Consider the following 60,948-nt stretch of genomic DNA (forward strand, 5'->3'; position numbering starts at 1 on the left):
TCAAGGTGCTTACATATTCTCGATGGCGGCCGGTCAAGACACGAAAGCAAACATCCGCCAGTTCTACTACGTGGTGGTTTGTTCCCAGTCAAGCGGTCCATTAAATTAGGGATGGAAGGCAATTCCCCATAGTCCATAGTCATTCGCCAGGGCTGTCCTGAGGGTGAGGGATGACCTTGACCTCACCCTCATCTCCCACGGAGGACTCAGCAAGCCTTTCCTCCTGGGACTACAAGTCCTGCATCTGGGCTGCCTCAACAAGCACTTCCCAGCCCACAGGGCCGCAATGACCTTTGCTTTCTCCAGCCTCTGCTGGTTGGGGAACCGTCTACATCTTCCCACCCTTCCACGGGGTTCCAGCTCTCCAGCAGCTGCTCCTCCTGGTCTTCCTGAGACTAAGTGTTCATAAGCACAAAGTGCTCCACCGCTCTTCGGCAAGCTTTGGCCGGCACTGTACCCTGCTCACTGCGCCATGTGTCATGCGGGGCATCCGGCGGGGGTCTCAGCTCCCGCTCCCCACATAAGAACGCAGGACATAGTGAGGCCAAAAAGGAACACCCATGGAGCCATAGATGGGGGAGTCATACCACTATAGTCTCGCTGGCGGCTGGGTTGGAGACACAGGAAGCAGGAGCCACACTATCCACAACCTGCTGTCCAGTTCTCTGCAATCTGCAACCCACAGTCCACCGTGCTAACTGCAATCCGCGCTTGCCAGCCACCATCTTCTTGCTAGCCCCTATTTGCTGCTAGCGTAGCCACGGCAGTTATATTAGAGGCCAACAGCTCACTGGTTACAGCTGATGGCCAACTAGCCACAGCTGATGGCCACTTACTACCTGAGCCAGCACCTTTCTAGGTGAGGCCGAGAGTCTGGAAACTGCTTTCTGGGGCTCTTTCCCCACAAGTTATCTACTGGGGGAGTGTGGGAAAAGTGGAAAGAATTTGGGAATGGAAAAGGGCTAGAAGAGATGACGAAGAAATGACCCTTCGCTGAGTACACATTTTTGTATAAACTTGACACTTTGAATAACAGTAATGTTTCACATTCCCCCAAAATTAAACAATTAAAATCAACCAGGCTGTGGGGGAAATCCAAACTCAAATACAACCACCAACAAATTAACCTAACTGCATTGCACATGAATATCTTAACCACAGGGAAGAGGTGAGGAAGAAAACAGCCAAGCTAAGAAACTTGAGGAAACAGTATTTGGATTGCATCCTCTGGGGCTAAAGACAGCAAGAACCGTACACAAATCTGGGTTAATAAATATGTTTCTAGCAGGGTTATTGGTCAGCATCCCTGCAACTACTTTATGTATTCATCAAAAATGAATGAATAAATAATTACTGTAAATAATGAGAACAAGGTCAGAGAAAGAAGTGATAAATGAGGCTACAATTGATTGAAGTTAGAAGTATCAGTATGACCTCCTAGCTTTTAATATCTATGCATATAAGTTGGAACTGACATAAATGTAAATGTGTCTATAAGCATGCATATATATACACACAATATATGTCCTACCTTTGTTGATGGAGACCGCCTAGCGTCAGCGAAACCCCAGTAAGCAATGAACACATATTGAGATATTCATTTCTAAATATCATTCTCCAAGAAAAGGAACCAGGGCTCCTGGAGAAGAGATTTGATTCCAGGGCTGTGGTGAGAAAAAACAAAAGATGAACATGAACTTTATATGGTTCCAGTAAGGATGGCAGTACACAAAAAAGGATAGGGTTATGTCAAAAGGACACAGAACCAACCAAAAGGAGATCCCAAGGACCAAAGCTGGAAATTCAAGGAACAAATCAAATAATGATATACAGTTGACGCTTGAATACTGTGGTTGGGAATGCGACAATACTGTTTTCCATCCCCGGTTGGCTGCATCTGCAGATACGAAACCCTTGGATAGGAAGGGCCTAACGTACTTACTGAAAAAAAACAAAAAAACATTCACATGTAAGCAGACACTCATATTGTGAACCACCACGGTTCAAACCTGTCGTTAAAGGGTCAACTGGAATTTGATTATAACTCATAGTATAACAGAGTTATTCATGAGTTGGTATTGATATAAATTATTTGAATCAATAATTTGAAATAAATTTTATGAAATTATTTTCATAAATAATTTCAAAATTTATAAATTAATAGGGGAGAAAGGACAGCTTTTTAGGAGAATTGCAATGAATAAATGTAGTAGGAATGAGGAAAATAGAAAGTCACCATTAGGTAATAATTGCTGTAGTCAAGATCCTGAGACAAATTCTAAAAGTAGTGAGTAAAAGACTGAGGAGAAAAAGTATATTTTCATAGTCTCAAAGTATTTCGTACACAATAGTATTTACATATAAATGGAAAAATAGTACCATTACAATGGAGCACCATAATTGCCACCACCTTAATCAAGTGATCAAGAAGAGTGTTTACAGTAATTCAACATATGGACATCCGGAACCCCTAACACATGCCCCGAGAAGGGAACAAAATCACTTTTGCAGCATTTTGCTATAAGTATTAAAGTTAAATCCAGGTAATATGTATGCCCTGACACCTGGGAAAATCCAGAGGGGCTCAATTGTTTCCTAACCATAAGTTTCCTTCTCTATTGTGCTCCCACAAATAAGGTTCCATAGCCAAAGAACCCTCCTTCTCATAGGAACTAGACACAGTGCCTGCTCATCCCTGAGTGGCAGGATTCAGTTCCCCACCAGCTCACAGAATTAATCAAATAAGCCAATCATATCCTCCCAGGTGAACCAAGCATCCCTTCATCCTCTTGTTCACACAATCTGTCTCCCATAACCCCTGCCTGTTCACTCTCTTTCAGTGCAACACCCATCCGGCTCTACCTGTCGTGTACTGTTCTCCTCCCCTAGGCTGTTAGTAAATGTTACTAATAAACTGCTGTGGATCTCATCTGTCCAGTATCTTCTGTCCCATGTTCAGCTACCCCTGCTAACACTAGGGTGGAATCTCCTCCATCACCTTTGGGGTGAAGGGATGGAGAATACAACAGGTATTCTTGCCAAAGATATGTATCTTCAATCCAATCATAAGAAAATATCAGACTAACCCAAACTGACAAACATTTCATAAAATACTTGATCAGTATTTGCAAAAGGGCTGTGAAAGACCCAGAAAGATTGAGTAACTGTCCGTCTGGAGGAAAGAAGAAATGATGGCCAAATGCAAGTGGTGTCCTTTATGGTGTCCTGGAATACTAAAAGGACGTTAGTGGTCCAATTGGTGAAACTCAAATAAAGTGACTAGATTAGTCAATACTAATACATTTTCCCTCGAAAATAAGACCTAGCTGGACCATCAGCTCTAATGCGTCTTTTTGAGCAAAAATTAAAATAAGACCTGGTCTTATTTTAATATAAGACTGGGTCTTTAATATAATATAATATAATATAATATAATATAATATAATATAACATAACATAATATAATACCAGGTATAATATAATACCGGTTCTTATATTAATTTTTGCTCCAAAAGACACATTAGAGCTGATGGTCCAGCTAGGTCTTATTTTTGGGGCAACACGGTAGAACTGCATCAATGTTAATTTCCTACTTTTTATAATTTATCTATGGTACGAAAGATGTTAACATTAAGGAAATATGGGTGGAGACACTACTATTTGTGGAAACCTTTCTGTAAGTCTAAAGTTAGTCAAAATAAAGGAAAATGACAAAATCAGTGGTTAAAAGAATGGTTATTCTACAAATGACACTGCTTAATAATAGTTTAACCAACTAAAATATTGTTAGGGGGATGGATATAAAGATGGATAAAGGCTCATATGAAAACAACCATTAAAAAAGTTAGTTCAAACTGCTTGAAAGGTCCCACTATAAGAAACCACAGTCATCCACAAGATGTAGATGAATATTTATTTGCTCTTCAGATAAGGAAAGCATTTTTTAAGTATAAAGAAATTAAGTACGATAGGAAGAAATATCCTGTCTAGAATTCAGTACTTACATTTTAAAGTCTGGGATATCCAAACTAACCACAAACAAAGCTAACATGCAAACGGGAAACAATTTTTTTTTTTTTTCCAAAGAGAAAGGCTGTTTGAGGGACTTTAAAGGAAGAGCATGTGATAATCAGAGACAACTGAAGTGAATCACAGGAAAGGATGGGGGGATGCTTAGAGGGTGCGGAGGAGAGTGGATCGCTGAGCAATCCAGTTGGATTGCCTTTTTATTAATCTGAAAACTTGATCCTACGTCATTTAGGCAAATATAGGTGTAATCTATAGAAAGGATACTGTTGTAATTTACCTAATGGGAAGTAGAGTTGGTAAAGACTCGGCAGCCATCCACGACCTCAGCAGTGGGAGCTGGTGACTTCCTCTCAGGAGCTCACCACAAACAAGACCCACTCTAGGAAGCGCCCGGCATCTTAAACTAGCCAGGAGAGGACTGCAATTGGCGCAGCTTAGGTCAGGTGACCCCCCTTTCAACCAATCAGCTCTGTAATGCAAGGTGCGGCCAGACTCCCGACCTGCCCTGCGGAACAACCGAGTTCTCCAGAGCTCCGCAGGGGTCAAAAGGTTATGCTTACGCTCCACCCCTCCAGCTTAGATCCGTTGGTTGGAAAGCAAGACAAACCTCTGTGTGTGCCTGTCTAGCCAGGGTTTCTACCAGGCCGGGTACAACCCCAGAGAACTAATGTCCAAATTTATAGGCCAGGCTGCAGGAGGTGGGAATTTCAAAATGAGTGCCCACTTAATGAGAGAAAGCTGTCAGACACTATAGCATCCCTGATGCTCCGATACATTAAACAAGGAGTCGAGACCCCACAAAAATAGGAAAAATGAGTTCTGACCTGTTCAGTGAAGCCATCATAGCATTCATATCGACACCTCACCAAAGCAGCACGAAGGAGGAAACTTGCACCCCTCTAATAATTGTACTATCAACGACAGTTGATATCAACGACAGTATCAACGTGCAGTATCAATGACAAAGATAGCTAATGATTGATTGTTTCCGACCCTAGCCCCAAACTCCTGATTCCAATTCTTCCCTATTTGTTTCTTTTTCACTATTTATCACTTTTTTGAATATAATCTGTTTTATTTCTGTGCTGGGATTTCTTAATATTCGATCTCTGATGGTGGGAAAATATACATTCCACAAAGGCAAAATCCTTTGTTTATTGTTCATTAATGTCTAAGCTCCTACTGTAGTGCCTGGCTCAATGGATACTTGAGTATTTGTTGAACGAATAAATGAATTTTTCTCCAGCCACACTAACCTCTTTTTTGTTCCTCTAACACTAAGTCGCCAAGCGGCTCTCACGACATTAGGTGGTTTCCTGTAACAATCTGCCCGCAGATATTCTTGAAACCACCTTCCTTATTTAAGTCACATCTCTGATCACCTTATCAGATGAGTCTTACTTTTTTCATCATGACACTTAGAATGTGATCATAGTTTTGTTTTTGTTTTTTTTGCTTTGCTTTAGTTTTTGTTTTTGTTTGTTTGTTGTTTTGTTTTTCTGCTTTCTTTCTTAGAGCTTTCTTTCTTGTACTCTAATTGCAGGTAAAGAAGCAGACCAGCCATGACTTTTAATTTTTGCAGTACAATGTCATTTTTCAGCAGATGGCACAATAGCATCAGAAACATTAAGATTGGAACCCTAGCTTTATGGCTTTACCTATGAGGAGCTACATGACTTGACCAGGTACATTAACTCTTGCAAGGTTTCATTATCCATCTTAAGAAATGAGTGTGACATTGATGTGACCTCAAAGGGTCTTGATGGGGTTTCATTCACATACCATATAAAAAAGCCTTATCAGAACACTTGACAGTGTTGATAAATGGATGATTATACTAATCATCTTTGACTATAAGTTATCAGAATTTAGGTTCAAGAAATCTGGGGTTCTTTCCAGTCTCTATTTTTGAAAGATAGTTTGTGATTTCCAAGAAGTCACCCTAAACCGCACTGTACTTTAGGTTGTGCTTCAGTCGAAAAATATGATAGGCCCTGTCAGTACTATTTACCATAAGTGCTTTTAGGACAATATAAATCTTTATCTCATCATGAACACAGTATCACTTTTTTTGTCCATGGTTGATGGACAATTAAAGTGCTTGAGGTGTCCAGAAAAAATCCTAAAGAACCCCAAGGAAGGATGATGAGAAAACCTCTTCTCCCTCCCTCAAAGGAAAGAACATTAACCCAGCCTAATTAGGTAGTGCCCAAAAAATCCTGAACACAAAACAATTGACAGGTCAGATTGGTGTCCCACTTGTACTGAGGGGAGCTGAGCAGGGTGGCACAACAATGCATTTAACAGCATTCCCTAGGTGGAGCATCGCTTGGTACAGATCAGAAAAGCAGAGACTTTTCAAAAGCAGAATTGAAGGTAATGTGTTTTTTTTAAATTCTCGTATCCCACCAAATAATTCTGAAAACAGCCCTCTTATATTTTTAATTTGCAAAGGATGTAATTTCCGGTCTATTGTATATTTTATATGCATTTTAAATATATTTTTCTAAATTTTGGTGCTACAAATATAGTTAAATCTATTTATCAAAAATGTTTGGCATATTAATTTAAAATCTATTCCCCACTGAAAAAAATTTCAAATCTGATCATGATTCCCTTTTATAAGATAAAGTCTGATTTCATTTTTCCATTTCAGTAAATATATAAATGACTCTTTATTATATCTTTATTCTGAATCCTAAATTTAATATTGGTATGTAGATAGTAAGAGAGAAAGCAAAATACGAGTAGAAGAAATTCACTTTGCGGCCTCAGAACAATTTCTCAGGATCTATGCAATTTTTTTTGTTTTTGTTTTTATTAGTTTCAGGTGTACAAAACAATGTAATAGTTAGACATTTATACCCCTCACAAAGCGATAACCCCTCTCCCCCAATCTGTTACCCCTCTGACATCGCATACAGCAGTTACATTTCCACTGTATCTGTTCCTCGTGCCGTACTCTATTTCTTGTGAATATATATATATATATATATATATATATATATATATATTAAATTATAGTTGACATTCATTATTATTCAGCTTTTAATAAGAGGCACATTAAATGTTTCTTCCCCTGGAGGAGTGCAGCATAGATTCAGGATGAATGAGATGAACATCTTTGTAAAAAAGATGGTATTTTAAACTTTTTATTTCGATATAATCCTAGATATGCAGTGTACAATTTATCCAGTTTTCTCCAATGATAATATATTACAAAATTGCAGTACAATCTGAGGACCATTATATTGACACTGATTTGCAACAGAGGTAATTTATCTTATTTAGATTTTCCCAGGTTTACTTTGGTGTGTGTGTGTCCATGTGTGCGTGTATTTAGTTTTATGCAGTTTTTTCACATTTGTAGGTCCTTGTATCCATCACAGTAGACAGGATTCTAAACAATTCCATCCCCACAATGATCTCTCTAGTGTTACCATTTTATAACTACATTTATCTCCTTCTTAGGATGATTCCCCATACCCATCCACTGGGAACTACTAAATTGTCTCCATTTCTAAAATTTATCATTTTGAAAATGTTATGTAAATGGAATCATATAGTATGTAAATTTGGGGACTGGTTTTTTTTTCACTCAAAGTAATTCCCTGGAGAGTAACCAAAGTTTTTGTATATGTCAAGAGTTTATTAGTTTTTACTGTTGAATAGTATTCCATGATATGCATATATCACAATTTGTTTAACCATTCACCCATTTGAGGACATTTAGGTGTTTCCAGTTGTTGACTATTACAGATAAAGCTGCAGTGAACAATCATGTACAAGTTTCTGTGTGAAATTAAGCTTTTAATTCTCTGGTCTAAATGCCCACAAGTGAGATTCCTGGCTTGTATATTAAGTTCATGTTTAATTTTCAAAGGAATTGCCATACTGTTATCCTAAGTGGCTGAGCTATTTCACATTCCCATCAGCAATGTATGAGTGACCCAGTTCCCTCACATTCTTGCTGGCATTTGGTGTTATTGCTTTATTTGTTTGTTTTTTTTTTAATTTTAGCTGTTCTAATGTATGTATAGTGATATCTCATTGAGTTCTTAATTTTCTGATGTCTAATGATGTTGGAAATATTTTGACACGATTATTTACCATCTGTACTTCCTTTTCGGTGAAATTCTTGCTCATGTCTTTTGCCCATTTTTTTTTTTTTTTACTTAGATTGTTTGGTTGCTGATTGTTGAGTTTTGAGAGTTATTTTTATTTTCTACCTACAGTCTTTTGTTAGATATGTGGTTTGCAAAATTTTCTCCAGTCTGTAGCTTGTATTTTCATCTCCTTCATAGAGTTTTTCACAAAGAAAAGTTGTTTGTTTGTTTTTTATTTAGTTGAGGTCCAACTTACTGATTTTTTTTTTTATGGATTGTACTTTAGATGCAAAGTCAAAGAAATCTGCCTAGTCTGAGATCCAAACATTTTTTCCTATGATATTTTCTAAAAGTATTATAGTTGTAAATTTAAGTCTGTGACTCATGTTGAGTTAGTTTTTATATAAAGTGTGAGGTTTAGATTCTTTTTTTTTTTTTTTTTTGCCTGTGGATGTCCAATCGCTCCAACATCATTTGTTGAAAAGTCTATCCTTTCTCCATTAAATAGCTTTTGCACTTTTCTCAAAAATCACTTGAGCATATTTGTATGGATCTATTTCTGAGTTCTATATTCCGTTCCATTGATATATGTGTCCATACTTCTCTCAGTGCTGCATTATCTTGATTGTTGTAGCTATATGGTAAGATTAACATCACATGAATTGATTCCTTCTTCTTTATTATTCTTTATCAAGCATGCTTTAGCTATTCTAGGATTTGTGTTTTTCCATGTAAATTTTAGAATAACCTTCTCTACCTCTACAATAAGATTGCTGGGACTTTGATAAGAACTATATTAAACTTGTAGATCAATTTGAATTGACTTGACATGTTTTCCATGCTGAGTCTTCCAATCCATGAATATGGTATGGCTCTCCATTTATTTAAGTTTCCAATTTCTTTCATCAGCATTTTGAAATGTAGAAAATACAGAATTTGTACAGATTTTGTTAGATTTATACATAAAAATTTATTATCTTTATAACATTTGTAAATGGTATTGTGCTTTTCATTGTTGTTTTCAGTTTTGTTGTTAGTATATCCAAATGTGATTGACTTTTGTGTGTTGATCTTGTATCCCACCAACTTGCTGAACTTACGTATTAGTTCTAGGAGTTTGATTTTGTACATTCCTTCGAATGTTTTAGGTAGACAATCACGTCATCTGTAAACAGGGACAGTTTCATTTCCTCTCCCCTCCAGTAGGTATGCCTTTATTTGGGAAGTTTTCAGACATTTTTTCTTCAAATTCTTTTTTGTTTCTCATTTTCTCTCTCCTTTCTTTCTGGGAATTTGGTGATATGAATGTTAGCATTTTTGTTATGCTTTCCCAGTTTTCTAAGACCCTGAATTTTTTTTTGTAATTTTTAGTCTATTTTTTTTCCGTGTTGTTTCCATTGGGTAAATCCTATTGATCTGTCCTCAAATTCAATGATTCTATCTTCTGCTATCTACACTCTACTATTGAACCCATCTAGTGAATTATTTTAAATTTTGGGTTTTGTATTTTTGAATTCTACAATTTCCACTTGTTTCTTATAACTTCCATTTATTTGCAGATATTTTCAATTTTTTCATTTGTTTCAAGATACTTTGTAATTGCTTGTGAAGCACTTTTATGATTGCCACTCCGTGGGAGCTGAACACCTACCCTAGCCTTGTTGACACCTTTCCAATGAAAGAGAGGTGACAATTTTCAACACTTTGTTGCCTCAGAGTGGGAGTGTAAGCTCAGTTTTCCCCCACGGCCTGCTGACACAGAAGAAGTGAATGGCAGACTCAATAATTTGTAACTGCAGGGTTAAGGGCATCAGAGAAGGAAGGGAAAAGCTGTGTACCAACCAGCCCTGTCTCCCACTACTTGTTTCTGTCTTGATGATGGGCAGAAGTGGAGGCTCAGCTCTGGATAAGGTCTACCTCATAAAAAGAGGTGCGGGAGAAAGTAGAGTGTTGACTAGCCCTACCTCACACCACCTCATTAATGCTGGATGAATGTGGAGGTTCAACTTGCTACTAAACATCACTAACACCACAGATCAGGATAAATGGAATGCTTACCAGTCCCAATTTGCACTGTCTTGTTCAGTGTCATTGAAGTTAAGTGGAGGTGGAGGCTCAGCTTGCTGCTGGACCCCACCGACACTACCCTGACAGGTGAATTGGGTGTTCACCACTTGCTTCAGAGAGGCAGGGTAGAAGATTAGCTATCCTCTTGGCCTCTGAAACCTCAAGGATTGGGGTAAAATTTTTCCATTGGTGTTTGTCTGGAGTGTGTACACAGTATTGCCAAAAAGGTTTGCCATTTTTAGACTACCCTTTTCCTGGTCTTTTGGTTAGAGGAATAGACTTTTTAGAGCTTTGTATCTGTGACTGTAAGTGGTTCTGTGTTGGAGGCTATGTAGTGCTCTGTCAGGGACATTTGGGAGGAAATAATAAGACCGAGGGAATTCACTCAAATCCCAAGGACATTAACTACTCCGTCTTCTCCTTTCTACCTTTCAGAGTTTCTTTTGCTTGTTTGCTATGTTATATCCAGGGTGTTTTGATGTAGAGACCACTTGGGAAGAGTGGTACTACTCACTTTCTAGGACATTGATTCTAAGAATTCTGTTTTGATATCTCTAGTGGGCCTACCAAGATCTGCTCATCTCTTGATTATCCACTGGATTGGAAAGCAGTTCCTTGATAAGGAAATGTAACAGCAAGCTTGCCTTTGCAATCCTTTGCTTCTCCCTGAACTTCCTTATGCCTGAGCTGCTATTACCTATGGTGGGTTTTTCCTGAAATGTGACAGATTAAACTTATTTTCTATGCTTTCAGGTTTCCAAGTACAATGCCCATTTAACTCCTTAAGTCATATTTATTTTTTAAAATAAGTTCTCTAAGTAGTGACAAAATACTAGATGCAAACATAAATTTTTCTTATCCAAATTTTCCTTACAAGTGGGAGACCAAAAGGTCTGGCATGGTTTGCTGATAGAATTCATCAAAGAAAATTTCAGCTGTAGAGTAGAGACTGGTGAATTTTTATTTCAGTTTAGAGACTGATATCCTACCTTTGATAATAAATTTCGAGATTGAAAGCCTGGCAAACCTTTAACATGTAAAAAAAAATATTGTGTATATTTTTGTTTAATGAATTTCATGGGTTGGGTGTATGATCGTGAAATTCCTGATTGAATGGGAGATAATAAAGAGACTATTATTTGAAGAATGCAGAATGCTCCTACAGAAGTGATTAAAGTGACCAAGTATCCATTTTCAGTCATCACCTTTCAATGATTTTTTTCCTGCAGAGTTTGTTTGCATATATATTTGTGACTGCATTTGCATTTGACCCCTAGGTCAGGTTGTAGAGCTCAAGCTGTGTACTTTCTGTGTGTTTGTGGGTCTGTAAATGAAAGGGCGTAATATTTTTCTGTGACTGGAAACGTTTAATAAATTTGATTATTTTCTTAAAATTAATTCATATTATAGTCTGTTTGGCTTATTTCATCTGAAAAATGCTTAAATACTTCTAATAAAAGGGAACACAATAATTCGCAAAGAAGGAACTGAATGTGGTGGCCTTTTAGGAAGACAGACATAAAAAACAAAAAACTCTTCTCAAAGAAACTTTATCTTAGAAACATTTTTAACAAGAGTCTACATGTATGTGAATCTTTAGGCAAATAAGACTGGTTTGATAATTTTGGCTTATAGACAGAAATATTTCTTTGCTGTGGTTATAATGTGTAATATAATAAAAGTATCTATTTTGTTTTCTGAAAGAGTTGGTTTTGTTTTCTCTTGTAGAGTCTAGTTTGTCTAAATTTCCTAATTACCTACACTGGTTTTCCTGATTATACAAGCTAATATTACAAACAAATATTATTATATCAGTAAAGCTATCTCTCAAAGATGAAAGCAAAATAAAGACATTTCCAGATAAACAAAAATGAGAATATTTGTTGCTAGCAGATCATCTTTACAAGAAATTCTGAAAGAAGTTCTTCAGGCTGAAAGCAAATAACACCAAACAGTAATCCAAATGCACACACAAACAAACAAAAACAGCAATGGTAAAGAGAATGATGTAAGTATAAAAGACAATACAAATGAATGTTTTTTCCTTCCTCTATTAACTGACTAAAGTGAAGTTGTATAAAACATATATATATATATATATATATATATATATATATATATATATATATATATATATATATATAATATGGTAGGATATATAACACACAGAAATGTAATATACATGTAATGTGTTTATCAATAATAGTACAAAGGGGATGGGTGGGACCAAAGCTGTATTGGGCTAAAGAAATGACTACAGATGGTGGATTGATAATTACAACACTGTATGAATGGATTTGTGACATTAATAGACGTAATATGTATACTGATAATATGACAAAAATGGTAGGGGAAGGGGAATAGACTTTTACGAGTATGTTTCCATATATTATTGGAATTAAGCTGGTGTAGATCTGAATCTGATAAGATAAAATGTATATGGCAAACCCTAGAGCAACAACTAAAACAATAACTCAAAAATATAGTGAAAAATAGAGAACTGCAAGTGCTTTATTTGAAAGTATTCATGTAACACAAAAGAGTAATGGAGGAATACAAGAACAACAGACATGAGGAATATAACAACAGCACAAACAAGTAGAAGTAATCCCTTCTTTATAATTAATTATAATCAATATAAAGAGCTTAAATTCAATAATTAAAAGTCAAAGATTGACAAAATGTATTTAAAAAATCATGATACAACTATATGTTGTATGCAACAGGCTCACCTTAGATTCAAAGACATAAGGAAGATTAAAGTAAAAGAATGGAAAACATATTACATGCAAAGTGTAACTGAAAAAGAACTGAATTGGCTATATTAATACCAGACACATGCAGCAGGAAGAGAAAAACTGTTACAAGAGTGGTGGGGACAGAGCCAGGAATGCAGTTTCCAGGCTCTCGGTCTCACATGGAAAGGTGCTGGCTCGGGTAGTAAATGACCATCAACTGTGATTGGATGGCCATCAGCTGTGGATAGTTGGCCGTTAGCTGTAACCAGTGAGCCATTGGCCACTCATGTAACTGCCATGGCTACGCGAGCAGCAAATGGGGGCTAGCAAGATGGTGGCTGAGCTAGCAAGAGCGGACTGCAGTTAGCACGGTGGATTAAAGCTAGCAATGAGGTTGGTTGGCAGAGAGAAGTGGACGGCAGTTTGCAAATCGTGTGGATCCTGCTTCCTGTCTCTCCAACCCAGCCTCCAGCGAGACTATAGTGGTATGACTCCCCTATCTATGGCTCCGTGGGTGTTCCTTTTTGGCCTCACCATATCCTGCGTTCTTATGTGGGGAGCAGAACCAGAGACCTCACATGCCACCCTGCATGACACATGGCACAGCGAGCAGAGTACAGTGCCGGCCAAAGCTCTCCGAAGAGCAGTGGAGCAGTTTGTGCATATGAACACTCAGGCTCAGGAAGACCAGGAGAAGCAGCTGCTGGAGAGCTGGACCCCTGTGTAGGGGTGGGAAGACGTAGAAGGTTTTCCCACCAGCATAGGAAAAGCTTTGCAGCTGCTGGAGAGCTGGACCGAGTGGAGGGGTGCTGTCATTCAGGATGTCATGCGGAGTCTCCTGTCCTGCTCCACACATAAGAACACAGGATAGGGTGAGGCCAAAAAGGAACACTCACAGAGCCATAGATAGGGGAGTCATGCCACTATATTCTTGCTGGCGGCTGGGTTGGAGACACAGGAAGTAAGAGCCACACTGTCCACAACCTGCCGTCCTAACTGCAATCCGCGCTTGCCAGCCACCATCTTCTTGCTAGCCCTCATTTTCTGCTAGCATAGCCACAGCAGTTATATTTGTGGTCAATTTGGCTCACTGGTTACAGTTGGCAGCCAACTAGCCACAGTTGGCCATTTACTACCCGAGTGAGCACCTTTCCATGTGAGGCCGAGAGCCTGGAAACTGCTTTCTGGGGCCCTGTCCACACACTCCACCCCTACAGGGTCTTGCCTCACAAGTTACACAACAAGCATCTTCCGCGAGGGGCCCTGTGTGAGGAGCCTGGAGGTGAATGCAATATCCTGGACACAGCCAGGATTTCTCAGGGCACCACCAGTCCTTCTGGACACAGCCAGACTTCCTGGGCTTCTTAGGGTACCACCAGTCTCCCCGGGCACAGCCAGGGCCTCTCAGGGCACCACCACTCTCTCTGGGCACAGCCAGACTTCCTGGGCTTCTTAGGGTACCACCACTCTCCCTGGGCACAGCCAGGGCCTCTCAGGGCACTGCCACTCTCTATGGACACAGCCAGACTTCCTGGACTCAGCCAGGGCTCTCAGGGCACTGCCACTCTTTGGGCACAGCCAGACTTCCTGGGCACAGCCAGGGTTCTCAGGGTACCACCAGTCTTTCTGGGCACAGCCAGTCTTCCTGGGCACAGCCAGTCTTTCTCACATATTCTCCACAGCGGCTGGTCGAGACAGAAAAGCAAACATCCGCCAGTTCCACTATATGGTGGTACGTTCCCAAGCAAACAGTCAAGCGGTTCATTAAAGTAGGGATGGAGCCCATTCCCCATAGCTCACAGTCATTCCCCAGGGCTATGCATTAGCCTCACAATGTGTGCCCTCTCCGCAGGGCGAGGGCTCCAAGTCCTCCCCAACCTGGGGGTGAGGGCCTCAGCAAGCACTTCCCACCCACAGCGCCACAATGACCTTCACTTTCTCCAGTCTATGCTGGTTGGAGAACCGCCCACGTCTTCCCACCCTTCCATGGGGGTCCAGCTGTCTGGCAGCTGCTCCTCCTGGTCTTCCTGAGACTGAGTGTTCATACACACAAACTGCTCCACTGCCCTTCAGAGAGCTTTGGCTGGCACTGTACCCTGCTCGCTGCGCCATGTCATGCAGGGTGTCATGCAGTGTCTCCTGTCCCGCTCCCTACATAAGAACGCAGGATAGGGTGAGGCCAAAAAGGAACACTCACGGAGCCATAGACAGGGGAGTCATACAACTATATTCTCGGTGGTGGCTGGGTTGGAGACAGAAAGCAGGAGCCACACTTTCCACAACCCGCCGTCCTAACTTCAATCTGTGCTTGCCAGCCACCATCTTCCTGCTAGCCCCCATTTTCTGCTAGCATAGCCACAGCAGTTATATTAGTGGCCAAGGGCTCACTGGTTACAGCTGATGGCCAACTAGCCACAGCTGATGGTCATGCAATCACAGTTGATGGCCATTTACTACCCGAGTGAGAAGCTTTCCACGTGAGTTTGAGAGCCTGGAAACTGGACTCCTGGCTCTGTCCCCACAGTTGGGAAGACGTGGAAGATTCCCCAACCAGCATGGACCAGAGAAAGCGACGGTTATTGTGGTGCTGTGGGCTGGGAAGTGCTTGCTGAGGTCCTCAGTCCCAGGTTGGGGAGGACTTGGAGACCTTGCCCTGCGGAGAGGGCACACATTGTGAGGATAATGTGTCCAGCGAACGACTGTGGACTATGGGGAATGGGCTCCATCCCTAATTTAATGGACTGCTTGACTGTTTGCTTGGGATCGTAACACCATGTAACGGAACTGGCGGATGTTTGCTTTTGTGTCTCGACCGACCGCCGTCGAGAATACGTGAGAACCCTGGCTGTGGCCAGAAAGTCTGTCTGTGCCCAGAAAGACTGGTGGTACCTTGAGAAACCCTGGCTGTGCCCAGAAAGATTGGCAGTGCCCTGAGAGCCCTGGCTGAGTCCAGGAAGTCTGGCTGTGCCCAGAGAGAGTGGCAGTGCCCTGAGAGGCCCTGGTTGTGCCTGGGGATACTGGTGGTACCCTAAGAAGCCCAGTAAATCTGGCTGTGCCCAGGACTGGTGGTGCCCTGAGAAACCCTGGCTGTGCCCAGAGAGCCTGGCTGTGTCTAGGATATTGCATTTACCTCCAGGCTCCTCGCACAGGGCCTCTCACTGAAGACCCTTGTTGAGAAGATTGTGAGGCGAGACCCTGTAGGGGTGGAGTGTGGGGACAGAGCCAGGAGTGCAGTTTCCAGGCTCTCGGCCTCACATGGGAAGGTGCTGGCTCAGGTAGTAAAGGGCCATCAACTCTGATTGGATGGCCATCAGCTGTGGCTAGTTGGCCTTCAGCTGTAACCAGTGAGCCATTGGCCACTAATATAACTTCCATGGCTACTCTAGCAGCAAATGGGGGGCTAGCAAGAAGATGGTGGCTGAGCTAGCAAGAGCGGATTGCAGTTAGCACGGCGGATTGAAGCTAGCAAGTGAGGTTGGTTGGCAGAGACAAGTGGACAGCGGGTTGCAGATTGTGTGGATCCTGCTTCCTGTGTCTCCAACCCAGCCGCCAGTGAGACTATAGTGGTACGACTCCCCTATCTATGGCTCTGTGGGTGTTCCTTTTTGGCCTCACCATTTCCTGCATTCTTATGTGGGTAGTCGTACCAGAGACCCTGCATGCCACCCTGCATAACAAAGAATCAAAGAAGAACATTGTATATGGACAAAACAGTCAATCAAGAAGATATAACAGGGTGACATCAGAAGCATGGTGGCGTAAGAGGTCCCCCGATCTCTCCACTTGAAATTACAACAAGTTGAACAGGTATAATTCAACAAAGGATTCCCGGCTCAACACACAAACCCATCTAAGAGATAGAAATGCATAGAAACATCTGAGGGTGGGTGAATCAGAGCGAACAGGGGCTGATGGAAGGGGGAAGAGCAGACACACGTGCTACAGACAAATCCCAGAGCTCACTGCCAGTCTCTGAAGAGGGAAGGAATCAGGTATCAGTGTGTGCTCTTTGTAGCTCTGATCATTTGTGCCTGAGTGATCAGCACCTACAATGTCTGAACCCAGTGACTAGGGAAGAAACAGAATACAGAGATGTGACAGATGTGGTCTACCAGACACCCTTACTAGGCAGAAAACAAAGCCATGGAGCATGGCCCCCATTCCCCCACCTTCCCAGAGGTAGCAGCAGACCAGAGAAGAAGCTGTAGCAGTAAGTGTTGGGTTACAGAGAAGAATATCTGCAGCCCTGAGAACTGGAGAGACAGTTCCTGAGAGGTTGACTGTAGGGACAGAGCCAGGAGTGCAGTTTCCAGGCTCTCGCCTTCACATGGAAAGGTGCTCACTCGGGTAGTAAATGTCCATCCACTGTGATTAGATGACCATCAGCTGTGGCTGGTTGGCCGTCAGCTGTAACCTGTGAGCCACTGGCCACTAATATAACTGCCGTGGCTAGGCTAGCAGCAAAATGGGGGCTAGCAAGCAGATGGTGGCTGAGCTAGCAAGAGCGGATTGCAGTTAGCATGGCGGATTGCAGCTAGCAAGTGAGGTTGGTTGGCAGAGAGAAGTGGACGACAGGTTGTGGATAGTGTGGCTCCTGCTTCCTGTGTCTTCAACCCAGCCTCCAGCGAGTATATAGACTCCCCTATCTGTGGCTCTGTGGGTGTTCCTTTTTGGCCTCACCACATCCTGCATTCTTATGTGGGGAGCGGGACCAGAGACCCCGCATGACACCCCGCATGACACTGACCCATGCAGCAACTAATCCCACTGACGCGGTAGAGATACAGAGGCGAGGCAGCTGCGGTCTGGTAGCCACCATTACTGGGAGGAGAACAAAGCCACAAATACACCAGCAGCCTCTCCTAGCCCACCTTGCCCCTACCCATAGTACCTGATCCCAGCAGGGGCAGCTTGGACACCTCAGGCAGTGCAGCGCTGCCTCTGGTCCCAGGGGGCAGTACGGGGATTTTACAGCCTTGGAACAGAACTCCATTGCCCACCACATTCCCCCAATGAGGTGGTGCAGTGAGAGCTAAGTGACCTAATAACAGAGGAGAGATCCCCCCTTCCGGAAGAGTCAGAGCAGTGCACCAGAAAATGAAACACTTGTGCTCCAGCGCCACCTATTGGAAAACTAAAGAAAGACCTTTTCAACCAGCTAAAGAGGCACCACTCTCAAAATAATAATAATAATAATAATAATAATAATAATAATAATAAACGCAGCAGATTTCATTCCCATAAATTCCTAAGCAGAGAAAAAAATCCATCAAATAGTATAAACAACCAAGGTAACAAGGCAGCTCAGAAAGAAAATAAAAAATCTCCAGAAAATAAAGGGAAAGACATGGATTTATGTGATTTAATGACAGAGAATGCAAAATTGTAGTTCTGAAAAAACTCAACAAGGTGCAAGAAAACTCAGCCAGTTTAGTGAACTCAGAAATAAAATCAATGAACAAAAGGTCTACTCTACCAAAGAGATTTAAACTTTAAAAAAGAACCAAATAGAAATTCAGGAGCTGAACAACTTAAGAGATGAAAAATGAACTATCAAGCTTAGGAAACAGAGCTGACCAGATGGAGAAAAAATTTAGTGATATCGAAGATACAAATCTAGCTGATGTCAGAAACATGGCAATGTGAGGGATGCTCCTTGATATCTTCCCCTGAAGTTACAACAAATCGAATCGCTATAATTCAACAAAGGAGTCCCTATGCAACATACAAACACATCTGAGAGATTGGAGCATCAAAACATCTGAAGGGAGGGAAATCGGGGCAAACATGGGAGGAGGGAAGGAAGAAGTACAGAAACGGGGGCCACAGGATGCAGCCTGGAGCTCACTGAGGTCCTGGTAAAGGGGAGGATTGAGACTGCAGGTGCATTTTCTGTGGCCCCTGCAATCCTGCCTGTGGGATCGGTACATAATGTGGCTGAACCCAGTGATCAGGGAAGAGACCTCAGGGCAAAGACTGAATACAGATGTGTGACAACCATCACTGCCAGGCAGAAAACAAAGCCTGGCAACTTACCCCAACCTCCCAGAGCTCATCTACACCTCACCCTCCCAATGTTAGAAGCTGACCTCAGAAAAAAATGTGTCAGATTAAGGAACAGAATGTCTATAGCCCTGAGAACTGGAGAGACATTTCCTGAGTGGCAGACACACAGTATGGCTAATTCCAGTGACAAGGGAGGAACTATAGGGGTGAGGCAGCTGTTGTTTGGCAGTCGCCATTACTTGAAAGGGTAGAAAGGCAAAAACACACTTGCTGCCTCTCCCAGCCCACCACGTCCCCACCTTTCCCAGCTGATCTCAGTGGTCAACCAGGGCTGCCGATGCACACAACTCTGCATCTGGCTACAGGGGCTGCATGAGGGTTTCAGAGGCTCAGAACCCCATCACCCACATCTTCCCAAGGGGATGGTGCCCTGAGACAGAGGCGACCAGGTCACAGAGGAAAAGCCCATCGCCCCAGGAAATCCACCACTATGCTACAAGTAGAAACGGTGCAAGAGAAAATAAAACCCTTCAGAGCAGCAGAGAAAAAAAAAAAAAAGCGCTCCAGCGCCACCTTCTGGAAAGCAAAAGAAAGACCTATTCATATCAACCTGCAGAATCCACTCCTGGAGAGGCCCAGGAAAAGAAACAATCCATAATTATCATGAACAACCAACATAATAAGACAGCTCAGGAAGAAAATATAAAATCTCCAGAAGATAAACTTAAACACATGGAAATATGTGACATAAATGACAGAGAATTCAAATTGCAGTTCTGTAAAAACTCAACAAGATGCCAGAAAACTTAGGTAGTTTAATGAACTCAGAAATAAAATTAGTGAATAAAATTAATGTTTTAGCAAAGAGATTGAAATTTTAAAAAAGAACCAAATGGAAATTCTGGAGGTGAAGAACTCGATAAAATAGATAAAGAATGAAATTGCCGGGCAAGCCTGGTGGCTCAGGTGGTTGGAGTGCTGCGCCAACACCGAGGTCACTGATTCAATTCCCACATGGGCCAGTAAGCTGCGACCTCTACAGCTAAGATTGTGAACAACAGCTCTCCCTGGAGCTGGGCTGCCATGAGCAGCCAGAGGTTGGTGTGAGCTGCCGAGAGCTTCCGTGGGCTTCCGTGCGCTACCATGAGAGGCTGGCAGCCAGTGTGACAGGCCGGCAGCTGAGAGCTGCCGTGAACTGCTGTGAGCAGCCGACGGACGACTGGCGACAAACTGCCTCAGCCATGGGGTGGGGGGGGAGCAAAGCTCATAATATTAGCATGAGTTAGGGAGCTGTATCCTACACACAACTAGACTGAGAAAAAAACGTTTGTACCAAAGTGGGGGGCAGGGGCAAAAGAAAGGGGGGAAATTTTTTTAGAAAGAATGAAATTGCCAGCTTAGGAAATAGAGCTGATGAGACGGAGGAAAGAATTAGTGATAGCAAAGATAAAAATATGGAAATGATGCAAATGGAAGAAGAGAGAGACTTAAGAATTAAAAGAAATCAAAGAACTTTATAGAACAATCTGACTCCATTAGAAAGAGCAACATAAGAATAATGGGCATACCAGAAGGAGAAGAGAAGGAGAAGGGCACAGAGAGTCTATTCAAACAAATAGTCAATGAGAACTTCCCAAACCTATGGAAAGAACTGGATCCTCAAATCTAAGAAGCAAACAGAACACCTAATTACCTCAATCCTAACAAGCCTTCTCCAAGGCACATTATATTGAAGTTGTCAAAATTAATGACAAAGAGAGTGACATCATAAAAATGGCGGTGAGAGGTGAGCCTCTTGGAATCGCCCCTGGAATTTACAACAAATTGAACAACTATAACTGCACAAAGGACTCCCAGTGCAGCACAAAGGCAAGACTAAGTGGCACACTACTGAACTAACCTAAATGTGGGCAAATTGTGCGACCTGGGGAGTAAGGAAGGGAGAAGGGCGGAGATGGAGCCAAGTGGTAAGAGAATGCAGACCTAGCTCAGTGCTCTGAGATCGCTGCATCCTGGAACTACCGCAGCTGTGGGAGAGGGAAGAACTTGGACTGCAAGGGCTCAGTTTATGGCCCACAGGGCTGAGGGGATAGCACATAACACGGCTGAACCCAACGCTCATGGCAGAGACCTCAGAGCAAAGACTGAGGGAAGAAGGCTGAAAACTGGTTTAAGCCCTCACTACCAAGCAGAGAATGGAAGCCTTAGGCACCGAGACTAGCTGCCCTCACCCTACCCTTCCAGACATTGCCCCACCTCCACCTACCCAGTGCTAGAAGCAGAACAGCAGCAGTGTCAGATCAAAAGAACACAATATTTGCAGTTCAGAGAACTGTTGTCCCCAGACACAGATTCGCAGCCCAACTAGTTCCAGCAAAGGGAAGGGTGCTGTAGAAGGAGGACTGGCTGTGATGGTGGTTGCAGCCATTGCTCGAGTCCACTTCTCACAACCCACCCCACCCCTACCCCCAACTATCTGGGCGATCCTGGCAGGAGTAAACAGAACTGCTGAAACACACGGGCTCTGAATCTGGGGCAGGAAGAGCTTTGGAACTTCAAAAGCTCTCCGCATCCCTACACGGACGCGGCACCCTATGACCCAGGTGAACTGTTCAGAGAAGGCCACCTTCTAGGGAATCTCCACATTGTGTGAGATGCTGGAATAGTGCAGACAAAATAAAACACCACAGTGTGAGAGAGAATAAAAGGCTGTAGTCGGAGAAAATATAAAACATTCTACCAACACGTACTGGAAAACAAAAGAAAGACCTCTTCATATCAACCTATTGCAGAACCCACTCCTGTAGATGTATAGAAAGAGAAATAATAAATCATTAATTCCCATGAATAACCAGGGCAATAAGACAGCTCAAGTAGAAAATCAAAAGTCTCCAGAAAATGAACTTAAAGATATGGAAATATGTGACTTAAATGACAGAGAATTCAAGATTGCAGTTCTGAAAAAACTAGACGAGATGCAAGAAAACACAGAAACGCAGTTTAATAAACTCAGAAAGAACAACATGAATATTTTACCTAAGACATTGAAATTTTTAAAAAGAACCAAACAGAATTTCAGGAGATTAAGAACTCAATAGAAAGACGTGATCAAAATGGCAGTGTGAGGTGAGCCTCTGTAAATCTCCCCTTGAATTTACAACTAATCGAACAACTATAATTCCACAAAGGACTCCCTGCACAGCAGACAGGAAAGAAGAGGCTCACTACTGAATTCACCTAAAGATGGGCAAACTGTGCGAGCGGGGAAGGAGGGAAGGGAGAAGAGCGGAGATGGAACCACGGGGGTACAGGACGCAGACCTAGCTCAGTGTTCCGAGCTCGCTGCATCCCGGAACTTCCGCAGCTGCGGGAGAGGGAAGAACTCTGACAGCAAGGGCTCCATTTATGGCCCATAGGGCTGAGGGGACAGCATATAACATGGCTGAACCCAATGCTCACGGCAGAGAACTCGGAGAAAAGATTGAGGGAAGAAGGCAGAAAACGGTGGTTTAAGCCCTCACTGCCCAGCAGAGAATGGAAGCCTTAGGCACTTAGATGAGCTGAGCCTTCCCTACCCTCCCAGAGTTCACCACGCACCCACCTACCTAGTGCTAGAAGCAGAAGAGTAGCAGTGTCAGATCAAAAGAACAGAATATTTGCTCTTCTGAGAACTGTGGACCGCAGACACAGATTCACAGCCCAACTAGTTCCGGCAAAGGGGAGGGAGCTGTGGAAGCAGGACAGGCTGTGGGGGTGGTCGACACCATTTCTCTAGGCCACCTCTCACAACTCACCCTGCCCTGACTTGACACTTAAGAGAAATGAAAGAACTCTACAAGAACTTTCTGACTCCATCAGAAAGAGCAATATAAGAATAATGGGCATACCAGAAGGAGAAGAAAGAGAGAAGGGAACAGGGAATATATTCATACATATTGTTGATGAGAACTTCCCAAACTTGTGGACAGACCCGGATACTCGAATCCAAGAAGCAAATAGAACACCTAATTACCTCAATCCCAACAGGTCTTCTCCAAGGCACATTTTATTGAAACTGTCTAAAATCAAGTACAAACAAAGATTACTCAAGGCAGCCAGGGAAAAGAAGACAGTAGCCTACAAAGGAAAGCCCATTAGATTATCATCAGATTTTTCAGCAGAATCTCTACAAGACAGGAGGGAGTGGAACCAAATATTCAAACTATTGAAAGAGAGAAATTATGAGCCAAGAACAATATATCCAGCAAAGATATTCTTTAGATATGAAGGAGGATAAAAGACATTTCCAGACATACAGAAGCTGAGGGAATTTTCTAATACACAACCTGCACTACAAGAAATACTAAAGGAGGCTATTCGACTACCATCAACAGGGACAATTTGTGGCAACCAAAACATAAAAAAGGGGAGAGTAAAGGCCTGAACCGGAATATGGGAATGGAGAAAGTAAGTGTGCTAAAGAAAATAGAATACTCTAAATATCAAACTTTCTTTTACTTAAACTTAAGGGTAACCACTCAAGAAAAATCCAGAACTGAAATATATACTGTAATAAAAAAAGAAACAGAGGAAAATATCATAGAATACCACCACACAGAAATAATAGACAACAACAAAAAGGCAAAGAAACAATAGAGACACAGCCTTATCAGAAAACTAAAGATAGAATGACAGGAAATCCTCACATATCAATAATCACCTTAATTGTAAATGGACTTAAGTCACCAATAAAAAGGCACAGAGTAGCAGATTGGATCAAAAAACTAAACCCAACCATATGCTGTCTCCAAGAGACACATCTCAGCTACAAGGACAAGCATAGACTCAAAGTGAAAGGGTGGAAATTGACACTCCAGGCAAATGGTACCCAGAGAAAATCAGGTGTAGCCATAATGATATCAGATGAAACAGACTTCAGGGTGAAAAATATAACAAGAGACAAAGATGGACATTTCATAATGGTAAAGGGGACTAAACAACAAGAAGACAAAAGAGTCATCAATATGTATGCCCCCAATCATGCAGCACTGAAATATACCAAGCAACTACTGACAGAACTAAAGGGAGAAATTCACCAAAACACAATTATACTAGGGGACTTAAATACATCATTGAAAGCTATGGATAGATCATCCAACCAGAAAATAAATAACAAAATAGCAGTCCTAAATGATACATTAGATGAAGTGAACATAATTGACATATATAGAGCACTTCATCCTAAACATCAGAGTACACATTTTTTTCTAGTTTACATGGAACATTCTCAAGGATACACCATATATTGGGACATAAAATCAGTGTCAGCAAATTTAAGAAGATTGAAATCATACCAAGCATATTCTCTGATCATGAGGCTTTGAAATTGGACATCAACTGCAAAAAGAAAGGAGGAAAAAGCACAAATACATGGAGATCAAACAACATCCTTTTAAAGAACGACTTAAAGAAGATATTAAAGAAGGTATTAGAAGAGAGATCAAAGAAGGTATTAGAGGAGAGATCAAAAGATACATAAAAACAAATGAAAATGAAAATGCATCCCACCAAAATTTTGGGGATGCAGCGAAAGCAGTTTTAAGAGGGAAATTTATATCATTACAAGCCTATCTCAAAAAACAAGAAAAACCCCAAATAAATAACCTCACGTTACACCTTAAAGAACTAGAAAAAGAAGAAGAAATGAAACCGAAAGTCAGCAGAAGAAAGGAAATAAGAAAAATCAGAGCAGAACTAAATGAAATAGAGAAAAAAGAGACAAGACAAAAAGCTAATGTATCAAAGAGCTGATTCTTTGAAAAGATTAACAACATTGACAAACCCTTGGCTAGACTCACTAAGATAAAAAGAGAGAAGACACTAATAAACAAAACCAGAAATGAAAGAGGGGAAGTTATCACGGATGACACAGAAATACAAAGGATCATCCAAGAACACTATGAAGGACTATATGCCACCAAATTCAATAACCTAGAACAAATGGACAAGTTCTTAGAAATATATAGCCTTCCAAGGCTGAACCATGAAAAAGTGGAAAATCTAAACAGACCAATCACCAGTAATGAAATTGAATCAGTCATCAAAATCTTCCCAAAAGCAAAAGTCCAGGACCAGATGGCTTCACCAGTGAATTCTACCAAACTTTCAAAGAGGATCTAAACCAGTCCTGCTCAAACTCTTCCAAAAAATTGAAGAAGAGACAGTACTCCCTAACTCATTTTATGAGGCCAACAGTACCCTGATACCAAAACCTGGTAAGGATAACACAAAAAAAGAAAACTGCAGACCAATATCTCTGATGAATACAGATGGAAACATCCTAAACCAAATACTATCAAATCGAATGCAACAATACATTAAAAAGATTATTCATCACGACCAAATGTGGTTCAACCCAAGGGCACAAGGATGGTTCAACATACACAAATCCATCAATGTGATACATCACATAAACAAAATAAAGGACAAAAATCATATGATTATATAAATTGATGCAGAAAAAGCATTTGACAAGATACAACGTCCATTTATGATTAAAACACTTAATAAAATAGGTATAGAAGGAAAATAACTTAACATATTAAACGCCATATATGACAAACCCAAAGCTAATCTCATAATTAATGGTGAAAAACTGAAGTCCTTTGCTCTACATTTGAGAACACGACAGGGCTTTCCCCTATCACCTCTGCTTTTCAACATAGTGTTGGAAGACCTTGCCAGAGCAATCAGGCAAGAGAAATAAATAAAAGGCATCCACATTGGGAATGAAGAAGTTAAATTAACCCTCTTTGCAGATGACATGATGCTGTACATAGAAAACCCTAAAGACTCCACCAAAAAGCTATTAGAAACAATCAATGAATACAGTAATGTGCCAGCTACAAAATCAACGTACAAAAGTCCATTGCATTCCTATATACTAACAATGAAATCTCAGAAAAAGAAATAAAAAAAAACAATTCCTTTGCAATTGCAGCGAAAAGAATAAAGTACCTAGGAATAAACTTAATCAAGGATGTGAAAGACCTATATGCTGAAAACTATAAGAAATTTTTTAAAGAAATTGAAGAAGACACAAAGAAATGAAAGACATTCCGTGCTCATGGATTGGAAGACTCAACATAGTTAAAATGGCCATATTACCCAAAGCAATATACAGATTTATTGCAATTCCCATCAAAATTCCAGTGGCATTTTTTAAAGAAATGGAACAAAAAATCATCAGATTTGTTTGGAACCACAAAAGACCCCGAATAGCCAAAGCAATCTTAAGAAAAAAGAACAATACTGGAGGTATCACACTCCCTGACTTTAACTTGTACTACAGGGCAACAATAATCAAAACCGCATGGTATTGGCAGAAAAACAGACACGTAGACCAATGGAATAGAATTGAGAACCCAGAAATAAAACCACATAAATATGGACAGATAATTTTTGACAAAGAAGCAAAAAATATACAATGGAGAACAGATAGCCGCTTCAATAAATGATGCTTTCAGAATTGGAAAGCCACCAATTGCAAAAGAATGAAGCTGGGCTGCTATCTGTCACCATGTACCAAAATTTATTCAAAATGGATCAAAGACTTAACCATAAGACCTGACACAATAAACTGCATAGAAGAAAACGTAGTTACTAAACTTATGGACCTTGGGTTCAAAGAGCATTTTATGAATTTGACTCGAAAGGCAAGGGAAGAAAACCTAAAATAAATGAATGGGACTATATGAAACTTAAAAGCTTCACACAGGAAAAGAAACCATCGACAAAATAAAGAGGCAGCCAACTGAATGGGAGAAGATTTTTGCAAACAGTGCCTCGGATAAGGGGCTAATATCCAAAATATACAAGGAACTCGTGCAACTCAACAACAAACAAACAAACAACCCAATTGAAAAATGGGCAGGGGGCCTGAAGAGACATTTCTCCAAAGAGGACATACAAATGGCAAATAGATTGTCACACGGGGTTTCATGCGGGGTCTCGGCTCCCGCTCCCCACACAAGAACACAGGATATGGTGAGGCCAAAAAGGAACACCCACGGAGCCATAGGTAGGAGAGTCATACCACTATAGTCTCACTGGAGGCTGGATTCACACGACATGCTACCTGCTGTCTGCTTTACTGCCAGCCCAACCTACTCTCCTCGACTCCCCTCGACTCGATTCTCCAATGTAGCTGCGGCAGTTATATTAGTGGCCAATGGCTAAATGGTTACACCTGACGGCCAACTAGCCACAGCTGATGTCCATCCACCACCCAAGCCAGCACCTTTCCACACGAGGCTGAGAGACTGGAAACTGCTCTCTGGGGCTCTGTCCCCACATAGACATACGAAAAAAAATGCTCAACATCACTAATCATCAGAGAAATGCAGATAAAATCACAATGAGGTACCACCTCACCCCAGTTAGAATGGCTGTCATCAACAAGAGAAATAGTAACAAGTATTGGAGAGGCTGTGAAGAAAAAGGAACCCTTATACACTGTTGGTGGGAATGCAGACTGGTGCAGCGACTATGGAAGGCAGTGTGGAGATTCCTCATAAAATTACGAATAGAATTACCATGTGACCCAGCAATACCTCTCTTGAGTATCTACCAAAAAAATCTGAAAACATTTATCCATAAAGACAAGTGTGCTCCAATGTTCATTGCAGCTTTATTTACGGTGGCCAAGACAGGGAAACAACTAAAATGTCCTTCGATAAATGAATGGATAAAGAAGTAGTGGTATATATACATGTGGGGACAGAGCCCCAAAAAGCAGTTTCCAGGCTCTCGGCCTCACGTGGAAAGGTGCTGGCTCAGGTAGTAAATGGCCATCGACTGTGATCAAATGGCCATCAGCTGTGGCTAGTTGGCCGTCAGCTGTAACCAGTGAGCCATTGGCCACTAATATAACTGCCATGGCTACGCTAGCAGAAAATGGGGGTTAGCAAGAAGATGGTGGCTGAGCCTGCAAGCAGCACAGTGAGGCTTGAGAATTGTGTGGCTCCTGCTTCCTGTGTCTCCAACCCAGCCGCCAGTGAGAATATAGTGGTATGACTCCCCTATCTATGCCTCTGTGGGTGTTCCTTTTTGGCCTAGCCATATCCTACGTTCTTGTGTGGGGAGTGGGACCAGAGACCCCTCATGCCACCCTGCATGACATATGGCGTAGCGAGCAGGGTCTCCTGCATGACAAATGGCGCAGCGAGCAGGGTCTCCTGCATGACAATACACAATGGAATACTATTTGGAGGTAAGAAATGATGAAATAGGACCATTTGTGACAACATGAATGGATCTTGAGAGTATAATGCTAAGCGAAATAAGTCAGACAGAAAAAGCAGAGAACCATATAATTTCACTGATATTTGGTATATAAACCATAAACAACAAAAGAACAAGACAAATAAATGAGAAACAAAAACTCATAGACACAGAAAATAGTTTAGTGGTTACCAGAGGGTAAAGGGGGAGGGCGGGGGAGATGAGGGTAAGGGGGATCAAATATATGGTGATGGAAGGAGAACTGACTATGGGTGGTGAACACACAATGGGATTTATAGATGATGTGATACAGAATTGTACACCTGAAATCTATGTAACTTTATTAACAATTGTCGTGCGAGGGACTCTGCTTGCTGGACCAGTTGTCACCCGGGGCGGCCTGCGGGGTCTCAGCTCCCGCTCCCCACATAAGAACGCAGGGTATGGCTACGCCAAAAAGGAATACCCACGGAGCCATAGGTAGGGGAGTCACACCACTATACTCTCACTGGCGGCTGGGTTGGAGACACAGGAATCAGGAGCCACACTGTTCGCAACCCTCACTGCTCCACTTGCAGGCTCAGCCACCATCTTCTTCCTAGCCCCCCCCCCTTTTTTCTGCTAGCCTAGCCACGGCAGTTATATTAGTGGCCAATGGCTCACTGGTTACAGCTGACGGCCAGCTAGCCACAGCTGATGGCCATTTGATCACAGTCGATGGCCATTTACTACCTGAGCCAGCACCTTTCTATGTGAGGCCGAGAGCCTGGAAACTGCTTTTTGGGGCTCTGTCCCCACACTCCACCCCTACAGGGTCTCGCCTCACAATCTACGTGACAAGTGTCTTCCGCGAGGGGCCCTGTGGGAGGAGCCTGGAGGTGAATGCTATTTCCTGGACACAGCCAAGCTCTCTGGTCACAGCCAGGGTTTCTCAGGGCACCACCAGTACTTCTGGGCACAGCCAGACTTCCTGGACTTCTTAGGGTACCACTAGTCTCCCCGGACACAGCGAGGGCCTCTCAGGGCACTGCCACTCTCTCTGGGCACAGCCAGAGTTCCTGGACACAGCCAGGGCTCTCAGGGCACTGCCACTCTCTCTGGGCTCAGCCTGACTTCCTGGACACAGCCAGGGCTCTCAGGGCACTGCCACTCTCTCTGGGCCTCTCAGGGTACCGTGCTGGAACAACAGCGGCTCACAGTCAAGGTGCTTACATATTCTCCATGGCGGCCGGTCAAGACACAAAAGCAAATATCCGTCAGTTCCATTACATGGTGTTATGTTCCCAAACAGTCAAGTGGTCAATTAAATTAGGGATGGAAGGCAATTCCCCATAGTCCACAGTCATTTGCCAGGGCTGTCCTGGGGGTGAGGGATGACCTTGACCTCACCCTCATCTCCCATGGAAGACTCAGCAAGTGTTTCCTCCTGGGACTACAAGTCCTGCATCCGGGCTGTCTCAGCAAGCACTTCCCAGCCCACAGGGCCGCAACAACGTTCCCTTTCTCTGGCCTCTGCTGGTTGGGGAACCGTCCACGTCTTCCCACCCCTCCACGGGGGTCCAGCTCTCTGGCAGCTGCTCCTCCTGGTCTTCCTGAGACTGAGTGTTCATAGGCACAAACTGCTCCACTGCCCTTCAGAGGGCTTTGGCCGGCACCGTACCCTGCTCGCTGCGCCATTTGTCCTGCAGGGTGTCAGGCGGGGTCTCCTGCGGGGGATCCTGCAGACTACGCCAAGTGTCATGCAGGACTGCCTGCAGGGTCTCTGCTCCCGCTCCCCACATAAGAACACAGGGTATGGCTAGGCCAAAAAGGAACACCCACGGAGCCATAGGTAGGGGAGTCACACCACTATACTCTCACTGGCGGCTGGGTTGGAGACACAGGAACCAGGAGCCACACTGTTCGCAACCCTCACTGCTCCACTTGCAGGCTCAGCCACCATCTTCTTCCTAGCCCCCCCTTTTTTCTGCTAACCTAGCCACGGCAGTTATATTAGTGGCCAATGGCTCACTGGTTACAGCTGACGGCCAACTAGCCACAGCTGATGACCATTTGATCACAGCCAATGGCCATTTACTACCTGAGCCAGCACCTTTCCATGTGAGGCCGAGAGCCTGGAAACTGCTTTTTGGGGCTGTGTCTCCACAATATCTCAGATAACTTAAACTTTGGTGAGCAGAGGGTGCAAGGGCATCGTGAATTCCTTTTGGAACCTCATTGATCTTCCCTTTATCATTGTTTATCCTTGCTCACAGATAAGCCGGTCCGTTTATTTCTCAAATGCTGTTTTGGTTCGTTGAACGCAAGCATCTCTGCTAGACTTCCCTGGAGGCCTTATTTTCATCGAGGGGGAGCTGGCAGAACTGGGCTGTAAGTTTATTAGTCATATGCATCACAATCAGCAGGTAGTTAGCCCCTACTATGCTGAAATCTTAAAAAAAATATCACCCCTTCATCTCAGGCATGAGAAACAGAAGTAGAGTCTATCTGACAGTGCTGGACCCCAGCTATGGCAACTGGGACCCAGGAGAGAGGGCTCAACATGTTCCTGGGATGATGTGGGGACAGAGCCAGGAGTGCAGTTTCCAGGCTCTCGACCTCTCGTGGAAAGGTGCTGGCTCAGGTAGTAAATGGCCATCAACTCTGATTGGATGGCCATCAGCTGTGGCTAGTTGGCCGTCAGCTGTAACTAGTGAGCCATTGGCCACAAATATAACTGCCATGGCTACTCTAGCAGCAAATGGGGGCTAGCAAGAAGATGGTGGCTGAGCTAGCAAGAGTGGATTGCAGTTAGCAAGTGGAGGTTGGTTGGCAGAGACAAGTGGACTGCAGGTTGCGGATAGTGTGGCTCCTGCTTCCTGTGTCTCCCATCCAGCCGCCAGTGAGACTATAGTGGTATGACTCCGCTATCTATGGCTCCTTTTTGCCCTCACCACATCCTGCGTTCCAATGTGGGGAGCGGGACCAGAGACCCTGCATGACACCCTGCATGACAGACAGATTTGGGAAATCCTGGCAGATCAGTTTTACAAAAAAAGAAGAGGAGGAGGAAGGAGAAGGAGAAGGAGAAAGGGAAGGGGAATGGGAAAGAGAAGAAGGAGAAGAAGAGGGAGGAGGAAGAGGAGGAGGAGGAGAAGAAGGAGAAGAAGAAGAAGAAACCTAAAATCAAACAAATAAAACAAAATTTTGTTGTTCAAGTGAAGGAAGTGCAAAGGAGCTGTGCACAAGGATGTTCATTAAAATTACGCTTGTAATGGAAAAAAATCTAGGCAAATAAATTTAGATGTGCATCAATAGGAAAACAAAACATGAATTGCAATGCAATTTTACAATGGAATGCCACACTTCTGTAAAATAAATGACCTACATATACATATATACAGTAGTTCTTCCTCATCCACAGTTCAAGTTACCCCCCATCAACCGAGATCCAAAAATAGTAAATGGAACATTCCAGAAATAAAATATACATATATGTGTATATATATATATATATATATATATATATATATATATATGTTTTAAATTTGAGCCTTTCTAAGTAGCATGATGAAATCTTGCACCATTCCACTCCATCCGCCCCCTACCCCTGGGCATGAGAATCATCCCTTTGTCCAGAATATCTACACTGTATACACTACCTGCCTACTAATCACTTAATAGCTATCTGGGCTATCAGATCGACTGTCTAGGTATTGAAGTGCTTGTGTTCAAGTAACCTGTATTTTACTTAATCATGGCCTCAAATCACAAGACTAGTATACTGGCAATTCTGATATGCCAAAGAGAAGTCATAAAGTGCTTCCTTCAAATGAAAAGTTGAGTACAGTATAATAAGATATCCTGGGAGAAAGATCACATTTCCATAACTTTTATTACAGCATATTTTCATAATTTTTCCTAATTTATTAGTTATTATTAATCTCTTACTGTGCCTAATTTGTAAATTAAACGTTATCATAGGTATGAATATATAGGAAAAACATAATATATATAGGATTTGGTACTATCCATGGTTTCAGGCATCCACTGGGGGTTTTGGAACATATCTCCTGCAGGTAAGGGGGAACTACTGTATATATCAACATAGATGAATGTCAAAAACATGATTTGTAAGAAAAGCAGGTTGCATGTTTGTGTATGTATGCATACACAGATATATACACATACATTTAAATTACATAAAATATCTATGTGTTTATATGTATATATACACATGTATATTTTTAAAACTATATATAGCATGACAGAATTGATGTATGCTATATTCACTCAACCGGTTTTTGTATGATTCGAATATTTTGTAAATTAATATGACTGATTACAACCTGTGTTGGTGAGGGCATGAGCAAACAATTTTTGGGGGGGAAATCTGCATATATACTCATACATTTATTTAAACAATATTGGTAATTGTAAACATGGAAATAGTACTAACATGGATCAACGGGGCATTGATCAAATAAATTATGCAAATCTAAACACTCTTAAGATATTAAAAACAGGTAGAGTAGTTAAATTGTTATTACTTTGAAAATATTTTTAAACAAATAAAAAAGCAAGTAACAGAACAGTTTGTGGTATATTATCACATTAAAGTAGATACATAAATAAATTATGTGAGTTTGATAGTAGAGAACATTTATTAAGACTGTACATTAAAATATTTATCTTTAGACATTACATATATATATATGTATATATATATATATATAAAATTTTTTATATAAGAAATCTCCAAAGACAAAAATAGACTAATATTTAAGAAAATTTTATATGGAATGAATTGAACTAAATTTTTGTTTATATATAAAATTACAGTTGGTATTCACTATTGTTCAGCTTCAGGTGTACAGTGCAGTGATCAGGCATCTACATCATCCCTGAGGTGGTCTCCCAAATGGGACAAGTGTCCATCGGATACCCTACAAAATCTTTACAACATTATTGATTACATTCCCCAAATTAATTTTCAAAACCCGTGGCCATCTTGTGGTTACCGACTGTTTTCTAATCCCCTCACCTTCCCCCTTATCCCCACCCACCCGCCCATCTAGCAACCCTCAGTTTTTCCTCTATGTCTCCAAAACTGTTTCTGATTAGTTCATTCACTTATTCTTTTCTTTAGATTCCACATATAAGTGCGATCATATGGTATTTGTCTTTCTCTGACTTATTTCACTTAACATAATGTTCTCTAGGTCCATCCATGTTGTTGCGAATGGTAAGATTTCTTTCTTCTTTATGGCTGCATAATACTCCATTGTATAAATGTACCACAGTTTCTTTTTTTTATATAATGTTTTTAATTGGATGCTTTAGTTGTTTAGTCAACAATGTTGAGTGTATCATGGTGAACTTTTTTTTTTGTTTAATTTATTGGGGTGACAATTGTTAGTAAAATTACATAGATTTCAGGTGTACAATTCTGTATCACATCATCTATAAATTACATTGTGTGTTCACCACCCAGAGTCAGTTCTCCTTCCATCACCATATATTTGATCCCTCTTACCCTCATCTCCCACCCCCCAACCCCCTTACCCACTGGTAACCACTAAATTACGTTCCCCAGATTAATTTTCAAAACCCCATGGCCATCTTGTGGTTACTGATTATTTTCTAATCCCCTCACCTTCCCCCTTACCCCCACCCCCCCCCGCCCAACTAGCAACCCTCAGTTTTTCCTCTTTGTCTCCAAAACTGTTTCTGATTAGTTCATTCACTTATTCTTTTCTTTAGATTCCGCATATAAGTGAGATCATATGGTACTTATCTTTCTCTGTCTGACTTATTTCACTTAACATAATGTTCTCTAGGTCCATCCATGTTGTTGCAAATGGTAAGATTTCTTTCTTCTTTATGGCTGCGTAATTCTCCATTGTATAAATGTACCACAGCTTCTTAATCCAGTCATCTACCGATGGGCATTTCGGTTGTTTCCGTGTCTTGGCTATTGTGTATAGACCTGCAATGAACATAGGAGTGCATAAAGATTTTTGAATTAGAGTTTTGGATTTCTCTGGATAGATACCTAGGAGTGGAATTGCTGGATCATAAGGTAGTTCCATTTTCAGATATTTGAGATACCTCCATACTGTTTTCCATAGTGGCTGCACCAGTCTGCAATCCCACCAACAGTGCACAAGTGTTCCCTTTTCTCCACATCTGCGCCAGTACTTGTTGTTTGTTGTTTTATTGATGATAGCCATTTTGACTGGTGTGAGGTGGTATCTCGTTGTGGTTTTTATTTGCATTTCTCTGATGGTTAGTGAGGTTGAGCATTTATTCCTATGTCTGTTTGCCATCTGTATGTCCTTTTTAGAAAAATGTCTCTTCATGTCCTCTGCCCATTTTTTAATTGGGTTGTTTGTTTTTTTGGAGTTGAGTTGAGTGAGTTTTTTATAAATTTGTGATATTAACCCCTTATCAGGTATATCATTGGCAAATATCTTTTCCCATTCAGTGGGATCCCTTTTTATTTTATTGATGGTTTCCTTTGCGGTGAAAAAACTTTTTAGTTTGATGTAATCCCACATGTTATTTTTTTCTCTTATTCCCTCATGCGAGGGGATATACAGGAAAAATCTTACTCCGGGTAAAGTCTGTGAAGTTTCTTCCTATATTTTCTTGTAGGTATTTTATGGTTTCAGATCTTACATTTAAGTCTTTAAGCCATTTTGAATTTGTTTTTCTATATGGTGTAACGAGGTGGTCCAGCTTCATTTTTTTGCATGTGTCTGTCCAGGTTTCCCAGCACCATTTATTGAATAGACTGTCTTTACCCCACTGTACATTCTTGCTTCCATTGTCATAGATTAAATAGCCGTATAGGCATGGATTTATTTCTGGACTCTCTATTCTGTTCCATTGATCTATGTGTCTATTTTTATGTCAGTACCGTGCTGTTTTGATTACTGTAGCCTTGTAGTATAATTTGATGTCAGGTATTGTTACACCTCCCACTTTGTTTTTATTTCTCAAGATTGCTGAGGCTATCCGGGGTCTTTTATGGTCCCATATAAATTTTAGGATTATATGTTCTATTTCTGTGAAAAACAACGATGGTAGTTTGATAGGAATTGCATTGAATATGTATATTGCCTTAGGAAGTGTGGACATTTTAACTATATTAATTCTTCCTATCCATGAACATGGTATGTGTTTCCATTTATTTGTATCGTCTTTCATGTCTTTCTTCAGTGTCTTATAATTTTCTGAGTACAGATCTTTTACTTCTTTGGTTAAATTTATTCCCAGGTATTTTATAGTCTTTGGAGCAATTGTAAATGGGATTGCTTTTTAAATTTCTCCTTCTGATGTTTTATTATTGGTATATACAAATGCAACTGGTTTCTGAATATTAATTTTGTATCCTGCTACTTTACTAAATTCATCTATCAGCTCTAATAGCTTCTTGGTGGAGTCTTTAGGGTTCTCTCTATATAGTATCATATCATTGAACTAAATATTTTTAAATAACCATTTAGTCTTCAACTTTAAATTCTTCAACTTTAGTCTTCAATGGGGGATACTTTGTGCTGTTTTCAAAATCATGCTGTAACTTTGAAACTATTTCATAATAATGTTCTTTTAAAGATCACTTACATAACAATGGGAGATTTTATTTGTTTCATTTTGCTTAAGACACGAATTCTCAACCCTATCTGACATTAAGAATTGCAGTGCTCTGAGCGGCCAACCGACTACTGGCAACCGACTGTCTCAGTCGGGGGGAGTGCAAGGCTCATAATACAAGCATGGGCCAGGGAGCGGTGCCCTACATAACTAGACTCAGAGACAATGGCTTGAACTGGGGCAGGGGGAGGTGAAAGAAAGGGGGGGAAGAATTGCATAAGGCGGGGATAGAAAAGACAATTTAGGGAATATAATCAATAATATTGTAAAGATTTTGTAGGGTATCCAATGGACACTTATTAGGGAGTCCACTTCATGGACGGTGTGGATGCCTGTCCACTGCAGTGTACACCTGAAGCTGAAGCTGAATAATAATGAATGTCAACTATAATTTTATAAATATATATATTTTCCCCCCACAGGATGTGGAGTACAGCATAGGGAATAGAGTTAATGGAATTGTAACAACTATATATGTTGTCAGAGTGGTAGTAGATGGGGGAAGAGGGTTATTACTTTGTGAGGGGTATAAATGTCTAACTATTACATTGTTTTGTACACCTGAAACTAATAGAAGAACGAGGAGAAGAAGGAGAAGGAGAAGGAGAAGGAGAAGGAGAAGAAGAAGAAGAAGAAGAAGAAGGAGAAGAAGAAGAAGAAGAAGAAGAAGAAGAAGGGCAAGAACAAGAAGAATTGCATAAGGAACTTAAATGCAGCTTCCTGGACCTGGCTCCAACCTACTGAACTAGAATCTTCAGAGAAGAGTCCGGGAATCTTAATCTCAAAGTTATTGTTATGATGTGGCAGGTTTAGAAAATATTACCTAGTGACCTGGGCTACAAATGTTTAGAAATAAATGAAATAAAACAAAATGAAAAAAAAATAAAACAAAAATTTTAAAGTACGAAAAAACCAGGTAAAACCCAGTGTTGGTGGACACATGAGCAAACAGGAATGCTCATACATTATAGAAGCCAAACTGTAACAATATTTTTCAAGGCCTATTTCTATGACAATTAAAAACATCCAGTCATATACGAGGTCTGACAATTAAGTTTGCGAACTTGTTGCAATGCTGTTGCTAACCTTTTCTTATATCAGAGGAATTATTCATTATGAATTTGTACCAACTGGACAAACAGCTAACTAAATTTACTATTTGGAAGTGCTGAAAAGGCTGCATGGAAAAGTTAGACGACCTGAACTTTTCGCCAATAATTCATGGCTCTTGCATCACAACAATGCACCAGCACACATGGCATTACCTGTGAGGGAGTTTTTAGCCAGTAAACAAATAACTGTATTGGAACACCCTCCCTATTCACCCCATCTGGCTCCCAATGACTTCTTTCTTTACCTGAAGATAAAGGAAATATTCAAAGGAAGGCATTTTGATGACATTCAGGACATCAAGTGTAATACAATGACAGCTCTGATGGCCATTCCAGAAACAGTTCCAAAATTGCTTTGAAGGGTGGACTAGGCACTGGTATCAGTGCATAGCCTCCGAAGGGGAGTACTTTGAAGGTGACCATAGTGCTATTCAGCAATGAGGTATTGTGGGGACAGAGCCAGTAGTGCAGTTTCCAGGCTCTCCGCCACACGTGGAAAGGTGCTGGCTCGGGTAGTAAATGGCCATCAACTGTGATTGGATGGCCATCAGCTGTGGCTAGTTGGCCGTCAGCTGTAACCAGTGAGCCATTGGCCACTAATATAACTGCCATGGCTACGCTAGCAGAAAATGGGGGCTAGCAAGAAGATGGTGGCTGGCAAGCACGTAGTGTGGCAGAGTGTGGATTGCGGATCATGTGGCTCCTGCCTCCTGTGTCTCCAACCCAGCAGCCAGCAAGAACTATAGTGTTATGACTCCCCTATCTATGGCTCCGTGGGTGTTCCTTTTTGGCCTCACCATGTCCTGCATTCTTATGTGGGGAGCGGGACCAGAGACCCCGCAAGCCACCTCGCATGACAGGTATGTAGCACTTTTTGTAGGATAAGTTTGTGAACTTAATTGTCTGATTTTGTATAACAATGACAGTTCTAGGAATTTAATACTCTCATGTTATGTATATAAAAAATACAGCTATGTACAATTAATTTCATTCAACACTCTCATACTTAAAACTATAAACATTCCAAATGTCCATAAATATGGAAATAGATATGTGTATTATCTTTATTTTAAAGGAAAATATTTGGACTGACTTAGAGTAAAATCTGAATAGTATATTTCTTCAGGTAAGGATAAAGCTGATATTTTTCTTCTACTTTATCTGTTTTTTTCTAATTTTACTGCAGGCTCTTTCTGATACCTTGGGAACTTGCTCAGCCCAGACTTAGGACAACTCAGAAGTGCCAGAGATTTTAACATTCCCAGGATGACATCCACCAATAAATGACCCGCACCTGTGGATAAATACTACACATTCCTATCACTAATTGGGATAATTCTACATGGGTCCTTAGACTTAGAGGGTCCCCAGCAGAATTGGGCCAGTTGCCTTTTGGGCATGTCTGTCTCTGGTGCTATATTTTTAACAAAATTTTTCATCCTAATAGTATATAAAAAATAACTGTGGGGACAGAGTCCCAGAGAGCAGTTTCCAGGCCTCACGTGGAAAGGTGCTGGCTCGGGTAGTAGATGGCCGTCAGCTGTGTCTAGTTGGCCATCAGCTGTAACCAGTTAGCCATTACCCACTGATATAACTGCCATGGCTGAGCTAGCAAATGCAGATTGCAGTTAGCAAGTGAGGTTCGTTGGCAGAGAAGTGGATGGCAGGCTGCAGATCACATGGCTCCTGCTCCCTGTATCTCCAACCCAGCCGCCAGCGAGAATATAGTGGTATTAAACCCCCCATCCGTGGCTCCATTGGTGTTCCTTTTTGGCCTTGTCATACCCTGCATTCTTATGCGGGGAGCGGGACCAGAGACCCTGCACGACACCCGGCATGACAATAACATTTATTATATACTCTTTTCAATGTTTTTATGTCTTTTTATCTGAACATTTAGTGTCCGTATGTAAGTGTACAATAAAAATAGGCACTTCATTATTTTTTCCAAATAGATAATCAATTATCCCAGCACCATTTCTTCAGCAATATAAACTCTCCCCACTGATTCAAAATATTTCAATCAGATTACTAATATTTCTCTCTATTTGGGTTTGACAATTGGCTTTTTCATCTGTTTCATTTTTTTCTATATTTATTACGCATATTTTTTAATATTGTAGCTTCACAATATTTTTTTATCTGTCAGCATAACTTTCTCAAATCATTGTTGTGGGGACAGAGCCCCAAAAAGCAGTTTCTAGGCTCTCAGCCTCACATAGAAAGGTGCTGGCTCAGGTAGTAAATGGCCATCGACTGCGATCAAATGGCCATCAGCTGTGGCTAGTTGGCCGTCAGCTGTAACCAGCGAGCCACTGGGCACTAATATAACTGCTGTGGCTACGCTAGCAGAAATTGGGGGCTAGCAAGAAGATGGTGGCTGAGCCTGCAAGCGGCGCAGTGAGGGTTGAGAATTGTGTGGCTCCTGTTTCCTGTGTCTCCAACCCAGCCGCCAGCGAGAGTATAGTGGTATGAGTCCCCTACCTTTGGCTCCGTGGGTGTTCCTTTTTGGCCTCACCATGTGCTGCGTTCTTGTATGGGGAGCGGGAGCAGAGACCTTGCAGGCCGCCCCTCATGACAATTGTTCTGAATTGTTGGAAGACCTCAGCATTGCTCTATTTTAGAGGCTATGCTAGAGTCTAGTTGTCAAGTTGCACTAATAAAATTTAGAGGAAACCCTAAGTTTGTCACAGGCTCTCAAGATCTGAAAACCCACTACCAAGTCTCTACTAGACTCCTGCCTCACTTCACAGAAAGACCACATACAGACCCTTCATAAAGGGGAACCATCAGCTTAGGTTTATATTTCAAAGCCCTTAAAAGGGGGAACTGGTGCTGTCTAGAGGATCTATGTTTATAGGATGAGTCAGCAGCAAAAACAGGTTGCCAAGGTTTTACAACTCGAATCCTATTTTTTAACTGAAAATAATTGTATTGTCTAATTATAACAAGCAAAACATGAATGCACGTCGATAGGAAACAAACAACAATCACCCCTTCAAAAAAATAAATAAACAAAAAGGGAAATAATTAAGGTGAACTTTTTTGTAAAGTCACTTCCTACCTATTTTTCCAGACTTCCTAGCCTCACCTCCCTTCCCTGCTCCGGTTTCAGTCTGGGACAAAACCAAAAAGTCTGTGAGGAGAAATTCAGGACTTTACTTCCTGTTGAATGGAGGGGAGAGAAGTGGGCGTTTAATGGTATAGAAGAGAAAGAAGCAATTCTTTAAAAGCTCTAACAGAAATTAGGGGAAAGGGTAAACACAAATTACAAAAGTTATTGCCCGTTTAGTCTCGAAAATTACTAAATGGCGAGGGCGGGGGGGGGGGGGAATAATAAGGGGTGGGCCGTAGCCTGCGGTAGGGATGGGGAGATAGCGAGAATGAGGAGTAAGGTGGTCCCGCCCACGCTCCCGCCCCCAGCACCTAGCCGCACTGCAGATATGATCGGTAATTGTGATCTGAGCTCACAGTGACACAGTCCTTATGAGACCTAGAACTAACGCGGATTAGTCTTTCCTTCCAGTTGCGGTCTAAGAGTCTTTTGTGGCTGTGCGCTGGCTCACTATTGCCTTGAAAGCAGGCAAGCCGGTAGCCCTGAGGAGGAGGAAGTACAAGCTGACTCCGATCCGTGGCAGGTTCGTGGACACTAACCGAGGTGACAGAGGGCAAAACCAGGGCGGGTCCAGGAATGGATTCTTTCTACCCCTTCCCCAGATACCTACCCGTTTGGTGCAAGAAATGGAGGGCTTGATGGGAGGAGATCGAGAGGGGCCAAGAGTTGAGAATGGGAACCATTTCGGAGCTACTAGGAGGTGGGCGATTGGGCGATGTCTGGAAGGGAAGAACCAGAGAAGGACGGGGAGGAATCAGGAGGGGGACGCAACCGGTGACTCTTGGGGCTGACGAGCTTCGCAACTGGTTGGGGCGGAATTCCGCAACCGGTCTAGGCGTTCATTCCCAGTATCTCTTCACCCTCCGTCCTTTTTGGAGCCAGAAATTGTGGGCTGTGGGAATGAGGCGGGGAGTGGGAGTGGTGGTTGCTGCAGAGGATAGGGAAAGGGATTAGGCTTGGAAAACAGGTCCCTTTTGCGGAGGAGGCTATTGAGTGAACGGGCTTCTAACTGAGGAATATAGGCAGAGAGCTAGAAACTGTTTCTGGACCCTGCAGGTCGTGTATGCCTGGGTGCTGCTTGCAGACCGTGGGGTAGGCATGACAAATCGCTGTTAACCGCAGCGGGTCCGTGATTGCAATGCCCATATTACCTGTTCACCCTTCGTCCATCTTGATACATAAAATGATGGGCAATGGAAGAAAGGTGGGCTCGAAAAAGGCCACTGGGTCCCAAAAGGTCCTAGGGGATACCCAGATTGACATGCTTTATAAATAAACCACATCGCTACCCAGTAAGCTCTTCTGACAACCCCGCCCCAAAAGTTGTCCGTTTGTGTTCAAGAAATGGTAATTAGGTGACAGGAGGGACGGAAGAGTGGGGTAAGGGACCTAAAGAAGAGGTGAGATTGGTTTGGAAATAATAATATTTGATTACAATGCCTATTTCTGGACGGCGGGGTAGTGCATTACAGGGTAAGAAAAGAAGCCGTGAAACCAGATGGAGGAGAAAGAGATGGTGGCAATATTTGACTAGCAGAGTCCTAAATAAACAATGAAGCTGGTGCTTCCCACCCCATATTGTCCTTTAATCAAGGGATCAGTCCTGGCCATTGTCATATTTCTGTCTGCAGGTGTTGAGATCCGTTGGTGCAGCAGATTTCAAGGCTAAGAGAGGAACAGTGCTTCTGATCTCTGTAGGTAGGAGGGTGCCTGGGGTCCTGTGGTGTAGAGGGTATCAGGGATCAGAACAGGATCTGGGGGACTCAGCCCTCCCTGCTCTACTTAAGTGCATGAGAAACCTGGCCAAGTCTTTAGAAATTAGGCCTGTGTCTGGTGAGCAAAGAAGGGAGTAGAAGGGCAAGGTCTGGGGTGCCCCTGGAGGGCTTCTCAGGATCCCTGGTCTCTCAACCACTGTCCCTCCCACCACTTGTCGTAGGTTTTGTGTGAGTTGTGGTCTAGGGAAGGATTTTCAGGAAAAATGGTGGGCTTTGTGGCAGAGCTGGGTCTGGGGCGCCCCCTAGGGGGTGCATGAAGTCTCTCAGATGGGAAAACCTTCACCCACAGAGCTCTGAATCCTGTTGTTGCATGTATTGAATCCCTTTTCTTGCTTTTTATCTCCTAGGAAGAAGCAGAAAAAAATATGGAAAATAACCCCCAGGAAGTCAAAGGAAGGGAGCAGGCTCCAGTGCAGAATGAAAATGCCTGCCCTTTGGGAGGTGGTGAAGGCCAGGAGCCTGGAGGAAATATTAGAGGGGATTGGGCTCCACCTGCCCAGGATTTTAGAGAGGATATGCCCAACAGGCTTGTCAATAACATTGACATGATAGATGGAGATGCAGATGATATGGAACGGTTCATGGAGGAGATGAGAGAGCTAAGGAGGAAAATTAGAGAACTTCAGTTGAGATACAGTCTGCGCATTCTTATAGGCGATCCCCCGCACCATGACCATCATGATGAGTTTTGCCTTATGCCTTGAATGCTAAGGTTAATAATCATAAATCTCCTGCCTCCCACAATTACATTTTCTTGATGTACTTATTGCTGTGATCCTTTGGTGTTCTGTCATTTTTCTCATTGGAGATTTCATTTTGACTTAGTCTGTAACTTTTTCTGTCAGCAGGGAAGTTTCATCAACTTGCATGGGAAAATGTTTAATAAATATCGTAAATAAAACAGTTTAAAAAGCAGTCTATAGATACACTATCTCATTTACAAGCATGCATATTATATATTAATATGTCAGAATGTGTTTTTTCTTATTTATTTTTCTTTTTTCTATTTTTTTCCTCAAAATGAATACACGTGGATTATATGTATCAGAAAAAAAGTAAGAAGCAAAGAATTTGCCAATCAGCTTATAAAGAGAATGGAGACAATTAAGTACTTGCAACACAATTTAAACACATAAATCTTATATTACCTCTGGATCATTATGAGTATCTCACGGTTTTCTTTTTCACTTATATCCTGGCTATTCTTGTATTTTTTAAAAAACACAAGTATTCTAACAACTTCTTTAATTCCATAAAAATGTTTGCTGATATCTTTGAGATTGTATTAAATTCATACATTGACTGAGGGAGAATTGAAATGTTTTTAATGTTGAGTTGTACCAAACACAATGAATGTTTTTCCTCTTATTGAAGTTTCCTTCTGTGTCCTTCATGAATATTTTAAAATATTTTAATATATGTTCTTATTCAGTTTATTCATATGCATTTAATCTTCCTTGTTGCTATTCTATATGGGATTTTCTCTACCAATATGTGCTTCAACTGTTTGTTTATCTGTGTATATGTATAACAAGACTATTTATTTTGTATGTTAATTTTATATCCTGCTAACTTACTGATTTCTCTTATTGCTTCAGTTAATTTCTCATTGTTCCTATAGGGCTTTTGAGGTATCTTATAATATAATCTGCACATAGAGATGGCTTTATTTCTTTTTATCAATTCTTTTTTTAATTAAAGTTTATTGGGGTGCAAATTGTTAGTAAAGTTACATATATTTCAGGTGTACAATTCTACATCACATCATCTGTTAATCCCATTGTGTGTTCACCACCCAGAGTCAGTTCTCCTTCCATCACCATATATTTGATCCCCTTTACCCTCATCTACCACGCCCGTACCCCCTTACCCTCTGGTAACCACTAAACTATTGTCTGTGTCTATGAGTTTTTGTTTCTCGTTTGTTTGTCTTGTTCTTTTGTTGTTTTGGTTTATATACCACATATTAGTGAAATCATATGGCTCTCTGCTTTTTCTATCTGACTTATTTCGCTTAACATTATACTCTCAAGATCCATCCATGTTGTCACAAATGTTCCTATATCATATTTTCTTACTGCCGAATAGTATTCCATTGTGTATATATACCACTACTTCTTTAACCATTCATCTATCGAAGGACATTTTGGTTGTTTCCATGTCTTGGCCACCGTAAACAAAGCTGCAATGAACATTGGAGCACACGTGTCTTTATGTGTAATGTTTTCAGATTTTTTGGGTAGATACCCAGGAGAGGGATTGCTGGGTCATATCATAATTCTATTCGTAACTTTTTGAGGAACCTCCACACTGCCTTCCATAGTGGCTGCACCAGTCTGCATTCCCACCAACAGTGTATGAGGGTTCCTTTTTGTCCACAGCCTCTCCAACACTTGTTACTATTTCTCTTGTTGATGATAGCCATTCTGACTGGGGTGAGGTGATATCTCATTGTGGTTTGTATTTGCATTTCTCTGACGATTAGTGATGTTGAGCATTTTGTCATATGTCTATTTGCCATTTGTATGTCCTCTTTGGAGAAATGTCTCATCAGGTCCTCTGCCCATTTTTCAATTGGATTGTTTGTTTTTTTGTTGTTGAGTTTCATGAGTTCCTTGTATATTTTGGATATTAGCCCCTTATCGGAGGCACTGTTTGCAAAAATCTTCTCCCATTTAGTTGGTTGCCTCTTTATTTTGTCGATGGTTTCTTTTGCTGTGCAGAAGCTTTTAAGTTTCATATAGTCCCATTCGTTTATTTTAACTTTTACTTCCATTGCCTTTGGAGTCAAATTCGTAAAATGCTTTTTGAACCCAAGGCCCATAAGTTTAGTATCTATGTTTTGTTCTATGCAGTTTATTGTGTCAGGTCTTATGCTTAAGTCTTTGATCCATTTTGAATTAATTTTGGTACATGGTGACAGATAGCAGTCCAGTTTCATTCTTTTGCACATGGCTATCCAATTCTGCCAGCACCATTTATTGAAGAGGCTGTCTTTCCTCCATTGTATGTTTTTACCTTCTTTGTCAAAAATTATCTGTCCATATTTATGTGGTTTTATTTCTGGGTTCTCAATTCTATTCCATTCATCTATGTGTTTCTTTTTCGGCCCATACCATGCTGTTTTCATTATTGTAGCCCTGTAGTACAAGCTAAAGTCAGGAAGTGTGATACCTCCAGTGTTGTTCTTTTTACTTAAGATTGCTTTGGCTATTTGGGGTCTTTTGTAGTTCCAAACAAATCTGATGATTTTTTGTTCTATTTCTTTAAAAAATGCCATTGGTATTTTGATGGGGATTGCATTAAATCTGTGTATTGCTTTGGGTAATGTGGCCATTTTAACTATGTTGATTCTTCCAATCCATGAGCACGGAATGTCTTTCCATTTCTTTGTGTCTTCTTCAATTTCTTTCAAAAATGTCTTGTAGTTTTCAGGATATAGGTTTTTCACATCCTTGGTTAAGTTTATTCCTAGGTATTTTATTCTTTTTGCTGCAATTGCTAAAGGAATTGTTTTTTGTATTATTATTTTTTTGGGGGGGGATTTCATTGTTAGTATATAGGAATGTAATGGACTTTTGTACGTTGATTTTGTAACCCAGCAACTTTACTGTATTTCTTGATTGTTTCTAATAGCTTTTTGGTGGAGTCTTTAGGGTTTTCTATATATGGAATCATGTCATCTGTAAAGAGTGATAATTTAACTTCTTCATTCCCAATTTGGATGCCTTTTATTTCTTTCTCTTGCCTGATTGCTCTGCCAAGGACTTCCAACACTATGTTGAAAAGCAGAGGTGATCCCTGTCCTGTTCCTGAACGTAGAGCAAAGGGCTTCAGTTTTTCACCATTAATTGTGAGATTAGCTGAGGGCTTGTCATATATGGCCTTTATTATGTTAAGGTATTTTCCTTCTATACCTATTTTACTAAGTGTTTTAATCATAAATGGATGTCGTATCTTGTCAAATGCTTTTTCTGCATCATGTGATATAATCATATGATTTTTGTCCTTTATTTTGTTTACGTGATGTATCACATTGATGGATTTGCAGATGTTGAACCATCCTTGTGCCCCAGGGATGAATCCCACCTGGTCGTGAAGAATGACCTTTTTAATGCATTGTTGTATTCAATTTGCTAGAATTTTGCTTAGGATTTTTGCATCTGTATTCATCAGAGATATTGGTCTGTAGTTTTCTTTTTTTTGTGTTGTCCTTACCAGGTTTTGGTATCAGGGTAATGTTGGCCTCATAAAATGAGTTAGGGAGTACTGTCTCTTCTTCAATTTTTTGGAAGAGTTTGAGCAGGATTGGTATTAGATCCCCTTTGAAGGTTTGGTAGAATTCACTAGTGAACCAATCTGGTCCCGGACATTTGCTTTTGGGAAGGTTTTGGATGACTGATTCAATTTCGTTACTGGTGATCAGTCTCTTTAGATTTTCCAGTTCTTCATGTTTCAGCCTTGGAAGGCTATATGTTTCTAAGCACTTGTCCATTTCTTCTAGGTTATTGAATTTGATGGCATATAGTCCTTCATAGTATTCTTTGATGATCCTTTGTATTTCTATGGTGTCCGTGAGAACTTCCCCTTTTTCATTTCTGATTTTGTTAATCAGTGTCTTCTCTCTTTTTTTCTTAGTGAATCCAGCCAAGGGTTTGTCAATTTTGTTAATCTTTACAAAGAACCAGCTCTTTCTCACATTAATTTTTTCTATTGTCTTTTTGTTCTCTATTTCATTTAGTTCTGCTCTGGTTTTTGTTATTTCCTTTCTTCTGCTGACCTTGGGTTTCACCTGTTCTTCTTTTTCTAGTTCTTTAAGGTGTAACATGAGGTTATTTATTTGGGAGTTTTCTTGTTTCTTGAGATAGGCCTGTAATGATATAAATTTCCCTCTTAAAACTGCTTTCGCTGCATCCCCAAAATTTTGGTAGGATGTATTTTCATTGTCATTTGTTTCTATGTATCTTTTGATCTCTCCTCTAATTTCTTTATTGACCCAGTCATTCTTTAAAAGTATGTTGTTTAATCTCCATGTATTTGTGTTTTTTCCTGCTTTCTTTTTGCAGTTGATATCCAATTTCAAAGCCTTGTGATCAGGGAATATGCTTGGTATGATTTCGATCTTCTTAAATTTGCTGAGGCTGATTTTATGTCCCAATATATGGTCTATCCTTGAGAATGTTCCATGTACACTAGAAAAGAATGTATAGTCTGATGTTTTAGGATGAAGTGTTCTATATATGCCAATTCTGTCCATTTCACCTAATGTGTCATTTAGGGCTGCTATTTCGTTATTTATTTTCTGTTTGGATTATCTATCCATAGCTGTCAATGATGTATTTAAGTCCTCTAGTATAATTGTGTTTTGGTGAATGTCCCCCTTTAGTTCTGTTAGTAGTTGCTTGGTATATTTCGGTGCTCCCTGATTGGGGGCATAAATATTGATGACTTATGTCTTCTTGTTGTATAGTCCTGTTTACCATTATGAAATGTCCATCTTTGTCTCTTGTTATTTTTTTCACCCTGAAGTCTGTTTCATCTGACATCATTATGGCTACACCTGATTTTCCCTTGGTACCATTTGATTGGAGTGTCAATTTCCACCCTTTCACTTTGACTCTATGCTTGTCCTTATAGCTGAGATGTGTCTCTTGGAGACAGCATATGGTTGGGTTTAGTTTTTTGATCCAATCTGCCACTCTGTGCCTTTTTATTGGTGAGTTCAGTCCATTTACATTTAGGGTGATTATTGATATGAGAGGATTTCCTGTCATTCTATCTTTAGTTTTCTTTTAAGGCTGTGTCTCCATTGTTTCTTTGCCTTTTTGTTGTTGTCTATTATTTCTGTGTGGTCGTATTCTTTGATGTTTCCCTCTGTTTCTTCTTTTATTACAGTATATATTTCAGTTCTGGATTTTTTTTGAGTGGTTACCCTTAAGTTTATGTAAATGAAAGTTTGATATTTAGAGTATTGCATTTTCTTCAGCACGCTTACTTTCTCCATTCCCATATTCCGGTTCAGGCCTTTACTCTCCCCCTTTTTATGTTTCGGTTGCACAAATTGTCCCTGTTGATGGTGGTCGAATAACCTCCTTTAGTATTTCTTGTAGTGCAGGTCATATATTAGAAAATTCCCTCAGCTTCTGTATGTCTGGAAAGGTCTTTATTCCTCCTTCATATCTAAAGGATATCTTTGTGGGATATATTATTCTTGGCTCATAATTTCTCTCTTTCAATAGTTTGAATATTTGGTTCCACTCCCTCCTGGCTTCTAGAGTTTCTGCTGAAAAATGTGATCATGATCTAATGGGCTTTCCTTTGTAGGTTACCATGTTCTTTTCCCTGGCTGCATTGAGGATTCTTTCTTTGTCGTTGATTTTTGACAGCTTCAATACAATGTGCCTTGGAGAAGGTTAGTTGGGATTGAGATAACTAGGTGTTCTATTTGTTTCTTGGATTCAAGGATCTAGTTCTGTCTACAAGTTTGCGAAGTTCTCATTCACAATTTATTTGAATATATTCTCTGTTCCCTTCTCTCTTTCTTCCTCTTCTGGTATGCCCATTATTCTTATATGGCTCTTTCTGATGGAGTCAGAAAGTTCTTGTAGAGTTCTTTCATTTTTGTATGGCTCAAGTCTCTTTCTTCTTCCATCTGTGTCATTTCCAGGTTTCTGTCTTCGATGTCATTGATTCTTTCCTCCATCTGGTCAACTCTACTACCTAAGCTGGTTATTTCATTCTTAATTTCTTTTATAGAGTTTTTAATCTCCAGTAATTCCATTTGCTTATTTTTTAAAATTTCAATCTCTTTCGTAAAATGCTCATGTTGTTCTTTCATTGTTTTTCTGAGTTCATTAAACTGTCTTTCTGTGTTTTCTTGCATCTCGTTGAGTTTCTTCAGAACTGCAATGTTGAATTCTCTGTCATTTGAGTCACATGTTTCCATATCTTTAAGTTCCTTTTCTGGAGAGTTTTCACTTTCTTTCTGAGCTGTCTTGTTGCCTTGGTTATTCATGGCAATTACTGATTTATTATTTCTCTTCCTAGACATCTAGAGGAGTGGCTTCTGTAACAGGTTGATAGGAAGAGGTCTTTCTTTTGTTTTCCAGTACTTGTTGGTAGAATGTTTTATTTTCTCTCCGACAGCAGCCTTTTTTTTCTCTCTCACACGGTAGTGCTATGTTTTCTCTACACTATTCCAGCTTCTCACACAATGGGGGGATTCCCTGCGAAATGAGCTTCTCCTCTGTTCATAGTTCACCTGGGTCACAGGGCGCAGTGTCCCGGTGGGTATGCGGAGAGGTTTTGAAGTTCCAAAGCTCTTTCTGCACAAGATTCAGAGCCCGTATGTTTCAGCAGTTCTGTTTATTCCAGCAAGGATCCGCCCAGATAGGTGGGGCCAGGGGAGGGGTGAGTTGTGAGAGGTGGCCCAGAGCAATGGCTGCGACCACCACACAGCGGGTCCTACTTCCACAGCTCCCTCCCCTTTGCCGGAACTAGTTGAGCTGTGAATCTGTGTCTGTGTTCCACAGTTCTCAGAACAGCAAATATTCTGTTCTTTTGATCTGACACTGCTACTGTTCCGCTTCTAGCACCTGGCAGGTGGGGGCGGGGCAAGGTCTGGGAGGGTAGGGAGGGGGTGGCTAGTCTCAGTGCCTAAGGCTTCCGTTCTCTGCTGGGCAGTGAGGGTTTAAACCACCGTTTTCAGCCTTCTTCCCTCAGTCTTTTCTCCAAGGTCTCTGCCGTGAATGTTGGGTTCAGCCGTGTTATATGCTGCCCCCTCAGCCTTGTGGGCCCTAAGCGGAGCCCTAGCAGTCCTAGCAATTCCTTTATCAATTGCAGCAAAAAGAATAAAATACCTAGGAATAAACTTAACCAAGGATGTGAAAATCCTATATGCTGAAAACTACAAGACATTTTTGAAAGAAATTGAAGAAGACACAAAGAAATGGGAAGACATTCCGTGCTCATGGATTGGAAGAATCAACATAGTTAAAATGGCCATATTACCTAAAGCAATACACAGATTTAATGCAATCCCTTCAAAATACCAATGGCATTTTTTAAAGAAATAGAACAAAAAATCATCAGATTTGTTTGGAACCACAAAAGACCCCAAATAGCCAAAGCAATCTTAAGTAAAAAGAACAATACTGGAGGTATCACACTTCCTGACTTTAGCTTGTACTACAGGGCTACAATAATCAAAACAGCATGGTATTGGCAGAAAAAGAGACACATAGATGAATGGAATAGAATTGAGAACCCAGAAATAAAACCACATAAATATGGACAGATAATTTTTGACAAAGAAGGTAAAAACATACAATGGAGGAAAGACAGCCTCTTCAATAAATGGTGCTGGCAGAATTGGATAGCCACGTGCAAAAGAATGTAACTGGACTGCTATCTGTCACCATGTACCAAAATTAATTCAAAATGGATCAAAGACTTAAGCATATGACCTGACACAATAAACTGCATAGAAGAAAACATAGATACTAAACTTATGGGCCTTGGTTTCAAAGAGCATTTTACGAATTTGACTCCAAAGGCAATGGAAGTAAAAGCTAAAATAAACGAATGGGACTATATGAAACTTAAAAGCTTCTGCACAGCAAAAGAAACCATCGACAAAATAAAGAGGCAACCAACTAAATGGGAGAAGATTTTTGCAAACAGTGCCTCCGATAAGGGGCTAATATCCAAAATATACAAGGAACTCATGAAACTCAACAACAAAAAAACAAACAATCCAATTGAAAAATGGGCAGAGGACCTGATGAAACTTTTCTCCAAAGAGGACATACAAATGGCAAATAGACATATGAAAAAATGCTCAACATCACTAATCGTCAGAGAAGTGCAAATACAAACCACAATGAGATATCACCTCACCCCAGTCAGAATGGCTATCATCAACAAGAGAAATAGTAACAAGTGTTGGAGAGGCTGTGGACAAAAAGGAACCCTCATACACTGTTGGTGGGAATGCAGACTGGTGCAGCCGCTATGGAAGGCAGTGTGGAGGTTCCTCAAAAAGTTACGAATAGAATTATGATATGACCCAGCAATCCCTCTCCTGGGTATCTACCCAAAAAATCTGAAAACATTACACATAAAGACACGTGTGCTCCAATGTTCATTGCAGCTTTGTTTACGGTGGCCAAGACATGGAAACAACCAAAATGTCCTTCGATAGATGAATGGATAAAGAAGTAGTGGTATATATACACAATGGAATACTATTCGGCGGTAAGAAAGATGATATAGGAACATTTGTGACAACATGGATGGATCTTGAGAGCATGATGCTAAGCGAAAGAAGTCAGACAGAAAAAGCAGAGAACCATATGATTTCACTGATATGTGGTATATAAACCAAAAACAACAAAAGAACAAGACAAACAAATGAGAAACAGAAACTCATAGACACAGACAATAGTTTAGTGGTTACCAGAGGGTAAGAGGGGTGGGGGTTGGGAGATGAGGGTAAGGGGCATCAAATATATGGTGATGGAAGGAGAACTGTCTCTGGGTGGTGAACACACAATGGGATTTATAAATGATGTAATACAGAATTGTACACCTGAAATCTATGTAATTTTAGTAACAATTGTCACCCCAATAAATTTAAAAAAAAAAAGAAGTTCATGTGGAATATATGCTCAGAAAATGTCAGAGAAGACCCTACGCATTCACCTTGGGCTGGCCTCCAGGCTCTGCATAAGCAGAAAGTAAAGCATTATTTAAAAAATTCTCCAACTCAGAGCTCATCATCAAAGACAGGGAAAGTACCTTTCTTGTTTTTTTTTTGTTGTTGTTGTTGGCTGTAGGCTTTTAAAGTAAGTCTTTCCAAACACTGATTGACCACTGAACTAATGATACACAGGGACACACATGACAAAGTATCCAGAAGTTACAAAAGTATTTTAAAAAATCACTAAACAAGGAAACAACAACCCACAACAAAGAGCAGCAACAAAACCTGGGAAGTGGGAGGATATGATTTCTAGAGCTGACTCTTTCTAATATTCAGAACTTCCAGATTCCAACACAAATTGTGAGGCATATGAAGAAACAGAAAAGTATGGTCCATTGACATGAAAGAAAAAAACAATAGAAACCAACTGTGAGAAAGTTCATGTATTAGACAAACTAGCAAAGATTTTAAAGCAACTGTCTAAAATATGCTCAAAGAGCTAAAGGAAAACATGGGTAAAGGACTAAAGAAAATGATGAAAAGAATATCTCAGCAAATATGGAACATCAGTACAGAGACAGAATAGAGAGATAGAAAACATAATAAAAATTCTGGAGCTCAAAGTTTCAATAATTGAAATGAAAAGCTCACTAGAGAGGTTTGACAGCACATTTGAGCAGGCAGAAGAAATAATCATTTAATTTAAATGTTAGGCCAGGAACAGGAAACTTGTTATCTTAAAAGCCATCTTGTCTTGCTTTGTACCTTGTACCTGCTGGCTTGTGTTTGCCTTAGGCCTGGAGAAGCTGCCTGGAATGTAGAAACCATCTTATCCTGTCTTGCTTTGTACTTTGTCTCCTAGGGGCTTGTGATCAGCGGGCCTGGGGAGTCCTGGGCAGTCTGGATGGAGGCCTGGGGGCCAGGGTGTGGAGTCGGAAGGCTTGGTCATGCCCTGAAACCCTTTGTTGCTAGAGACAATGCAACAAAAACCCCCTGAAGCATTGAAGGGGAAACAACCTTGTTTACTGCCTTGTAGGGAAGATGTTGAAGAAAATTTGCCTTCATTGGTTGATGTGAGCTCCTGTCTATTAGAGTTTATATGTTCCCATATGTGAGGTAATTTTTGTGCTGTGATCAAGGGTTGAGTAAATTCCCCCTTTGGTCTCATTTTCCCGAGCAGGGGAGATAAGAGATGATGTTTGCTGTTCTGTCTGTGTTGTGAGTTGATGTTTAGCTTATTGTTAAAGAAATTCTTGATCAGGGGTTGAGAGAATTTCCTCTTTGTTCTGTCTGTTTCGCCCACATCAACAGATGAAGTAAAAAAGTAGCTAAGTTATATCAGGACGATGTGACGGGTACATTGCCAGGCTTTGGAAGACCTTGGGCTGATGGTCCCAAACAAGAACAGTAGTTATTGTTTATCCGGATGAGTTGCCCCTTCGGCCGGATGGGCAACATTCATATCAGTAACTGCCGGACCCTCCCGGAACTGGCCATTGCCAGAGGGGGAGGCAGGAACAAAGAGCCTGGTTCTAAGGTACATTTTTGGAAAAGATATATATATGACAGACCTCAGTTGGCAGTGTAATTATTATTATTTCATCATTTGGTCATTTGTCATTGGTGACTTTTCATCATTCTAACATTTTGAAGACTTCTGACAACATGCAACTTACAACACCAGGGGATGTCCTGACTTTCAGCCAAGAACCTGGTGAGGTCTTGCTGGTTCCCAACCTCTCCAGTGTTGTTCCCCACGGTTAGCCTTTTAGAGAACTTGTTAACATCTTAAAAACTTATATGCAGCTTCAGCTTACAACATCAGAGGACTTCTTGACTTCTAAGAACAACAACAATGACAACAGCAACATTCTTCAGATTGTTAACACCTTGAAAACTTATATGCAGCTTGCAGCTTACAGCATCAGAAGATGCCTTGACTTCTAACAACAACAACAATGACAACAGCAGCAACATTCTTGGCAACTAGCAAACAGCGGTGTGGGAGATGTCTGAGTTTCTCTCAGCTGCAGACCTGGCAAGGTTTTGATTTATGACTTTTCTAGTGTTGTTCTCCCCCGGTTTGGTGAGCTTTTGACATCTATTGTAATAGTTACTCTCCTATAGAGTTTATTACTGCTTTTGGATACTCCTTACTGGTGTTATTTGTATATTTAGCCAAGATTTTTGATCAATAGTGAACTTATGTTGGGATCTCTTAAACTTATATGTATGTATACTCCTTTGACATGACATTGTTATCAATGTATATAGTTTAATCTTAACCACCTTTACTTTCTGACATTAACATATTCTGACGTTAGCATATTAATTGCCTTAATTAATTAACATATTCTTAATTAATTAGCATATTCTGATATTAACATTAATATTCCTGACATTAACGTATTAATTGCCTTTGTCTTTTGCTATTGCATATTGCTAAATAAATTAATTTAGATATTTATAAGTAAATAATTAATTAGCTCCATTCTATCATGTGTCCCTCCATCTTCTTTTCCCCCCCGCTAGTCATTACACCCCTCCTATAAAACTCCATACCCCTTTTTGCTCGGGAGGTTATGGTCTTTTCTAGCCTGCCCTCCCGCAGCTCAAACAAGCCAAATAAATTCTAATAGACCAATTTTGGCCTCCTGTGACTCATTCCCTCAGTCGTGCCTAACATTAAAGATAGATCAATTGAGATTATCCAGTACAAGGAGCAGAAAGAGAAAAGAAAGAAGAAAACTGAACAAAGCCTAAGAGACCCATGAGACACCACCAAGCATAATAACATATGCTTGGAAACATATGATGGGAATCCCAAAAAGAGAAGAGAAATAGAAAGGGAAAGAAGGAATTTTTGAACAAATAATGGCTGAAAATTACTCAGAGGAAAGACATTGATCTATGCATCCAAGAAGTTCAATTTATCCAATCAGGATAAACTTAAAGAGATCGAAACCAAGACACATTATAGTCATATCCCCAAAACCAAATATAAGGCACTACACTGCAGCAACTATAATGTTGGCAACTTTCTAGTTTTGGAGTTAGGGTGGTTGTTTCACAAGTGTGAAAAGGGAGAGGGAAGGGAAAGGAAGGGAAACTTAGGGAAAAGAAGGGAAGGAAAAAAGGACAAGCAGGGATTAATGATAGGATGTGCTGTGAACTAAGGATTATGATGAATCTGTTCATCTGTGGTCCATATTAAAAATGTCTTAATGCTTTCTGATTTTAGCTGTCTGACAGTCTCTCTACATGAAAACAGGTCAAATGTTGGGGTGCAAGTTTCCAATGTGGAGAGAGGAAAACGGAGAAGACAAGAAGGAAGTTGGTGAAATCAGTTTGGAGTATATGGATTTTGAGGTCCCTCAGGGAGGGCATTTCAAGCAGTGGTGTCCAATAGAAAGTTGGCAACCAGGGTCTGAGGCTCAGGGGAGGGAATAGCCTGGAGATACAGACTTGGGAATCATCTGTCTTAGTAGGAAACGAACAGAGATCATCCAGGGAGGGAGAACGTATGGAGTGAGAAGAGGGAAGGCCCAGGAATACCGCTACTCAAGGTGGCCGCGCAGCTTCCTGGCGGGCACCACCGCCAGGGCTCGAGTCAGGCAGGGCCGGTGTTGGAAGCCGGCTGTGGGGCTCCGTGGCTGAGCGCTCTTGGCGAAGTCGGGTACCCTCCCTGTGATCAGCAGTCACACCTGGCGAGAATGCGCATCTCACAGGAATGCTGGGCGAGGACTTGAGAAGATGTGCCAGGTAAATACAGCACCTGCGGTCAGGAAGCCTCCGCTTCCTGCTCTCTCGGTGACTCCCCCATTGCCACCACACCCGCACCCGGGTCGCCCCTGCTGGGTCCTCGGGGATGGGAGTGAGGAGGGCGGGTCCGGGGCTGAGCTCGGGTGACGCGGCGCTCACGTGACTGGCTGGGCGCCCTTGTGGGCTGCAGACCTGGCGCCCGCCCTGCGGTGCCGTCCTGGCGCCCACCGCTCCCGTCGCCTGTGTGGAACCAGCTCCCTGAGCTGCCCAGGCGGCGGGCGGGCTTCCGCGAGCACGAGGAGGCGCGGGCCTGGCCCGGGCCGCAGGTCAGTGTGCAGCTGGGCGCTGTCGGCGGCCCGGGCAGGGGAGGGGGTGGATGCGAGCAGGATCCGTGAGCCGCTGCGGGGCGGGGGTCAGAGGGGGGGAGAACGAGGGGTCCAAGATTGGGGAGAAGGGGGTCATGGCGCAGGCATGGGCAGGTGGGGAGGGAGCACCCCGCTAGAGACCCTGCCGCCTCCTCGGCTCCCCAACTGTGTGCCCTCCATCCATTCTCGAGCCTAAAATGGGGTGGAGCCCCTGCAGTGCGACAGTGAAACGTAGGCATGTTCTGGGAATCACCCCCTTCTCACACACTGCGCCTATGAAGAAATATTGACCTTCGCGAAAAGGGGGTGAGGGTGGGGCAGGTTGCCTGCAGGGGAGGGGGACACAGAGGCCCAGTAGTTTGGACAGCGTCCTCGTCTGGTGGCTAAGGCGTGAAAACAGATACTGTGACTGAGGTGCGGGTCGGGGGAGGTAAGGGAGGAAAATGTTGAGTGAGGAGAGCTGAGATTCAAGAAAGAGACCTGAGTCCCTGTGCATCCATGGAACTCCCAGTCCCTTCCCTTGTCTATCTGCAGGTTTATGTGTCTGTTGTTCTCAGAATTGCACTAAGCTAGAAAAGGAGGAGGAAGCTATCCAGAATTCCTGCTGGTCAGTGAAGAAGGAGTGTGGCTGGACAGGAACCCAGAGGTGTGGGGAGTGTGGGGGGCACCGCCCAAGCAGAATTTGGCGCCCCACTGCCCACCTCCCAACACATTTACACACACTCCACCTCCTAGATCAATGGCAGGGCCTGCCAGAGACATGGTTGGCTCAGGTGTGTGGGAGGAATGGTGGGGGAAAGGGTGGCGGAAGGCACACTTGGAGGACTGGGCCAGGTTAGGGGAACCTGACGAGGGGCAAGATGCAGTATCACAGGCTTGCATTCCACCCTCAAGCTTTCAGTCTCCCTTATCTCCTCTTTGTCTCCTCTTCCTCCCCACTCCACCCCCAGGACAGGAAAAGGAGGGGACATCTTAACATGGAAGAACTCTGCAATGAAAATGAAGCAGTGCCTGAGAAGCAAGTAAAGATGGAAAACCAAGAACAGCCACAGGATGCGGGAAAGCCAGCAATAGCTGGTACTCTGGATGACAAGAAGTTAGAAAATGAGGAAAAGATAGAAAACAAGAGAAAGACAGAAGATGAGGAAATACTTAAAGATAAGGAAGAGCCAGAGGAGGGAAAGCCAAAAGAAGAGGGAAAGCCAGAGAGCCAGGAAAAACCAAAAGAAGAAGGAAAACCAGAGAATGAGGGAAAACCAAAAGAGGAAGGAAAACCAGCCAGTGAACCAAGGGCTGCAGGAAAGCGCCCAGCTAGGGATGATGTACCCAGGAAAGCCAAAAGAAAAACCAACAAGGGGCTGGCTCAGTGCCTCAAGGTGTACAAGGAAGCCGTTCATGATATGCATTTGAGCAATGAGGAGATAAGAGAATTTGACGAGATGGCTAGGGGCGAGGATAAGGTGAAGAAAACCAGACAGAAATTGGGGGGAGAGAGGTTATGTGGATGGAAAAAAGTTTACAGGACCCCTACCACCTGAGGGGCCCAAGGGAACTCTGGGGTGGCCACAGGGCCCCACAAAGGGTCTTTGAAGGCATTCCTTTAGTGTAGTGTTTGGCAGGCATTTGCCAGGCTCTGGGCTTTAACCTTATGCTAATACTTTGCTTTAGGTGTCAAATCTTGTTGCCAGCAGCCTTTTGACCCAAAAAGAACACTCTTATCAGTAGGGAATTTTCACCCATGTGCACTGCAAAGGCATTATGATGCTTGGAAAAATAAAGCAGCTTATATCATCTACAGAATCAGTTCACTTTTGTAAAAAACATAAATTTATATAGTACATCTATGCCCAAGAAAAATGGAAAATTTTTTTCACTAAAAGGTTAACAATGTTTTTTCTGAGTTGTGAGGTTGTGGGCAATTTATCTTCTTTGTGTATTTTCTACTCATCTGTTTATTTTTCCCTAAAAACCACACATTACTTTTCTCATAAAGAAATACTAAAACACAAAAAAAGGAAAACAATGCATAAAATAGCAATACAAAGAGAACTGTTCAGTGAGTTTTAAAGGCAGTGGAGGCAAAATTCTTGTCAGAACTTAAAAATATGTAAAACTCACATTATCCCTGGGACTCATATCTAGAGGAATCAACCTGGTAGTTATAACAGATTCATTATTGTAAAGACCAGTCTTTTTATCTGTGCAATGGGGATCATACTTGCCTCACAGAATTGCCGGGTGGATTAGATGAGGTACTTAATATGGGAGCTGTGTTGGGCTGGTCTCTACCTTTCCTCCTACACTAGCAGGACCAGAAACCCATCAGACACTTGAAGGAGGGTTGAGGTACATCTCACCTGTGCCCAGGAATAAGTACAGGAAGCCAGAAGGTGGGTGTCACCCTCCACTGGATAGTCAGGTCTGCTGTGCACTCTGCTTCTCATGAGTCTTGTTTCCTCTTAAGGCCCCCACTGCTGCTGATGGGCGAATATCCTCAAGGCGACAAAGCCCAGGTGATTTCCCTGGAGTCCACAGTGAGCCCCAAACCTGCGCCAGCCATGACACCTATAGAAGTAAGGATAAATCTCTTTTCTTCATACTTATGCTTACGCAAGTGGGTAACACCTCAATGATGTTTCAGCCTCTAATGGATTTCAGATTTTTTAGTAAAACAATCCTTTCTGCATTTGTTGTTTTGTAAGTGTGTTTTTGTATATAGTCATTTCTCCACCAGATTCAGTTATGGGAGGCTGGGATAAAATCTGAGTGGTACACAGTTTTTCTCATCTGTCAGTGCCTTATCTGCTTGATTCCTCTTTCCTTAGAGGAAATGATCTCCTGGGAAATTCCTGCCAGGTCCCACCTTATAAGGTTTGCACACCTACCTACACTTGTGGTTTTTTAGAGCATTGCTACTCAAATAGTAGTCCAGCTGCTATGGACCAGCTGCATCAGCATCACCAGAGAGATAGTTAGAAATGCAGAATCTCAGGTCCCCATCCCAAACTTACTGAATCAAAATTTCCATTTTAACAAAATCTGTAGGTGATTCCTGTGCCCATTAAAGTTTTAGAAGCACTGGTTTATAAGGAGACTCTCCTCAGCCTTGTCACTCCCACTTTCACATAAAATATGTACCTAGAAGGATAAATACATGTGCTACATTAGACAAGTTATTAAATAGACCTGTGTTTGTCAAACTGCAGTTCCACACCCCCTACATTAGTAGGGAGTTAAACAAATTCAATGAGTTGACCTGCAATGTCTTCATGAAGTAGGGTAGAATAAAATTGATTAGGGCCAAATAGTAAATATTAGATTATATTGCAGTTAGGTAGGGTGAGTACTGTTTTGTGAAATTTGTGTTTCAGTTATGTATATATGTATGTTTGTACACCCTGAGTTGTGATTAAAAAAAGTCTTTCTGATTGTGTGCTGAAGTTTTTGTTTGTTTGTTTTGTTTTGTTTTTAATTGACACTGCATTACACTCTGCTTCTCAAAGCACAATCTGTCCTTTCCATCCTGGCACCTCTAATGCCGAGCACAATGCCTTGAAAGTAATAAGTTCTTAATAAATTTGTAAATAAGAACAGTTGAGTTAGAAGTTCTTGTCCCAGATCATTCCAGGTGTAAATAAATAACTGTACTCCTCTAGGAGGGTTTACTTGCAGTTCCAAATGGAAGATCATGTAGAAGAATTTGTACTACAAATTTTACCTTATCTCATTTTATTAATGCATGCATGTTTTTAAAGTTTGCTAATCTTCCACATATCAGAATCACCAGAGGACTTTGTTGAAAATGTAAACTCCCGATTCCCACCCCAGATCCACTGAGTAGAGCTCTAGAATCCCCATTTTTAACAAACTTGCTAGGTGATTGAGATTCATACTAAAGGCTAATGTCCACTGACATATATTCATTATGCTCTCAGTCATATTAAGCATAAAACACCATAAGGTAAGCAGAAGAAAAGAGTTACAATGTCTGTTTTGGGGAGGGGTAGGGGAGTTGAAGGCCTTTTTAAAGTATAAAACAAAGTTTGGAAGTAAGAATCCATAAGGGTAAGATTAATATATCTACTGAAGAGATCTTGAAAGTGTCTTTAGAGCAAATCACACCTATAATCAAAGGCAAGTGAAAGGCATATCATAATATGGTGTATTTCCTTTTCCAGATGCTATGATAATTATGGCAGCTAAACAGTAGCATTGCTAAAAAGATGCATGAGATCCCAAATGTCAATGCTTGCAAATCCGTAGTTTAGTGCAGGGGAAAAAAATAGGGTGCAATACAGCAACAGCATTAAGGATATGCCTCATAGCTACAAGCTGTGTCATAGTGAGGGGTCTGGAGAGGCTAGGTATGAGCTCCAGTTGTCTTCCCTCTCTATAAAAGCCCTTAAAATACACACTTCTTCTTTTGGATCAGGAACCACTGATGTGTGCACAAAGTACATCAGAACCAGAGAGCACAAAATGGAGTCTCAGGCCAGGATTCTCACACATCGCTGGTTATGTAGGCATATTCTTGCTATGTAGCCAGCTTCAACAGCAGAGCTCTTGGTGAGAAGGTTCACCTAGATCAAGTGCAAATGATTAACTTGTTACCAACAAACAAAGCCGAAAAACTGGTACAACGCACCCAAAACTCCTCAGACCCATGGTTATAAAACAACACTCTTAGTATGTTTCATGTCTTTACCATGGGTCAGTGCCACACAGGTACATTTCTTATTTCAGTAGAACAGCTCAGAAAAATCCCAGTCCTGTTAGAACTAACTCTCTAAGAACAATGTACCTCTAACCCTCTTTACAATGTGAATAAAGCTGAATAGAGATATCCTTTCTCAGTGCAGACACAATTCCCAGGGGTACTACTAACATGGCCCTCACCCATGTGCTGGATCTCTCTCCATATTCCCATACAGATTCACTCTCCACACCCCTCCACCCTGTTCTGTATCCTGGGGATTCTGACCTGTATGGACTACATCAAAGGACTCCCTTGTCCTTTGGGAGCCAGCAATGGACAATGTGGTCAGGAAATTTTCCTCCCACCTTGTTCCCTGAAGTGTCATGGGATGCTGACTGAGTTTCTTCTCCAAAGGTTCCTGGAAGATGGCCCTTTCCAGATAGGCTCTATATCTCCAGCTTTTAGTAACCCCTCTTTCCCTTTGTCCCTCAGGCCTAGGACTGATAATCCTACCTTTACTAGAAAAGGAGTGTTGCACTATCCCTTCTGGTTTTTCAATAACCTTCCCACATCCT

General features: G+C 41.6%; 2 protein-coding genes across 4 annotated transcripts; both read left to right on the plus strand.

Moving 5' to 3' along the window:
- Positions 1-42,183: 42,183 nt before the first annotated feature.
- BEX5 (brain expressed X-linked 5) lies at positions 42,184-42,756 on the plus strand. Its single transcript, XM_033103843.1, has one exon. The coding sequence runs from the start codon at positions 42,213-42,215 to the stop codon at positions 42,549-42,551; it is 339 nt and encodes a 112-aa protein (XP_032959734.1). The 5' UTR covers positions 42,184-42,212; the 3' UTR covers positions 42,552-42,756.
- A 12,322-nt stretch (positions 42,757-55,078) lies between these two features.
- Positions 55,079-59,009, plus strand: TCEAL2 (transcription elongation factor A like 2). Of its 3 annotated transcripts, none has more exons than XM_033103715.1 (3): positions 55,079-55,638; positions 56,628-57,137; positions 58,142-59,009. In XM_033103715.1, the coding sequence occupies exons 2-3, from the start codon at positions 56,655-56,657 to the stop codon at positions 58,376-58,378; spliced, it is 720 nt and encodes a 239-aa protein (XP_032959606.1). In that variant the 5' UTR covers positions 55,079-55,638; positions 56,628-56,654; the 3' UTR covers positions 58,379-59,009. The 3 variants fall into 3 exon arrangements, with proteins under 3 accessions (XP_032959606.1, XP_032959605.1, XP_032959607.1); XM_033103714.1 differs by having other exon boundaries at positions 55,079-55,312; XM_033103716.1 differs by having other exon boundaries at positions 55,079-55,312; positions 56,628-59,009.
- Positions 59,010-60,948: the final 1,939 nt, after the last annotated feature.

Source organism: Rhinolophus ferrumequinum, chromosome X (genome assembly GCF_004115265.2).
Source record: "Rhinolophus ferrumequinum isolate MPI-CBG mRhiFer1 chromosome X, mRhiFer1_v1.p, whole genome shotgun sequence".
Taxonomy (NCBI): domain Eukaryota; kingdom Metazoa; phylum Chordata; class Mammalia; order Chiroptera; family Rhinolophidae; genus Rhinolophus; species Rhinolophus ferrumequinum.

Excerpts from the sequence above, each read along its gene's own strand:
- BEX5 (XM_033103843.1), top strand. The coding sequence starts at position 42,213 with ATGGAAAATAACCCCCAGGAAGTCAAAGGAAGGGAGCAGGCTCCAGTG.
- TCEAL2 (XM_033103714.1), top strand. Across the intron at positions 57,138-58,141 it reads TGGCTAGGGGCGAGGATAAG|GCCCCCACTGCTGCTGATGG; the intron begins GTGAAGAAAACC and ends TTTCCTCTTAAG.